Here is a 72,089-nt window from a genome sequence, read left to right as displayed (position 1 = left end):
CCCTTCATTGCCTTAGCGGTTAGCCGCTAAGGTAATGAAGTGGCTTTTAAATGCCTTTTTCCTGCCTCGGATGCATGCCGGGGGGCTCCGGTGCAGGTATCAGCTCCGGAGACCCCCGGCATCAATCACAGGCAGGAAAAAGGGCTGATTTTTCCTAAGTGTCGCCCTTGCCGATGCTTCTCCTTCAGCAAGTTGCCAACTTTAGTTGGCGGGCTGGATTGGCCATAAAATCTCCAATCTGGCCTGCCGATCAGCACCAAAAAGCTGATCGGGGCTTACTGAATTCAGGCGGGAAAAAAAAGTCCCGATAAGTGGCTTATCGGCAGCCGGGTGGCGAAATTTTTTTTTTCGGAAGAAAAGTTGCCGATAATTCCCACTTATCGGGGCTTACTGAATCAGGAGGGCAAAAAACGGCTATAAAATGCCGAAAAAGCCTTATCGGGGCTTACTGCATGAGGCCCATAGAGGCTACAGTGCACTGATATTCTTCACTAATGCTAGGGCAGGGCTGGCCAACTCCAGTCCTCAAGGGCCCCCAACAGGTCAGGTTTTCAGGATATGAAAACCTGACCTGTTGGTGGCCCTTGAGAACTGGGGTTGCCCGCCCCTGTCCTAGGCCTCATGCTCTCTGGTATGGATTAAAAATAAAAACACTAGAGACGTTTTGGTATCTTTATGTTGTTACAAGAACAGAACAAGAGCTGTCAGACTCATGACCCTTGTGCTGTTCCCAGAGACAATTTGAATTGAACAGGTTAAGAGAACGCAAGTGGATTCACTGAGACATAATTACCAATAACCCTGTCCCACTGGTTTTTCAGTTTTGATAATGGTTTTATTTGACATCATAAATTATATTGTGTTAACAGGTTTGGTTTTTTTTTAAGTACCGACTGTAATTGCCTCCATTAGACGGTAAAATAACATTATTTGAGGCAATTCTGATTTAATTATACAAAAGTGCACATTGTACTCCCTGTTTTTGTACCGATCATACAGACATATTTTGTTGATCCTTGATAGGTATGCATCATCTTTACTCCCATACTGAACATGTTGTTGTTTTTTTCAAGTACATTTCCAGCAGAAAACTGTAGGAGGAACAAAAGCTGAAAAACTCAATCTGTCCATTTGAACCAGAGAAGATTGCATTGCATTAGAGAAGACATGGGGGCTCATTCACTAAACAGTGATACGTGGCTTAATGCAGGTTAAATGTGAAGATAGGATGATATCAAATCTGAACAGGAGAGACGCCATATTGTCTCTATATACTGTACATATATATCTGCTTGGTATACATTTAATTAACGAAAAGCAGTAGATGTAGGGAAAAAATGCAGATGTGTAGTATTACAGTCCAAGGATAATAAAATAATAAGAACACAGTCAAAACTAGACCTAGGAAGACATATATCATACCTTGGGAGACAGGCAGGGAGGATATCAGGTTGGGAAAATAGACACGGGTTAAGAAAAGTACCAGAACCGGTCATACTTGTTAAAATATTAGGATCGATAACAGAATCAAAAAGTAGGATATCCGTGAAATGTAACATGTTGAAATGACAGTGAAACTGGGAAAAACAAGTACATATATGATGTTCTCCGGATGTCCGGGAACTTGGTATAATTATGTGATCATTTGTGTATTGGATTCAGAATTACTTGGAACTTGCAAGAATTACTTGGAACTTACACTGACTCATTCTCCATTCATAACTTGTTGCAATGCCTGCTGTGATGCCTGTAAAGAAGGATACTATGATGATCTGATGCTGTACTCTATTTGTCTCTGAATAAATACTGGAACAAAGAATTCGCTCCATGGACTTATTGACTTATTGACTAAGATGACACCCTTTAGCTTCAAGATAGAGAAGGACCTATCTTCAAAATGCCCTTATAGCTCGATATTGCCTGTTTTGCTATTCATTAAGCAGGCACAACAGTGCAGTATCACACTATAACAGCATTTTAATGGCTTTACAACTCTGACCAAAAAATGTCGTACTTGAAGGCAAAAAAAGGCCCAAATTACTTTTTTTGCCAGCAGCTGCTATTCACTAATTAGTGATAAGCTTATCGAACTTAAAAACCTTGCAATATTTTGGCGCCAGATAAAGGTTGGTGTTAAAGATATTGTGTTTAGGCCTTGCGGGAGGCTGCTGGCAGTTACAACCGCTAAGGTAATGAATGGGTAACCCCTCGCGCTACCCTCCCGCAAGGCCTAAACACCACCCTAGGGTAACTATTACCGTCATTAACTTTGCGAGACATCACATACTTTGAAAAAAATGGAAGCTGTCACATGGTTTACTCCAACCAATCAGATTGGAGGTGTACATGTGATGCCTCACATGGTATATCTCACAATCAGATTGGTTGGAGTAACATGTGATGGCAGCCATTTTGTTTTTGGTGACGTCATCTTAAAGGGAGGGAAGCAGAGCCTTCCTGATTGGCTGGCTTCCTTCCCTTTTGGTAATGTCACATCCTTTACAACAGGGCTGCACAACACGCGGTGAGGGTGAGGTGAGGTGAGGTGCATTGAGGTGAGGTGCAGGGGGGTGATGTGAGGTGCAGGGGGTGAGGTGCAGGGGTGATTGGAGGTGCAGGGGTGATTGGAGGTGCAGGGGGGTGATTGGAGGTGCAGGGGGGTGATTGGAAGTGCAGGGGGGTGATTGGAGGTGCAGGGGGTGATTGGAGGTGCAGGGGGTGATTGGAGGTGCAGGGGGGTGAGGTGCAGGGGATGTGATGTGCAGGGGATGTGATGTGCAGGGGATGTGATGTGCAGGAGGGGGGGGTGATGTGCAGGAGGGGTGATGTGAGGTGCAGGGGTGATTGGAGGTGCAGGGGTGATTGGAGGTGCAGGGGGAGAGAGTGGTGTGAGGTGCAAGGGGAGAGAGTGATCTGAGGTGCAGGGGGGGAGAGTGATGTGAGGTGCAGGGGGAGAGTGATGTGAGGTGCAAGGGGAGAGAGTGATGTGAGGTGCAAAGGGAGAGAGTGATGTGAGGTGCAAAGGGAGAGAGTGATGTGAGGTGCAATGGGAGAGAGTGATGTGAGGTGCAAGGGGAGAGAGTGGTGTGAGGTGCACGGGGGAGAGTGATGTGAGGTGCAGGGGGGGGTGATGTGAGGTGCAGGGGGGGAGAGTGGTGTGAGGTGCAGGGGGGGAGAGTGGTGTGAGGTGCAGGGGGGGAGAGTGGTGTGAGGTGCAGGGGGGGAGAGTGGTGTGAGGTGCAGGGGGGGAGAGTGGTGTGAGGTGCAGTGGGGGGAGAGTGGTGTGTGGTGCAGGGGGGGAGAGTGGTGTGTGGTGCAGGGGGGAGAGTGGTGTGTGGTGCAGGGGGGAGAGTGGTGTGTGGTGCAGGGGGGGAGAGTGGTGTGTGGTGCAGGGGGGGAGAGTGGTGTGAGGTGCAGGGGGGGGAGAGTGGTGTGAGGTGCAGGGGGGGAGAGTGGTGTGAGGTGCAGGGGGGGAGAGTGGTGTGAGGTGCAGGGGGGAGAGTGGTGTGAGGTGCAGGGGGGGAGAGTGGTGTGAGGTGCAGGAGGGGAGAGTTGTGTGAGGTGCAGGGGGGATGATAGGAGGTGCAGGGGGGTGAGGTGCAGGGGATGTGATGTGCAGGGGATGTGATGTGCAGGAGGGGGGAGGTGATGTGCAGGAGGGGTGATGTGAGGTGCAGGGGGTGAGGTGCAGGGGTGATTGGAGGTGCAGGGGGGTGATTGGAGGTGCAGGGGGGTGATTGGAGGTGCAGGGGATGTGATGTGCAGGAGGGGGGAGGTGAGGTGCAGGGGGTGAGGTGCAGGGGTGATTGGAGGTGCAGGCGTGATTGGAGGTGCAGGGGTGTGATTTGAGGTGCAGGGGGGTGATTGGAGGTGCAGGGGGGTGATTGGAGGTGCAGGGGGGTGAGGTGCAGGGGATGTGATGTGCAGGAGGGGGGAGGTGATGTGCAGGAGGGGTGATGTGAGGTGCAGGGGTGATTGGAGGTGCAGGGGTGATTGGAGGTGCAGGGGTGATTGGAGGTGCAGGGGGAGAGAGTGGTGTGAGGTGCAAGGGGAGAGAGTGATGTGAGGTGCAAGGGGAGAGAGTGATGTGAGGTGCAAAGGGAGAGAGTGATGTGAGGTGCAAGGGGAGAGAGTGATGTGAGGTGCAAGGGGAGAGAGTGGTGTGAGGTGCAGGGGGAGAGAGTGATGTGAGGTGCAGGGGGGGAGTGATGTGAGGTGCAGGGGGGGAGAGTGGTGTGAGGTGCAGGGGGGGAGAGTGGTGTGAGGTGCAGGGGGGAGAGTGGTGTGAGGTGCAGGGGGGAGAGTGGTGTGAGGTGCAGGGGGGGAGAGGTGTGTGGTGCAGGGGGGGAGAGTGGTGTGTGGTGCAGGGGGGAGAGTGGTGTGTGGTGCAGGGGGGGAGAGTGGTGTGTGGTGCAGGGGGGGAGAGTGGTGTGTGGTGCAGGGGGGGAGAGTGGTGTGAGGTGCAGGGGGGGAGAGTGGTGTGAGGTGCAGGGGGGAGAGTGGTGTGAGGTGCAGGTTGGGAGAGTGGTGTGAGGTGCAGGAGGGGAGAGTGGTGTGAGGTGCAGGGGGGGGAGAGTGGTGTGAGGTGCAGGGGGGGAGAAGGATGTGAGGTGCAGGGGGGTGGGATGTGTGTGGTGTGCAGGGGGGTATTGTGTGTTTGATGTGGAGAGGGAGTATTATGTGTGTGGGTGAGGGGGAGATGGGGGTCTGAGAGATAGATGGGGAGTATCGCAAAGGTTGATAGTGAGGGGTTCTGGGGGAGATATGAGGATGATGATGATGATGATGATTTTACCCGTGCGGCCCAATTTTTTTTTCCTTGGAGCAGTTCGGCCCTTCTCGCTTTACGAGTTGTGCAGGCCTGCTTTACAACAACAAAAAGAATATGTCACATGGTACACCATCCAATCGGATTGGGGGTGTATCATTTGACACTCAAATGTGATGTCACAGGCCTTGTATAAGGCCTATCCCGTCTCATTTGAATTTAAGAAGACGACAAGACCACATCCGCCCAATGGATTGGATTACAAAGAAAGAAGAGAAGACTGAAAAAAGAAGAAAGAAGACAAGAAGAAATTACCGGAAGTTGAGGAGAATTGCGTTGAGGATCGATAGGCTCCTGTTGCAGTTGGAATCGGAGGGGGAAGACATCAAAGGTAAGAAAAACATTGAATGTATGTTATTTTTGTATTTTTGATGTTTTGTTTTTTTTTGTTGTTGTTGTTACCAATTGACTGCGTTTATCGATACCCATTTCGGGTTATATATAAATACAGTGACAGGCAATGCATTTTTGGTGCTTTTTTTTTTTATTGTGTTTCTATTGGTACTTGTTTTATTTCATTGGTGTGTTTCTTTTGGTAATTGGTTTATTTAATTATTGTTTAGTTTTGGTGCTTTGTTTGATTTAATTGTTTAGTTTTGGTGCTTGGTTTATTTAATTGTTATGACTTTTTGGTACTTGGTTTGATTTAATTTTGTATTTTTTTTTAAATTATTATTGTTGTGTATTTTTGGTGATTTTTTTTTTCATTCTTGTGTTTCTTTTGGTGATTGGTTTATTTAATTGTTATGTAGTTTTGTTGCTTGGTTTGATTTAATTTTGTATTTTTGGTGTTTTTTTTTTTTTTGGTTGCCCATTAATTGCTGTAGTGGAAAATCATGCCCATATTATGGTGTACCATATTACGGTGTACCACTTTGCCAATCAATGGGTAGAGGGTGAGGGTAGTTGCCCCAGGGGAGGGTGGTTAGGCCTCCTGAGTGGATAGCGGGGGAGGGTGGTTAACCCCTTAATTACTATAGCGGTTACTAACCCTAAGGTGAGTAAGGGGTTAGTGGCCATTAGTTTGTTTTTTATTGTTATGTTGCTGCCCACGGAGAACAGGGAGGAAGATGAGGATGGCCTTCATCCTGGCAGGGGTAAGTAGAACTTTTATTTACTTTATGCTGGCTGGTTTGATTTTTAATGGGCAAAGCACTATTATCCATATCTGGATAATAGTAATTTTGCCCATTACTGTATGTGTTGGGGGAGGAGGGGTTGTTGGGGGTACAGGGGGTAGGTGTATGGGTTGTTTATTGGTAGGTAGTAGTTATTTTAATGTTTATTGGGGGCAGAGGGGGTGAGTTAAAGGGGTACTTAGCCCAGGGTGGGTGGTTATGCCTACAGGGTGGGTAGCGGTGGGGTTAACCCCTTCATTACCATAGTAGTTACCACCGCTATGGTAATGAAGGGGTTAACTCCTCCAGCAACCTTCCCAGTAGGCTAACCACCCACCCTGGGCCAAGTACCCCCTTCACTGACCCCCTCTGCCCCCAATAAACCAGCTACTGTACCTTAACCCCTTCATTGCCTTAGCAGCTAGCTGCTATGGTAAGGAAATATTTATTTATTTTTTAATACTAGTGTGCAGGAGCAGGCAGTCTCCTGAGCTGAACTGCATTGATTTCAGCCTCAGGGACCCCCTACTTCCCGAGTTACAGGCCCCGTTATGGGGTGCCGGTATCTCCTGTAGTATTTAAATCCCATGGTCATGTGAAGGATTTAAAAATGGCGGGGATATCGGCACCCCATACAGTGTCCTGTATCTCGTGAAGTAGGGGGTCCAAGAGGCTGAAAAGAATGCGGTTCAGCTCAGGAAACACCCTGCTCCCCCGCACTAGTTTTAAAATTAATATTTTAACTGCACGATCGCCTGTAAGAGTCGTGCATGGAGATGCAGCGTCTCCATGCAGTTCTTCCAGGCTGCAGTTTAAACAGTTGCCGAGCGATAGGACTTATAGCCCGGTAACATTTAGGCCTCGGGCATGGTGCCTCGGGCCGCGCTGAGCCGTGCTCCTGCTCTGCCTCGCCTGCTCAATCTGGTGCGTTTTTGCGTCCTGGCAGGCGAGGCAGTGAGCGCGGTTTGGGGGCGGGGCGGAGGCGGGGCAAAGGCGGAAAGAAGGCGGAGGCGTGGCGGGAGGCGGGGCTAGTGCCTCACTCCCATTGGATGTTTGCGGTCACGTGACCGCTCCTCAGCTTTACAATCTGTTTAAAAAAAATGTAGAACAGGGAAGAAAAACGAAGCACCAAGTCCAGCTGTAGAATAGCAATAACACCAACAGGGATACGTACCAAAAATAAGCTATTTAATAGGATCCAGGCAAAGTAACAAACACACCTACACGTTTCGGACCTCTACAGTCCTTTATCAAGGTGAATACAACCATAAGTTATGGAGCGCCATTTATACTCACTTAACAAGCATGTAGCCCAATCGCGGAGCATATCCGCATACGTCACGCGGGTCGCGTAGATGACCTCTGACCCGTGACGTATGGTCGCGTGGTTACGCTGCATAATGCGTGCCCCGGTAGTCGCGCCGTGCGCGAAGGAGGTGGGAGAATCACTGCACGCGCATGAGCACATGCACCTGATGCTAGTGCCTCCCACTTCTTGAAAAAATAGCGCATGACGTCACTCCGTCACAGACATGTGACCAAAAAGGTCAAATGCTAAGCGTAGCTAGGCAACCGAGCTCAGTGCGTCCTGGAGTATGTTATACAAAACAAACACATCTTTATTAACATAAACAAAAAATATATAAAAACACTCCTAATGAGGAAAAGCATAATAATGATAAAACCAATTAAGAAATGAATTAAAAACAATTTGAAGTAACCTATGATAACAGTATTTCAAGATCCTCATAGTTAGGTTGTATGATATTGTAAGGGCATAGTGGAGACATCTTGTAATAACAAATTGGTATACATAAAGTGTAAGCTCCACAGCCCAGAGAGATGATGAAAACAGAGACCTTCTTTACAATGTCTACATAATGAATATGATTTATATACATGTCTAGAGTCTGACAATCTAATACATATTCAGCATATAGTCTATTTAATCACACATAGAAAATAGTGTCTGCGCAAAGCTAGGTATCAAACAGAAGAGTACCAATATCCCAATCTGAGTTTAAACCATAAGGGATACGTGTTTGTAAAGTAAATATCCAATATAGTTCTCTTCTGTTTAAGATACCCAGTCTATTGCCACCTCTGATCGGATTCAATATATGTTCAATACCCTGAACACACAAATTATCTGAGTCACCCATGTTACAGTGACTAAAATGTTGAGATACGGGATGACTCAAAACTTTTTTGATAATTAGTCTCAGGTGCTCGAGTATACGGACTTTCAAGTGTCTTACAGTCCTACCAATGTACTGTTTCCCGCAACCGCAACTTAACAAGTATACCACAAAATTGGTATCACAATTGATAAATGAATTCACATAATATTTTTTACCAGTTTTAAAAGAAACGAAATCTTTTTTGATATCCATATGTTTGCAAATTTTACATTTTGAACATGCATAGTTACCCTTAGGTAATTTCTTGATCACTGATTTGTCTGAAGTGAACAAGCTGCCAGATACAAAATTCGCAATGGTTTTGGCTTTGCTGAATACTATCTTAGTTCCCTCGTCGTATATAGTTTTTAATAAATGATCTGCTGCTAATACTCCCCAATGTTTGTGAATGGATTCTCTAATGTTTTTAGATTGATTGTTATGTTGAGTAACAAAATATGGAAATTGGAAAGATTTTTTGTCTTTCTTACTTTGCACTCTTTTGAGCAAAACAGATCTATCCAAATTTCTCACCTCCCTGAGTGTCTTTTTGAGATCGTCTTTTGGATAACCTCTAGCTTCAAAACGCTCCATCAGCTCCTCGGATTGTTTTGCAAAGTCCTCATCATTTGTACAAATTCTTCATAATCTAATGAGTTGGCTTTTTGGTATTCCTTTTAACAAGGATTTGGGGTGGCAGCTGTCAGCTCGCAAAAATGTGTTACGTGAATTTTCTTTGCGATACACCGTAGTGATAATTTGTTTGTGCATATTAACTGAAAGAAATAAATCTAAAAAGTGAATATGGTGAGCATTGTGAGTGGAGGTGAATTTCAAATTAAATTCATTATTATTTAAATATTCTGTGAATAAAGAAAGAGAATGTGCATCCCCGTGCCAAATAAAAATAAGGTCGTCAATATAACGCCTGTAAAAAGTGATAAAGTGTCTATAGGGATTTCTTTCTCCAAACACGTGGACCGACTCCCACCATCCTAGGAATAAATTCGCATAGGATGGAGCAAAGCTGGTACCCATAGCGGTACCACGTGTTTGGAGATAAAAATCCCCATCGAACATAAAGTAATTATGTGTTAACAAAAATTGAATTGCATTAAGAATAAACGTGCTCTGTGCAGGTGAAAGTTCTGATTTTTGTAAATAAAATCTGACAGCTGCCAGCCCATGCTCATGTATTATCACAGTGTACAATGATGTGATGTCAAGACTAAGCCAAATAAAATTTGTTTCCCATGTGATGGAGTCAAGTTGAATCATGAGATCACCGCTGTCCTTGATATATGATGGCAGTGTTTGCACTATAGCCTGCAGGAAGTGATCAACATATTTGGATACACCATCTCCCAAAGATCCAATACTAGCGACTATTGGCCTCCCAGGCGGGGAGACCAATGTCTTGTGGATCTTTGGGAGATGGTGAAAAATGGGAATGATAGGATAAGGGCAAAACAAGTATTCAAGCTCTTTGTCATCAAGTGCGCCTAAAATGGCCCCCTCATCTAAGAGGTTTCTCAGTTCTTTAATGAATGTTGCTGTGGGGTCTCCTCTAAGTGAGATATACGATGAACTATCATTAAGTTGTCGAAGTGCTTCAGTTTTGTAATCTGATTTGTTCAGCACAACGATAGCGCCCCCTTTGTCGGCCCCCTTGATGACAAGAGAGTTATTGGCTTTTAATGCATTAATGGCCGATCTTTCGCCATGAGTGAGGTTGTCTGCTCTGTATTGTAATGGTTTAATTGAAAATGTGTAGCCCTTTGCTAACAGAGATAGATCTCGTTCAATGAGTTGCTCAAACGCAGTTAGGCAGGGCCCTTTCATATGTGACGGATAGAACACCGATTTTTTCCTCAAACCTGAGGATCGTCTACCTAGAAAAGAGGAAGGTATATCATTTGTATCTCTATTTTCATCAACAAGATCTTTCATGTCTTGTACACAACACATCTCTTGAAAATTAAGGGACCCCTCTCCCTTCTGGCCATCGCAACTCAATGTATCATCAAAGACAGTATGCTCAATTGCATCATATGTATCAGTCTCTTTTTGATGGTAAAACCTTTTCAATGTAAGTTTGCGTATATACTTGTAGAGGTCAATAACAGTCTCAAACAATTTAAAGTCACTACATCTGTTTCCAATGTTCACGCAGTGACAACAGAAACTTGCCATTAAGACTTATAATATACAGAATATTTTTAAAACCAGAGACAGAACATAAAACACAGACAAAGCTCAGTTTTTAGCACATCCAGTGAGACTCATACACGGTACAGTGCCTAAATATATATGTATAAATATCTAATAAGTAAAATGGTCTTTTAGTTTGACATTTTTGGCCAAAATTGTTGTAAGCCCCTGAGCCAACGCCAAGGCAGACCACATATCAGGGGTCCCTAACGCTAATATAAATTCTTAATAACCTGTGTAATAACAGGAAGAACGATTTATAGTAAATCTGTCAATATTAGTTGCAAAGTTCTGAGTCTGACTGAAGCTTTTATTAACCTGTACATTACCAGGAAAAGCACTCTGTATTAGAGATGTATTAGAGATGTCACAGCCAAACTGCAAGCAGGCAAGTTCCCCTGAGTGGAAGATGCTATGGAGTGAGCCCATAACCATTTAAATGTGGGAGGGGGTGAGCTTCAATTAGGAAGGAGGTTGCCACCCTCCAATCAGCCATGACTAGCTGGACAACAATTGTAAAACATACTGGACACCTAACAAGCTCCTATTGAACCCCCAAAATGACCACTTTGGGGGTTCAATAGGAGCTTGTTAGGTGTCCAGTATGTTTTAATATACAGAATATCCAGATTACAGAATATCACTCCTCCCACCCTGAAGAAGCGTGCAAGTGCGTGCAAAACTGTCGCCGGTTTTATATGACATCATTTTGAGGACGTCGGTGGTGCGGATGTTTTGAGCCACGAGCCACACTGCAGTGAAAACAGGTTGTGTATCGGTTTTATCTTACCATCTATTATTCTACCTGTGTGCGCCTCTCTCTATGTAGATGCTGCTTGACTCATACCCTCTATGCCAGGGGGGCGCAAACTTTTTTCCCTGCGCCCCCCTGCCGGCTGTCCCCTCACTCCCGCGCCCCCCTCCCAACCCCAACTTACCCGCGCTCCGGCGTAATGACGTCACGTTGCCATAGTAACGTGACGTCACATGACCTCGCAGCGTAATTTTGACGCCGCGTTGCCATGGCGACACAGGGAGGAAGCCGCCGGAGCCACGGTAAGTTAGGTTTACAGAGGCCCTGCAGCTCCCCCGGCACTTCATTTAAGTGCCTTCGGGAAGCGCGCGGGGCCTCTGTAAACCCCGCGCCCCCCGTCGGCAGTGTCGCGCCCTTCTGGGGGTCGCGCCCCACAGTTTGCGCACCACTGCTCTATGCTATACTAAGGAGGAGTACTCAATGCTAGACGGTGGCGACACCAGGGGCATTTAGAAACTCTCAGGAGAATTTACATGCATGGGGATATTGCGTTATTCACACGAGCAGCTACCATGTATTTATTTTAGTCTCCTATTTAGGGGCTAATTGATCCGTATGTGTAAACAGACCATATTTATCAGAGCTTAGTTTCCCACCAGGCATAGAGTATTTTTGCTCTTACCTATGTAGCAACATTGTTCTGGAGATACTATTGGGATTATTTCTCAAATTGCTACTCTGATTCAATACTGTTGAGAGTTGTTATACATTGTATCCACTGATTGCAAATGATGTGGGATAGAGAGACGTGCATTCATACTGTATGTATACCTCTGACCTTGTTGGTTTTTCACTAACATCTCACACTTTGAACAAGTGTATGTAAATATGTATATAAATATTAATATCTCTGGCGATATATATACCTAGAGATTTTATCTCAATTTGTATTCTTTGATCATTTAATGGGATATTAACCCTTTATGAGTCTGCTGCTCCTTAGATTTGGCCATGAGAAGCTAATTCCTTGCTCGTGATAAACATCTCTCACCACCATAATTTTAATTTGTACCCTATGTTTTAATTATATATCATATATGTTAATAAAGTATTTTAATATTCACCTTTGGCATAGGTAAGGTTTGTAACATCCTGGATTATACAATTTCATACCTACCTATGCGCTCATTGAGTGCAACTATAGGGAATCTTTTCTGGTCAGTACCTCTTTTCTGACCTTCTCTGTATACATTAAGACTTACACTTTATGCCAGTTATCCTATTTAGTGACGGAATTGCACCCACTAACACAACATATGCATCCCCTTCTCTTAATGAGTCTGGCAGCTAAACACTGGGGATTCTTTGTTTATTTGAATCTCTTACTGCTTACACAGGGACATAGGACAGGTACAGAAAGGACGAAAGAGACAGTGTCTCAGCATCCAGTAATTGCAATGAAACATATCAGCTCTGTAAACACAGTGTACACGTAGAATAGGTACAATTTTCTCTTTAATTGACTAATTAATGAGCCTTTCATCTCAAGCAAAAGCTTTTATTTCTGACTTCAGAGAACAGATGCATCAACATCATAAACAGCATGCCTACTAATGGCTTCATAGGATCAAGTGGCATGCAAGGAATGATTAGCCCCAGAGGAGGTTTTAACCAGCTGTGGACACGAAGCAGAAAAGAAACCTGACATGCCAATATCTGTCTTTCCTTCCATAACTGTGTAGACAAGGAAGAAGATTAAGGTAGCTTAATCTAGTGGCTAGCCGCTAAGGTAATGAAGCAGTTTTAATAAAAATGTTAATACTAGTGTACGTGAGCAGAGGGTCCCCGGAGCAGAACCGCTTTGATCTGAGGTCCGGGGACACCCTGCTTCCCGAGATACGAACCCTGTTATGGAGTGCCGGTATCTCCTGTGCATTTAAATCCCACGGTCAAGTGACGCGAGACATTTTAAATGCATAGGAGATACCGGCACCCCATAACGGGGCCTGTATCTTGGGAAGCAAGGGCTTCCCAGACCTGAAATCAACGCGGTTCTGCTCCGCAGACCCCCTGCTCACGTACACTAGTATTAAAACTTTTATTAAAACCCTGCGATCGCTGGTGAGATATTCGCAGGGGGAGGCGGCTCTCTCTGTGCAGCTCTCTATGTACCCGGGCCAGATCGCGGCAGATCGCCGGATGAGCCTTTTAGAGAGAGGTGAACTCCTCTCCAGTCGCTGGCTCCTCGACAGTTTTGGGCATTTTGCTATTGCAGGTATTCGAAGGATTTCTGAATACCGTGATAGCAACGCTCAAAAAACTGACGGCGTAACTGGCCCAGCATTTTTTTTAAAAATAAGGCTTATAGATTAGGCCCCTTAGTGTTAAAGGTGAGAGTTTATTAAGAAATCAACATGTCGGCCCTCTACCTGGGCCTGTGTTAAGATACAGTGGGTGTAAAGGGCACAGCTCATATACACATACACTGCACTCTTTATAGCCACTGTACAAAGGTCCATGTAGGGACTGACATGTTGATCTCTTAAGAAACTCTCACCTTTTACACTAACCGGCTCTGTACTTTCTTCATCTGAACTCCGATCCCTTTGGAAGTCTGGGCACCCGTGGCAGATACTATTGGACTACTGTAAGAGCTCCTTTTATATTCATGATCTTGTCATTGCAACATACACAATAGAATTTTAAAAACATCTAAGGATCCGGGGAATCATATCTTAGGCAGTATTTATTACCTGGGACACCACCACAATATGTTGTTACTAAATAGTTATGACTTACTAATCCTTGGTCTTGAGAACAGAACTCCAGCAAGCCATTGTTGTGAAGACTAACATGTTAGTTTGTAATGTCAACAGAACATTCGTTTAAAAAATAAACAGACATAAAAGACTCTCCATCTTTGGTGTTGGTACTATACAATACAGGTATACGTTGATTTAGATTAAAATAAAGAAGCAAAAGAAACCCCTAAGAATGCAGTTTGGTTTGCTGTTTAATTCAATATATCAAATGTAATGTGAAATATAAGGGAAATCTTTTCATAGCAATGGTTGGTCGATCGTAAAACATTATAATAAATCCCTGAAGAATAAATTGCTTTGAAACAGGAACACTCATTTATTTGCAAGAATATATACAAATAAAGTCATCGGAAGCCATCAGAAGCCACAAAGACATTTCCATCACTCAAATACATATCAAGACAGCAGTATAGTAAATACAATATATAAGGTTTGCAAACCTAAAAGGGACCCCTTGAATCCCTTGTTGTACTCACACAGATATCGGTAATAAATTGCAAACAGCATCTATAGAGCAAGAAACCATATACAGGCAGTCCTCGGTTATCCGACACAATGCGTTACTCAAAATGGCGTTGGATAGCGAAACGTTGTAAAGCGAAACCCGTTTTCCCATAGGAACACTGTTTAAATGAAAGGTTCCGTTCCTGAAGGCATTTTTAATGCTAAAATACACAAAATATTTTACGCAGACAATAAGATATGCAGCATACACATAATTTTTTTTGTGTATGTAGCCATGCTGTAAAATGGTCTGCAGTTTTCTCTCCTGCTGGCAGTAAGCCTGGTAAGTTACAGGGATGCCAGCAGTAATCATGGAGGTTTGCCCTAACACCCTGGTGAGGTGCCCTATGTGTGGATGGGAGTGGCTACATACTCTGAGTCCACCGTTAGTGACATCAGAGATGTGCCTGCCCCCCCAGGGATATAAGGCACAGCACTGTTCAAAGTTAGTGTGTTGGAGAAGGAGCAAGTCTGCGTTGAGACTTGGGAGTGGGTGGCACACTAGTGCTTTAACTAGTGGCCCCATTCTATGTTAAGTAACGTCTAGCTGACAAAGCCATACTGTGTCCAGGGACCTGGCACAGGGGTGATCTCCCTGAGGGGAGAGGGGATCCCACTCCATTGGGAGGGTGTACCTTTGAAAGGATAACACAGCAAGATGTGTGGCTAAGAGAAACTCACTGTAAGGGGCAGTTGGCCCGCACCGTAAGCCACAATAAAGACAACCTTGATGAAAGACATCTTCATGTGTGGGTCTGAACTTACTCTACACATGATGGCACCACTGAGGAGTTCCTCATCAGATTCATCCCCAAGCAGACGCAGGGATCCTGATGAGGTGGAGGCGCTGCACTGGATATAGGTAAGACTCATACCCACTACCTCAGCTGCCTGTCTGGGTTGGCAATCCCCACACAACATCATGCGGAAGACTCAGGAGTCCTTTTGCCAACAGGTGCACCACCAGACATGACCATGTAATGGGGACTGGTTAGACCACAGGGGCCAATGTGAGATTGGGTGGGTCAGGCTAGGCCAGAAAATCCATTACATTTGGAGGCGCTGCTGAGATACCTGTCAACAGGACAGGCTTTTGCTAGGCACACTGGGAAACAGAAGAGTGTATGCTGCCACTTTGTGCTGTGTTGGGACGGACCTAGGGGTAGTCAGGGGGCTGATGGAGTATTGTCAGCTCGCAGGGACGACCTAGGGACCTGAGAGGAGTTGGAGGTTTGGAGAGGGGCTATAGCTGTCCTAGTCACCTTGTGGTAGTGCTAGTTGGTAGGATGCCTGAAGGGATAGCCTGTTAACGAGGTCAGGGATTCTGGACAGGGTCTGCGCTAGGCTAGCCAACAGTAGGTAGACGCCCAAGTACTGCATGGAAGAGCCAGAGTACTCTAGCCTATTCCAGACCACTTACCGAAGGGAGCACAGACTGGGAGGAAGGAGATACAGCAGACACAGAAAGAGTGAGCCTAGCCTGAGGTAGTGCAAACACGAGTTCAGCCTACATTAGGTACACAAGGTGGTGCATCAAGGTAATCTTTATTGTGCCGGTGTGGCGGCTGCCCCGAAGAGAGGAGCTCCACGTACAATAACCACAAATACAACAATCAAATGGCGACCGCAAGAATGGAGGATCTGCGCGGTGTGGAAGGTCCAAAATGGCGGACGGAGGCAGATGAAGGGAGCGCATGTGGTGTGCGTTCCGCTGAAGAGCAAGCTACTGATGTGACTTTGACAAGCCTGTTGTGGAGTGGCGCGAAAGCTGTGGCCGCACTGTTTTTGTCCTGTCTGGGACCTAGGGGTACTACCCCTGAGGACATTGAGGAGGACATTACAGTGATGTGTGGGGAATATGATGAAATTGCTTGTCAGTCGGCATACAAACAGTTAAACGCTACCTCAACCTTCAAAGAGACTGACAGTGCAAACCAAAATGGCAGCTCCCGCTTCCCTGGGAGACCGCGTGGATCAATTGCAGAAAATTCTGCAAATGCAGGACTTGCAGAAAGGTGGCCAGGAGTGGTACCAACAGGAAAACCCCACCCTGATGGGGGGAATGGCGCGAAAGCTGCAGCCGCGCCCTCATGGACAATGACTAATTCAGCCCCAGTGCTGGGTCACACGATCAACTTGTGGGACCTCCCCCTAATCTCAACCAGGGGGAGTGGTTTCCAATTATGCCCAGTGGGAACGGATTCAGCTGAGCGAGGAGCTGGTGAACCGGCCGCACCCTTACAGAAAGTAGTTCCTGTAATTAGTGCTGCCTGTGGAGAAAAAGACAAAGAGATTGAGAGCACTTGGCCGGGGATGGCGCCAAATAAGGAGTGGTGCCCGGGGAGTGGTGGCGTGAAACCAGAAGCCGCACCCCCCAGGACTGTGAAAAGTTCAGCCCTCGTTCCAGGACATTCTATAAAGTTATGGGACCCTCCCCTAATCTCCTCCAGTGGGGGTGGTTTTCAGCTTTGCCAGATGAGGGTGGAGCTAGCTAAGGGAGGAGCTGACAACTCAACCCCTGCTCGTCAGTCACAAGGAGCCGGTACGCTGAACAGACCACTGCTGCAAGTGCCTCCTACAGTGACTATGGCCTGTAAGCAGGAAGAGGGTTCTATGGTGTCTACCCAACCTTCCTGGTGATTCGAGTGGCGGGCACAGAGACGGTGGCATGTCTCTGTTTACAGTGCAGACTACCAGGTGGCACAGTGGGTACGGCTGCACGCTGCCCGCAATGTGGTCTCCAATACATGTGGCCAATGCCCACATTTGTGCAATCCAGGCCGTCGAGGTAGCGGGAGATGCGGCCATGCTATCGGCGGAGCTCCCCGGCGCGCTCTGGAGGGAAGCTGCGGATCCCGGAGAATGGGGATCGGGGCCGGTTGCCAAGACCGAGTCCGAGGAAAAAGACACTATCAGCCGTAGTACCGGCCGAGAGCTTAAGTGGAGGTCATCCCGGGGGGTGCCCCTAACCAAGTCGGGATTGGATTCCTCCGATGAGGAACCCGTGGTGTCTTCGGCAGTGATAACCCGGCAGCCAACGAACTCCTGTGGCAGTAACGGGAGGAAGGTGCCACTTACCGGAGCCGTCAGTGAGAATAGCCGAGTATCGCCAGTGCCGTGGAAAACGGAGAGGCGGAGTCCCCCGGTTCCGGGGGCCGGCGGTTCCAGTGGTGAGGGCCGATCCACACCGACTCAACGGAGTGGTAAGAGCAGTCCGTGTTCCTACCAGGCTCCGAAGGTGGCATCGGCGGAAGAAGGGCGGTGCCAGGCCCAGGCGGTGCGACAGAAACAGGCTGAACTTCCGGATGTCGTGGTGGAGGAAGAGGTCCTGCTTGGGGGCCCAACCCAAGATGGCGGAGCATCCGGCGTAGTCGAGGGCGTCACTTCCGGCGGTCGTGGCAGAGTAACCAGAGGGATGACCGCGCCTCACCGATCGGGCAGTGCTTCATGATCGCCCGGACCAAAGAAGAGCTGGCAGACCTTGAGGAAAGTCAAGAGCGGTGAGACCCGACCAACGGAGAGCCCTTGTGGCAACTCCGGACAATGTAGCGGTGGAGAGCGGGTCGGAACCCCATGGATACCGACCGTCCGCCCCTATGCCCAACCCCAGGCCCTAGCTAAAGCCCCAGCCCCGGTCACGTGTTCCCATGGGTCATCCTCAAGCTTGGGAATGTCTGGGAGGTCCCAAGGCACCTCCGAAGAACGGACTGGGGAGAGACTGGACAGTTTTACCTTTGATGATGGGTCGGTGAGTGGAGGGTACTCTCGGAAAGTGTCTGTATCTAGCAACTGCCCTAGCATAGTAAGCGTGACCCTTGCTACTAGGCCCAAGAGGGTAGGGCGGCCTAATTCCCGGTCTACCGGGACATCTGGTGTGTCCTCCTGGGGGGAACCGGAAGAAGTGGATTCAATAGAGTCTGCACAGGAAGAGATCAGGGAGACCCGGTGGTGGGCCCCTTATTCGAGGGTTATGAGGCGTGGTTAGACCGCACTAGGTTCCTACTAGAAAAAGAGGGCATAGTAGATTATTGGTGGGCTCGTGGGGAGTTTACTGAAGAGGAACGGGTGAAGGCCTTACAGGAACGGTGGTACCAGATCCGTCACGATATAATAGAACCCATGGGTCCCAGTAAATTGGCGAATCCGGTGGAACCAGATGAACCCCTATCATGGGTGCTACCAGGGAAAGCGGGCAACACAAGGTTGATCCAGGCCAGTAGGGCGGAGAGGGCCATCATAACGAAATACAAGAACTCCCATGGGCTGGAATATCCCTATGTCCCTGAACCACTCATGCAGGAGATAGAGGATAACAGGGACAGGTGGTTGCGGGAAACCATTGAACAATATATGGTAAACGGAGGTAGTGCTATTACTGGGCGCAGAGCGGAGGAACGGATTGCTCAACTCATGCGAGTGTGGAGCATAGGCCGAAGCATTTATATGCACAAAGCAGTGTATAGGCCTGAGAGTGGGTTGCCGCGGGAGTACAGCGTAATGGTCCTGGATATGGGTGGCCGGGAAGTTAAGAAACCCGATCCCCGTCACTACTATTAGGAGGAACAGGACAGTATGTTGCGCGAGTTAGTGCCCCTGCTGGGCGAAGAGTGCTATGTGTAATGCAAATAATGTGAATTCAATGCTGTTGTGACTAATTATGTTTGCATTTTACAGTGTTTCCCAGAGAAGGTACAACAAATTTAGGTCCCAGACGGGCCGTTGGGATTCATCAGGGGGAGAATGTAGCCATGCTGTAAAATGGTCTGCAGTTTTCTCTCCTGCTGGCAGTAAGGCCTGGTAAGTTACAGGGATGCCAGCAGTAATCATGGAGGTTTGCCCTCACACCCTGGTGAGGTGCCCTATGTGTGGATGGGAGTGGCTACATACTCTGAGTCCACCGTTAGTGACATCAGAGATGTGCCTGCCCCCTGAGGGATATAAGGCACAGCACTGTTCAAAGTTAGTGTGTTGGAGAAGGAGCAAGTCTGCGTTGAGACTTGGGAGTGGGTGGCACACTAGTGCTTTAACTAGTGGCCCCATTCTATGTTAAGTAACGTCTAGCTGACAAAGCCATACTGTGTCCAGGGACCTGGCACAGGGGTGATCTCCCTGAGGGGAGAGGGGATCCCACTCCATTGGGAGGGTGTACCTTTGAAAGGATAACACAGCAAGATGTGTGGCTAAGAGAAACTCACTGTAAGGGGCAGTTGGCCCGCACCGTAAGCCACAATAAAGCAACCTTGATGAAAGACATCTTCATGTGTGGGTCTGAATTTACTCTACACATGATGGCATCGTGGAGGAGTTCCTCATCAGATTCATCCCCAAGCAGACGCAGGGATCCTGATGAGGTGGAGGCGCTGCACTGGATATAGGTAGGACTCATACCCACTACCTCAGCTGCCTGTCTGGGTTGGCAATCCCCACACAACATCATGCGGGAGACTCAGGAGTCCTGTTGCCAACAGGTGCACCACCAGACACGACCATGTAATGGGGACTGGTTAGACCACAGGGGCCAATGTGAGATTGGGTGGGTCAGGCTAGGCCAGCAAATCCGTTACATGTATATACTGTATTATATATATAATATAACATAATATATAATATAATATAAAAGTATAATATATTGTATAATATAGTATAATATATATATTATATACACATAAACAACTTTGCAAAGTGTCGTAAGAGCGTTGGATAAGCCATTTTGGCATTGTAAAATTGAACATAGGTATGCATTGCATAGCGTTGGATAAGCCATTCGTTGTAAAGCGAAGCGTTGTAAAACGAGGACTACCTGTACATCGTTTAAATAATATAGTTACTTATTACCAAACAGCATTTATTCCCAAATATCTGGTAATTCAACAAGTGTATGCAATGATATAAAGAATACACAACAACACTGCCTAACGTTAGTGTAGAAAAAGGGAGTTAGTGGTTATAACAAAGTCCAGAGTATATATAGCAACTTCAGTGCTTCTACAAACAGAATCCTCAAACCTTGAATTTGATAGCAATACATTCCAATCTGTAGGCCTCCGGACGTTGGGGGATGGAATATTCAGGATTCTGCTAGTTCAGAAAGCCTAAGGTGGCAACTTTTAATAGCTTGACAACATTTTTAATCACCTCCTGGTAGACCAATTGTCTCGGGTGCCTTACCGAGCCAATTAGTCAATATGCGGTTACAGCCTTTGTCAATTTGTGATAACACTACCCAGATATGTATAAGACACTAGTGATGTACTTAATCATCTTTATAATATAACTATAAATGACACATGCCAACTGGTAACATTAGATGTAGAGTGTCTCCTCATGAGCATTAATTATGACTATGGGATCATTGTGAAATGTTTATTTTTAGATACAAGGGACACTCTGTTTATTCCCCATAATTTGTTCTAACCCTTAATTATTTTTTGTTTAATTGGAAGTTTTATACCCACCATAACTTAAAATGTATGGTAAACCTACCCAGCCTAGAAATATTGCAAAGCAAGTATAGACCAACCTCACACTGATGATACCCATCAAGGTTGAAACATATCTGTGAGTGGTTTGACTTGCTTTGCTAGTCCCATGCTGTGTTTAAAAGCTGTATGAACGGCGATACATCAGCTTAAATGGGCTCCATGTGAATGGATATTCCAGGCAAAAGGTGACACATTGTGTGCTCATTTGCATGTCATTTCCCAGAATCCCTTGCTGCAGTGGGAGCACTGTATGCGAGGTGATAATGGTTGAAAGGCAGGGTTGCAGACCTGTCTAAAACATGTGAATGTGCTCACAAGTTATATTCTTTTTTATTGGCTATATGCTAACGGTGGAGGTTTTCTGTCGCCTTTTTCACCCACCATAACTTAAAATGTATGGTATATATATATATATATATATATATATATATATATATATATATATATATATATATATTATTCATATAAGAAAATAAAAACATTATTACAAGGATATGTCCCTATTACACTGGTATATACTGTATACTATTTCACTGATCGAGATATGAGTGGTTCACACGTGACAACTCAGACACATCGGTCGTCTGAGCCCTTTAGCTAAGGAAATACGTGACGTACAAGAGAAAAAGACCAAAGAAAGAAAAAGTAGAAAAAACGGAAAATAGAATTCAACAAATGAAATGTAACGAAGCACTTAAAACATTTGCACTAGTGGTAAATATCTCTGTTAAGTTGTACGATGTTGTATCTTCACAATAACATCAGATTACATTAACATTGTAGACATTACATGTTATGATTATTGGTTGCAGAGCCGCAAGGTGACAGAATATAAAGAGTACAGTATACAAGCAACAGATGTTGCTTACCACTAATTGCCAAAGTCTTATTAAAGCACCTCCCTCTCCGCAGAAACTGGTATTGTCATCTCTGTTTTTATCAGTTTCTCTTTCTAACTTCTTTTACTTAATTATAATTATTATGATTATAATTGGACCCCATTATCCACCTGATTCTGGTTAGCTTGTGCTAGGCACCACAAAAATACAGGCATACCCCGCATTAACATACGCAATGGGACCGGAGCATGTATGTAAAGCGAAAATGTACTTAAAGCGAAGCAGTACCTTTTTTCTACTTATCGATGCATGTACTGTACTGCAATCGTCATGTACATGCATAACTGATGTAAATAACACATTTGTAACAGGCTCTATAGTCTCCCCACTTGCACACAGCTTCGGTACAGGTAGGGAGCCGGTATTGCTGTTCAGGACGTGCTGACAGGCGCATGCGTGAGCTGCCGTTTGCCTATTGGGCGAAATGTACTTACTCGCGAGTGTACTTAAAGTGAGTGTCCTTAAAGCGGGGTATGCCTGTAGGTTCCTTTCTAAGCTGTTTCATAGTTATCCAAGACGTGTATTTAAAACATTCATATATTAACCGGTGAGTTTTGCTAGGTGATTGCGTTATGTAAGATTCCCAAATCTTTAAAAATGTTTGTTTCTTTCTCATGTATTGAGTTTAGCCGCTCCACTCTTAGGCCCGGGCCATAGAGGTGTGAGAAGAGCGGAGGCGCGCTAATGCTGACGCTCGCCTGCTTCAGTCAGCGCGATTGCACGGACTTGCAGGCGAGCCAGTGTGCGCGAAGGGAGCCGGGGGGGAGGTGGTTGGAGGCGGGGCAGTGACGTCGCTGGGCCAATCGCCCGCGACGCACTGACGTCAATGTCACGGCGCCGACGTCACGGTGCCGTGACATTGACGCTGCTGAAGGCCTGATTGGATGTTTTCAGCCGACAGCGCGCTGAAAAACAGCTTGGCGCTCGGCTGAAAACTCCAAAGCCTGAGCACGCCTGCGGACGCTCGCGTGAGCCCCCTCTCAAGGCATCCTCACTGAGGATGCAGGGGCTCAGCGCTGAGCGTCCGCACGCCTCAGCGCTGCTTGTCCATCTATGGACGCAGCCTTAGAATAAAAAAATTTCATGCCAAATGTTTAATTGGTGGACTTGTGCCCTGTGTCCATTAATACAGCATCATTTTCAGTGCTGCTAGAATAGCTATATCTACAATGTGTGGTATTGGATGTTTGGAGCTTATACTGTATTTACATTGTACGCCCCCAGCAAAGGTCCCGCGGGGTCAGTCATGAGGTCAATATTGTACATTTTATGAATCACCTCCAGCATTGCCGTCCAGAAACTCTTTATTTTGGGGCAGCCCCAGAAATTATGTGCAAGGTCTGCTTTTGGAGAATTGCATTTGACACAGTTACCATTATTGATTAGACCCATTTTAAACCTCTTCCATGGCGAAATGTATGCAAAGTGCGTTCATTTGTAGACCATCTCTTGAAAATATGCTGTTGATGTAGCTTTTACGCTTTTGATGAGGCCTTTCAAAATCCCTTCTATTTCTAGATGTGGAACAGCACCTATCCAGCTGCAAATGCCAATGTTAGATGTCGTATAATCATATTGTTTTTTTTACCAGTTTTTTTTATTATGAAAGTGGAAATTCCTACGGTGATATATTTATGTAATTGTCTAGTTCTGTATATATATTTTCTTTGGAGATGCTTTTAAGAATTTCCTGTAGATCATGTCTAGCTTGTATATATATAAATAAGTCATTATTTTTAAACTCATATTTTTCTTTTATGTCCTGAAATGACATTACATGACATGGCTGCTATGTAGATTTATTAAGTGTAGCACTGTTTCTCTCCCCCCCCCCCACCCCCCCCACAATTCTCGAACCGCACCAGTGTCACTCGGAACCCGGATGGAATTCCCACAATGCAAGGCAGGCAAGCGGAGAGCGCGAAGCTGGGGGATACCGTGGACCTGGAAATTGCTGGCACCAATACTATGCAACAAAAAGACAGGGGTGCCCAATGCTACATCAAATTGACAAAACATATATGGTAATAAGTATAAAGTTTAAATACTTCAATAATAATAGTAATTACTTGTTTTTTTAGTTAAACCCTTTGGCCAAAGTGTCGTACGCCTGCATACCAAACGTCAAGGTAAACAAAAAATGCAGGTCCTAACACTAAAACTGTGAACCCTTCCTTTTACCTCTGTATGAGGGGAAGCAACTGCAGTGAGTTGTCCATTCAGCAAATTGCCAGAACCTCCCAAGTTAAAAAGGTGGGGAGGGGTGAGCTCTGGGGGGAGGTGCCACCTACCTCCATTTAACTGTTACCAGTCAGAAATTGATTAACACACATATTCCCAGGTAGCTCAAACTCCTACACCCACCACATCATGAACATAGTATAGACAAAAGTAATAGACAGCACTCACACAAAGTAGATAAATATACACAAAGCGGGGTGCCACGGACTAGAGAGGGCCCAATCCCTCTCAAACACAATAAAGTACTGAAGAAAATCCAGCACACCCTAGTAATAGATACAAAGTCACAGGTATATAACCAATTTGAACATTTAATCAGTGCACAAATAAGTCAAACAACTGACAACGCCATACTAGGAGAACAGATAACATATAGGTAGGGCCATACGTGGGATGTACAGGAGGATAAGGGATAAAGGAAAAGGATGGGACAACGAAGGGAAGGTGAGGTGAATGGTGGAAGGGGAACAAAGAAAACAAAAAAAGTGGGTCACAACAGGGGAGTGCTGTATGCCATGGACTTTGTTACAGCCAGTAACCCCCTTTTTCCACACAAACATTAGGCAGTGTTTATTGTGTATTTTTTTTTATATCATTGCATATACACGTGGAGTTACCAGATATATATGATGGGAATAAATACCGTTTAATAATAAGTAGCTGCAGTATTTAAATTATGGGTTTGATTTCTTGCCCTATCTATACTGTTTGCTATTTATTGCACAAATGTGTGTGAGTGTAACAAGGGACCCAAGGGGTCCCTTCTATGTTTGCAAACCGTAGTTATTGTATTTACTGCCTTCTTTATGGGTATTGTGTTTGATGGATGTCTTTGTGGCATCTGACAGTATTTGCAAAAACATTTGTCAGGAAATGAGTGTTTCTGTTTCAAAACACGTTGTTGAGGGATTTATTATAGTGTTTAACGATCTAACAACCATTGATTTGAAATGGTTTCCCTTAAATGTATTATTTTCTATATTTCCCCTTTTTTATATTGATTTTGATATAAATGGTAAAACAGAGTGCATTCTTAGGGGGAGTCTTTTCTTATCTACTATAATAGACCCTTTTTGCCCTGCCAATTAATTGAAGTGTAGTGTGTGTTGGCTATCTAAAAAAAAAAAAAGAACTTTTTAGCTTATAGAAGACAACTTTTTTGTGATTTTTATATGTTGACGTATATGCTGACCCAAATAAAACTCTTTGAGGATGCTCCACATAATTAAAATTACATTAGTTCCTTTTTGAGATTTTTTGCTCATGGATTTGAATATAATTCCTATGACAGCAATATATGTCCCAGTGTGAATAACAATAATTGAAAAAATAAATAAATAATTTTTTTTGCAAAGGTGACAACTCCCTTTGCAAAAATGTGACAACTCGGGCTACTCCAGTTCTAGAAATACTGAAATACTACATTGAACAACTGTTTCCTGTGTGTCAACCACACACTTGCTGTTCTGCGTGGAGAAGAAACTGCATTTAATAAAATTCTGCCTTTAAAGATTCGAGACAAATTAGAAATAATTTCTCAAACAACTTACAGAATGCCTGTCTCAACATGGTTGAAGTTGCACATAAAGTTATGTTCTTCTTCAGGCCAAGGACAGAGACAATGGCACAGAACTGTATCCCTATCTGTTCACCTCGCCAATGTTAAAGGCCTTTTCTGTTGTCTCTCTAATAGGAGCGGCACTAACGACCACAGGTATGTTCTGTACATTGTGTTCAGGGATATAATCATAATGTAGCTCCTATACCAGGCAGCTGTTTTACTGGGGTCTCTGGAGGTGAGATGATACGACTGTCCATTTCTTTACATTTTTTTGTAGCTCTGGAAGAATTTTAAAAAAAACATCGGTTCTCCTTTTCTTTGTTGTTTCTGCTTGAGAAATGATTTTAAATGGTCTCCAGAATCCTTACGGACATGAGTCTTTTAAATGCAACACACTGGACTTTATGGGATCTAGCACACGTCACCTTAGGACACCAATCTATAGTATTGTGTTTTTTTTGTAGGAGCAATCGACCTTTAGTAATTGCTAGCATTGAAATACAGAAATATATTGCTGTCACGTTAACTGTGTCCAAAACTGCATGAGGAAATAAATGACAAATAAAAATTACCAATGTATTTATTTGTTAATCATCATTTGGAGGATGTTCATTTGGATGACCCTGCATACCAGTATTTCGACCCCCTACATTGCAACGGCAGGTTACCCTGACACTACGGCTACCATAACTACGTCTCCCACTATGGTCTGTTCCTCGACATCATGCAAAAACAAAAAAGGCAATCCATTCAGTCCATGTTTTTTATTTTTATGTTATGTGAAAGGGACTTAAAAAAAACAAATATTTTAGCACATTGACAGATGCTTGCTTCAGATTTTCATTTCAAAACAGTTAATGCAGTCACACCCGCTCTGCTCTGAATCCACATCTTCAGCGCACTCCATGGGATTAGTTCAAAATAAAACACCATACACAACACCCCAGCTGTACGTCAACTTCCACAACTGGCTCTAAATTGAGGCATTTAGGTCCTAACTTTGGAGGAGCAATGGATAGGGTACTATTGCAGCTCTTATTTTTCATTTTTTCATTTAATTTTTCATATATTAACAAAATTACTCTTAACTGACATTAATCTTTTCCAAACTAAACATACATCTAGAACAGGGGTGCGCAAACTGGGGGGGGGGGGGGGGGCCACAGGAATTTCTAAGGGGGGCGTGGCGGTTACAGATGCACCACGATCTTCCCCAAGGCATTTAAATTAAATGCCGGGGGAGACATGAGGCCTCTAGCTCCCTTACCTGCTCTCTGCCGGCTCTTCAGCGACGCGTCGCCATGGCAACACAGCGTCCAATGACGGTGCGGGGTCAGGTGATGTGTTGCCATAGCAACGCACGTCAAATGACGTGGCGAGGTCACGTCACATGATTCGAGGCATCATTTGACGCCGGGTCCTTGGAGAGGGGGGGCGCAAAGGCTGTGACTGCCAGGCAAGGGGGCGCAGCTCAGGAAGTTTGCGCACTTCTAGATTTAAGAATACAAATCCGTTCATGACCTGCCATAGCAATGTTAAAAACATCTTGATACAAAACAAAGATCCAGTATCCCATGTATTGCTCACCACTTATAGGTTAGAGAAGCAATTGCAATTACTAGGGCCTACATATTTTTGTTCCCACGTTGCCTTCGCTGTACTTCCCCATATCACATACTTTAGTGAAAGCCAGAAGAGCATGTCTGCAATAGAAATATATTGTTGGAAAACAATAATATTTTCCTGACCCTTTAAAAAAAGATGACTTTTTAAGAAAAGGTTTATAAATTTAAATGCATTTCTGTGAGCTTTGTAATCGATGTAGCACGCTATGCCCTAATAAAAAGCACTACAGATAGTGGTGTTAGACTGATTTCTATAAATGTCTCATGATTTCCCTGAGATTCTAATTCTTCTGTAAGTGCCTCTCTGAATGACCAGGGTAAGGATTCACAAAGTTAGAGGCTGCTGTGAAACCCTTATGGTAAGAGTCACGGCTCAATTTCATGCAACATGCTTGGTTACATGCGCATACATAGCTTACATGCTATGCTCACTGGCAAAAAAAAAAACTCTACACACATGAAGAGTAAAAACCAGGTCTTGGACTGAAGGGTCATCTTTCCCAACAGCAATTAACAGTTCACTACTGGTGGTGGTGCTGCAATATATTTTCTTCTGTCCCCAAGTCATAAAAAAACATTGCATGTTCAGGTAATAAACAAGCATTTTCAATAAAGCCACTCTCTCTCTCGGAGTTCAAAGGAAGGTTTTGAGGTCTCCAGTGAGTAACGAGCTCACTCAGTTTTGATGGGTTCCTTCTTGCTTGACTTGTATTCCTTGGCTATCTTCAGTAGAGAAAGTAGGATAGGGACAGCCATAGGCAGGAATAGAGGTATATATATGGCAAATTTCTGATCGTCTGGAAAGTACAAGAGGTGGATGAGGGAGGGGTCAAAAAAGGCCTTCTCAGACGAGGTGATGGCCTGCTTACTAGCCTGGAATGCAGACTCCAGTCGGCCAGCTTCCAGCTCAGCCAATGCAACCTGGACAGAGGACACAGCATGGTATACCTGGGCAAAGAATGAAAGCAGACAGGTTATAGTCTAGAACTGGGAACATATTAGTAAGATAATGCTTCGTACGCCAGAAGAAGGGGTGGGTGCATTAGAAGTAGAGATGTGCCCACTTCGCATACATTTGCGAACCCGGCAGAATTTACCATTTTTGTCAGACTTAAAAAAACAAATGTAATAAAAAATTATTATTTTTTTTTTTTTAAATGAAATTTTTCAAAAGTTTGGCAAGTAAACATCTCTAGTGTAAAATATATCACTCTTCGCTGCATACTTCAGGGTATTTTTCTTCTCTGCCGAAAACTCTTTAACATTTTGAATTTCGCTGCAATTTGCCAATTTCGACCAAACAATTTGTCGAATTTTCAAACTCTTTGTAAAGTTCAAGCAAAAGATGGGCTTAGCGAATTGATATTTGCACATCGCTAATTAGAATTATAGAGAAGTATCAATTCCAGTATAAGTGGATATAAACACTGGGAGTCACAAAGTCAGGACACCGGGGATCGCCGGGTGACCCGAGTTACCGGCCATTTACTTGAATGCATGGTTGCGTTGAGATACCTGGTATCGAAGCTTAGTGAACCTCCCCCTTAGATATGTAACATATTGAATAATGTCAGACAAAACCGTGTCTTTTCATAACTTTTCATAGTTTTCTCAACTCAAAGTCAGGGTCACTGTGAACAGTTACCATTGTAATGAATAGGAAGTGGATATTTACATGTACTACCTTGCTTCTTAATTCAGACACAGAGCTTGCCTCTGTTTTAGGACTGTGGTTCTTGTTACCTTCTGGGTAACATACACAAGTAGCACAGGCCTCTCTATATAGTTCAAGACCCAGTTACACTTCTGTATGAGCTTGGGTAAATCACTGTTCCTGTGCTTTAGGAACCACAAATGTGACTATATTCCAGTGATGTACAAGTTTGATCCTTCTCATCAAAGCAATTGTCCAGGTGGTATTTATAGGTAAGCTAATAAATAGAGAAATCTGGAAAACGTCGCCTTTTTGTGGCCCTTGAGGACCGGACTCATGCATCACTTATAAATCTATTTGTGACATGGATTACTTGTGCATCTATTGTACTAGTATGCGCTACACACAACTGCATATTAATTAGTCCTTTTAAAGCAGAAAAAAAAGCGTTATTCATATGTCCTGTAAATAACATATGTAGAATTGACAGGCGCATTGAGTCCCACCCAAAAACTTAGACAGTTTTTGGTATCTTAGTCGTAAGGTGTAATAGTATGACACGTGGCTCCGTCAAGGTCATCACGGCTGGTTCTGAACAGGACTGGGTTTCAACAACCCCACATTTACTATTATAGAATTTATTGTTGCACCCCCATGCAAAGTCTCAAACCCACACTTCTGTGTCAATTAGGACAGGTAAACCCTCAGACTGCATGGAGAATCCTAGTAAATCCATGACATATTGTTGCACTTACCTCAGAGGCCACATTATCATTAATAACAATGTTCCCAATCTGATCCAGTAGCTGAGCCAACGAGGTCAATGTGGTGGTCACTGTAGCAATATTTTCTACGGCTCTTGACCAGAGGAGCCTGTCCAGTTCCCAGTCTGTCAGCCCCTCGTTTCCTGGGGTTTCCAGCATATAATCATCTGGCACCAAGACCTTTGTAATGCCTAAAAGTAGCCTGGAGATGGTAGGGAATGGCAAAGAAATAAGATGGGTGAATAAGTCACTACAATCAAATAAGCTCAGCAACAAGGCTGCACTGAAAATGGCCCAATTGCGCTACAATTTTTAGTGTACCAACTACATTTAAAGGGCAAGCAATTTACAAAACGCTTTGGCCAAAGGGTTAAACTAAATGACCCTATTTCAAGAGAATATATAAGTATTTTACTGTGAATTTCTGCAATGTTGGATGTAGCATTGGGCTTCTCTGTCGTCTGTTGCAAGCAATTTACATCCATACGCCCAATATTCTTTAAAATAACATGCTGCTCCTTTATCCTTGTGCCCCATCACATAATACATGCAAGGTCTGGAACACAAAGCCAGCTATGAGCATCAGCAGCTTGTGAAGATAGGGACGAGCAAGCGGACATACGAAGCTGACAAACATCGTCCTATTCCACCGGTTCTATGTTAAGAATGCTTACCGAAGCTGTGTCAGGAAAACTTCCATCACTCTCACCATATCGATATCCACTTTTACTGGGAAGCTCGGTTCTTCTGGACTCTCGTAGTCCACATTATAGACCTGCAACAGCAAATGTTATGGAGCGTTGTAAACGGGGGGTTTCAGACATAATTGTGCACAGTGTACACAAATGTGAGGCTCCTAACACCCACCTGACACCCACATGAAAAGCAAACCAGTCAGCCGTCCTCGTGCAGTCAGTCAACACTCCTGTATATTGTATTGTATGTCTTTATGACCCAACTTATATGGTCTCCCACATTCCAGTGGACACTCACCCCATGCTCGTCTTTTATGTCGCTACAATTCCCAGACACAAACGCTTCGTATGTATGGAATACTACATCTTTTAACGGGCGCCGAAAAAGCGCTTTTTATATTGACTGACTTGTCCTTCAAGGGTATTACATGAAATTGTTACTAATGCAATATGGTTTTAATAATAATGCAAGTGTGTGGCAAGATTTGGAATGGAACTACCCATTACTTTTTCATATAATCCAAAGTTTCCCATTGATTCAATTTGTAGAGACCATACAGTTGTTCCACTCACTCACTGTAAACCAGTCATCTTATTAGTAGCACATGCAATCATCCCAGAACCCCCTTGTTATTCTCTGCCTACAACACACACACACACACACACATCTTACCATTATCCCTCCCCAGCGTGGGCTGTGGAAAGCATTGCTGGATACTCTGCTCCCATCTTTGTCCTGGATGTGGAGAGGGGAATGAGAATATTCCGGAACGTACAGCAAAAAGTTCAACACCGGGTAGAGAGAGGCAGCGCTGGAACCTGCGCACACAAAATGGAGAGGGAGAGAGAATGCATAAGCAAATTACATTCAGACTACAGTGATGCAGGAAAGAGGAAGACTCATGTTGGAACCAAAAAAATGCTCAATATATTTTTTCTTCTTGAATTTAATATACTTAACAGAATTCAAATATTTATCACATTGTTGGATTCCACAAGTAACATGGATAAAAGTGGAATTATATACTTGACGATTTACGATAATTCCATTTTTTCTACTCCCTCCATGCCAGTACACACAAATGGCGATTAAGCCCTGTGCAGTGTGGGGTAGGTTCAAACTTTCACCAAATCAGGCGCCATCAGCCCCTACACGGCTCCCTGCTCCCCTCTTCCCACCAGTTATCCAGCTAGCTGACTAACAAAGTAAAAGACCGCACGATGACAAAAAAAAAATGAAAGAACTCCCAGCCACATAACTATTTTGCTATAGAACATCCATAAACTATTTTCCAGGGAGGGAATCTTGTACTGGCATGGAGGGACTAGAAGAAATGGAGTCATCGTAAATAGGCAACTATAATTCCACCTTCCTCCTATGTCAGTAGAAACTAATGGGGATCTACCCACGAAAATCCCTCTCAGGGTCGGAGAAAAAAAAGACAATCAAAAAACACAAGTCCAATATCAGAGGGAATAATACATTAAAAAAAAAAAAGCTTGCAGAGACTCCAAGCTTGTGCGCCAATGCCGCAAGGCATTTAAGATCATAGTCCCCCAACAAAGTGGCTAAGTAAGTTTAGGCTCCTAGCCCAAAAAGGTGGTAGAGCCTTCAAATGACTTGCCCAAGAAGGTGGCAGAAGACAAGCTTCTGCATACGAGAATATCATCTTCTGCTCAAATATATCAGCATTAGTTTGTGGACTGCTGAGCGGCCAGGCTCCGAAAGTGGGCGCGCCATGCGGCCAGGCTCCGAAAGTGGGCGCGCCATGGGGCCAGGCTCCGAAAGTGGGCGCGCCACGCTCCGAAAGTGGGCGCGCCATGCGGCCAGGCACCGAAAGTGGGCGCGCCAAGCGCCCAGGCTCCAAAAGTGGGAGTGGGAGTTGCAGAGGCCCCGTGCTCTTCTCCAAGGCATTTAATGCAGAGGGATCGCGTGACGCCCCTGCAACACTCCACTTACCTTGATTCAGCTGGCTGTGTGACGCGTCGCCACATGACCCGTCGCCATGGCAACGTGGCATCAACTGACGCCGCAGGGTCATGCATGATGCCACATGACCTCCGCACGCAGGGAAGCATGGTAGGGGGGGGCGCGAGCACAAGTAGATCAAGCATGGGGGGGCGCAGCGCGAATAGTTTGTGCACCCCTGCTTTACAGTATAAATCATAGAAAGTGAATCCTGCCTTTTGGAAATGTTACTGAAGAAGGAGCAAGGAGTGGCTCAGTGAGTAAAGATACTGACTGGCACTGAGAGTTTGAAGCAGGGGAGCCTGGTTCAATTCCCGGTGTCTGTCGGCTCCTTGTGACCTTGGGCAAGTCACATTATCTCCCTGTGCCTCAGGCACCAAAAACATAGATTGTAAGCTCCACGGGGCAGGGACATCAGCCTGCAAAATGTCTCTGTAAAGCGCTGCGTACAATTAGCAGCGCTATACAAGAACATGCTATTATTATTATTATTATTATTACTCTGCACCAGCATCGCCAGTTTCTATACCTATGGCCCCTACACTCCAGACTGAAACAGTATCAAAACGCCCAGGGCGAAATCGTCTTCAAGTAATCAGGAGGGAATAGCTTGCCACTGAATACCACAATGCAGGGGCATATTTTTTTTAGCACAATGGTTAGGACCACAGGTAAGCCTACACCTGCTTATTTCCTACCGACAGACTTTGCGTGGCATTTGGAGACTGCGGACAATTTTTCTCTTTTGCCTGGAAATAGGGAAACCTGAGGCTCCCTGTACCAGGATATACCAGAACAAGAACAAAACCTGTGAGTTGAGAACCTACCGCTCTGGCTGTGGCAGGTAGGACAAAAATAACTGCTGTGAGAAGAGCAGGGAGCCTTTTAAGGGCGGATGAAGCCCCATTCATTGAAAGTTTATCCTACCCCTAACTGGGCAGGGTTTAATTCCCATTCGTTTGTATAGCATAGGAAGAACGTAGAGAGAACTACAAATATCTATTTTTTTACATTTTAAAGGTTTGTAACATTTGAGAAGGCTCGTGCCCTTTAGAACTGAATTGCCCCTGTACATCTCTCCTGCCTGTGCCAGCCTGTATTTCAAAGTTGTAGTAAACATATTGCTCATGGACAAGTGTAAAATTGTGACGCATTTAATGGACCAACATGAGTTATTCATAGATGGAATTATGCTGCACAGAGATGAGCACATTATAATGAAGCCACGAAGAACGGTCTATTTAAATGCATCGCAAATTAGAACAGACTTATCCTGTTCCAGCACCAAATAATGAAAGGCTTCAAATCCCACAATCTGGTCACCTTGACGCCCCTCCTAATCTACGAGTTCTCAGCTTTCCCTGTATAGAATCCTTTTACGTTGCGTTTTTATTTCTATATTGTTTCGGTTTTCGGTTCCTCCCCTTCCAAAAATAAATAAATGGAAAAATAAAGTATTCTTAATACAAAACTTTAAAATGTACAATAAATCCCAACATTTTTGCATCTTGATTCATGCCCACAATTTGTTTTTATGGAACCAGTTCTAAAACATAAAAGAGCACCCAAACTTTGCCCCGCGCCCTTACCGAGTCGGGCCTCTACCGGGTTGATGACGTGAGGCAGGTTGTATGCATTCAGGGTGTAGCTGGAAGTAGCTCTCTCAAAGCGAGGTGTGACACCAAGAACAGCATAATACAAAATCTGAAACATGGAAACAAACTACATTAATTAGGCTCATCAGTTGACGTATAGTAAGGTTAAGCTGTATGCTCAAAGGGTGCTGTCCCCCCTGCATGCTTATTTTGTAATAATGTCTCCATAATACTGTACAATAGTATGTCAGTTTTCACCTCCCTAGTTGTTTCTCTGGTCACTATTATTCCCCAAAACCTGCTAAGTCCCCCTCACTTAGTGACTTTCATAGACCTGAAAAAACCTCATCTGAAGGAAGCGACTCAGTGACTAGAGACACTGACTGAGAACAATGACAGAGTTTGAAGTAGAGGAAACTTGTATATACACCTCCATTTTATATGTAAGATCCCTTTCGGAGATAATGGTTTCACCAATTGTTTGTCTAGGACTCTAGGACAGCGGTGCGCCAACTGGGGGCGGGAGATTTTCTAAGAGGGGGGGGGGGTGCGCGGCTGTTACAGGGGCCCCAACAGCATTTAAATTAAATGTCGGTGGAGGCGTGAGGCCTCTGTAACTCGCTTACCTGCTGCCAACCGGGTCTTCGGTGACACGGCGCCATGACAACGCGGCATCAAACGACGCCGTAGGGTCATGTGACGTCACGTGTCGCCGTGGCAACGCCCGTCACATGACCCGCGATGTCATTTGACGCAAAGTCATTGGGGGGGGGGGAGGGGGCAAACGCTGCGGTTCCCGGGAAGGGGAACTGCAACTTCCCTTACCTTCGGTGACGTCGCCATGGCAACTCAGCATCAAATGATATTGTGGCGTCATTTGACACCGGAGACAAGGTACGGAGGGGGGAGCGAACGGGGTGGGTTTGCAGACAGGGGGGCACAGACTGAAGAGTTTGCTCACCCCTGATCTAAGATATTGTGCCAGTGGCTTGATTGCCACATTGAATAGAAGTGGTGAGTGGGGACATCCTTGGCGTGTGCCTCTAATTAATTTGAATTCTTCTGATAGGAGCCCCGCTGCCATTATTTTGGCCTTTGATTGAGATTACATTGCTTTAAGCATGTTCGTGAAGTGACTTTTGAATCCAAAGCTACCTAAACTTAAGTAAATGGTCCCAATTTATATTATTAAAAGGACTTTTCAGTATCTACTGATACAATAACTGTCAGTTAATTTGTGTGATCTGCCCTTTACAAATCCAGCTTGATCCGTATGTATAAATTTAGGCAATATAGTTCATAGGCGGTCTGCCATTATTTTTGTGCACAATTTTATATCTTGGTTGATTAAGGAAATTGGGCGCTAAGATTCTGGTTTTAATGAATCCTTTCCCTGTTTATGCAAGAAGTTAATGTATAAAGTGAGGGTGAAGGAAAACGGCGCTAACTCTATTAGTGTGCACTGGTGTTTATACAGTGGGTTAATAATAAAATCAAATACTTATACAACTTTGTGGCGTGATTCAATAACTTGTGAATTAATAAATAAGTTCAAACCCCCTGCTCAAAACCCAGCTGGTGGGGACTGGTTTCACTAGTCCCACAATTCTTCACTCTCCAACTGCAATCCAGGGGGAGCATAAAGGGAAATAGAACAAAAAACAAAAAAACAATCTAAGTGCAGACAGTTTTTTGAAGGGGTGTATACATTTGTGTTGTCTCGGCTCTTATGTGTTGCCTACTTACAAGATGTAAGTCAAAAACGAGCGGTTTTGACACACAGTGGTCTCTGCTAGGAAGATTTCTTAACCAGGTGTAGGGATCTCCAACTCTCAGCTCATGCCTTAACCAATTGTTTTTATTGTAAGTGTTTATTTTTACCCTATAAAGTCGAGTTTTTTATTGTTACTGGTCTGCACTATGGTACTATTTCTTTTACATATACACTGTTGCTGAGCTGAGAGTTGGAGATCCCTACACCTGGTTAAGAAATCTTCCTAGCAGAGACCACTGTGTGTCAAAACCGCTCGTTTTTGACTTACATCTTGTAAGTAGGCAACACATAAGAGCCGAGACAACACAAATGTATACACCCCTTCAAAAAACTGTCTGCACTTAGATTGTTTTTTTGTTTTTTGTTCTATTTCCCTTTATGCTCCCCCTGGATTGCAGTTGGAGAAGTTAATGTATACCACTTCACTTGATTCTTGAAATGTTGCTTCTTTCAGCATTTTTTTTTTTTTTTTTTTTTTTTTTTTTTTTAAAGGCTTGTTCCAACGGGTTTTACTACCTCCAGATAGAATCATTTGAAATATTCAGCCATCAGGCCACTTGGTCCCCGTGCTTTATAACGTTTGAGATTTTCGTATTTATTTTGCCGTGATTGGGGGCGTACAGTAGTTCCAGGTCTGTCTTTGTTACTTTGAAAGCTGGATGTGTTTAAAGAAGTATTTTTTCCCCATATTTCTTCTATCGTGTTTTTTTCTATAAAGCTGTGCACAGAAATTTTTAAATGTGTAATTTATTGTTTTGGGGATCACATTATCTTCAGTGTTTGGTCTAATCACTTGGTAATGGGTGCAGAGTTTCTAAAATGTTTAAGTAGATTGCTTGATAGTCTATTCATCTTCATTCCATATCTAAAGTACAGGTAGTCCTCGCTATCCAACGAATGGCGTATCCAACGCTTTACAATGCAACCCTATGGGCCGTTTTTCGATGCCGGAATGCGTTATCCGACGCTCACCGCCACCGATTAACATGGGACTCACTTTACAACGGTTTCACTATCCAACGCCGCTTCCAGAACGGATTCTGTGGGATAACCGAGGACTGTCTGTATTGGTTATTTCATTTTACATGTCATACTTTCCTTATTTTCTAGCCAGATTTAGCATTGGTACCTTTGTGTAGATATTTTTCTTTCTTGCTTGCTTAGTGTAGGAGAGAGTTTAAATCCCCTGTATGCTTTAGCGAGTTCGTTGCTTGATGTGGAAAATTCAAACTGATTTTTTTTTTTAATCTGGCAACGTAAAAGATTATATAGCCTTTCATCACCGCTTTTGATGCTTCCCAACATAATAGTGGGTATTTTATATGTTCCATGTTTGTTTTCAGCATATTCTCCCCACGTATTTATCAAATAGTTTCGAAAGTTTTCGTTAACTGTTAAATAATTGGGAGATCTCCCTGTATTTGTACCCTTATTCTCTATTCCCACTGCATGATCTGATATTACAATATCTACGGTCTCAGTTATTTTCCCCATAAAGTGTGAGCTGATTAATATACAGTACAATTGATTCTGAAAAAAGGTGTTGTGTACATTTGAGTAAAAGGTATATTCTCTTTCCGTTGGGTTTAGACTTCTCCAGCCATCTAGGATCCCCAAAGTTTCACTAAACAGTTGCATGTTCCTAGTCTGTGTGTTATTGCTGGTCACGTTTATATTGGAACCTGGTCTAAATAAGTATTTTGTCTGGTGTTCATATCCCCTCCCCAAGTTGTTATTCTTGCTGTTTAAGATTTTCACCGCAGTATCCTGAAAAAAAGTATGCGTTCTGATCATTTGGACCATAAATGTTGCATAGAGTGCAGTGTTTTCCCAATATCCTTATTGCCGCTTGTGTGAAGAGTCCTTCGTTATCGATAGAGGTTGATATTTCTACTGGTAACATTTTGTTTATTAGTATTGCTACTCCTGCTTTTTTCCCTTTCGCTGGGGAGAAAATGCGGTGTCTAACCCAATCTGTCTGTAGTGTCCAAGTGTCTCTCTTGTAGGAATGCAAATGTCTGTTTTTAGGTAATGTAGAACCTTTTTTCTTTTGATGGGGTTATTTAACTCCTTAACGTTCCATGATATGACTCACGATACATACATATACGTACATACGTTTCCCCCTTGTTCCCTGTACCTTATTTTGCAGCGTCTGAACCTTTTTTTAATTGTTAATTCCCACAACATTGTTTTCCCCATAAACATTTTCAAGTACAACTTTTAACGTTACATTTTTTAAATAACTTGTCCATTTCGTGGACGTCTCTTTTTTCCAAAAGAGCGCTACTATTAACCTAGTATTATTTTATATGGTTAAGCTTGCCCACCCCCCTTACACCTCATCTCCCTTCCTCAGCACCCTACTGTTGTGATATCTTTATAAGTAACCCTCCCGTTTCCTCCTTATTTCTGTGTGCGTCCATTTCTCAGTGTGATATCAAGTTCCTTTCCTGGAACATTTGGCATTAGCCTAGTCATATAGTACTTATAGGTCAGGGAGAAAGAAAACCACATTATTCAACATCACCAAAAAGATACAGTCTAACATAATTCCTTCCATAATGTCTCTTAGACGTCTGGCTTTTATCCATCACATTGTAGTATTGCGGATTGTCCATCACAGGGGATTCTGTGCATTCTCTGCGGCCCGATTCCCCTTTTTAGCTGCCGTCTGCTCTATGATGTTGTTGTCGTCTTGTTGCCTCCACGTATTTCTCTGCTTCCTTGTGTGAAGTGAACATTTTTTCCCCAGAGTCTAAAAAGATCTTTAGAGTAGCAGGATATATTAAGGAGAATTTTTTGTGTTGTCTGAAAAGTGATGTGCCCTCCATTTTTGGGACACTGTTATTGAGTATTCTTGGAAATTCATTATCTTTTAGCCTTCATAGGCTATTCCATGTGTTTCTTTATGTGCTGTCATTAGCATGTATATTCAATTTTACAGACAAGCTAAGGTTATGACCGATCTCAATCTGTTTTTGTCCTGTTCTGGAAGTATTGGACCAATTCTGTGCACTCTTTCCACCTTTATTGGTATTTCCTCTGGTTTTATGCCGTCTCTGGCGGCCATTTTGTTCAGAACTCCTGCAGCTGTGCTTGTTTAAGACTTTCTGGGACACCCATTCTTATCCTCAGATTGTTACTCTGTGATCAATTTTCTAGGTCATCTAAATTTGTTTTCTAAATATCTTGTATTTTTTTTGCATCTCTTCCAGAGATTGTTGTACCTCTGACGTCTTCCAGCGTGCTTATTCCAGCCTCGGTTTCCTGTACCCTTACAGAATATGCAGCAAGTTCCTTTTAAATCTTCTATTGATTTCTGAATTGCATCAATCTCCTGTTGTATCTTGGGCATGAGTTCCCCAGCCACAGCTTTTGATAGCAATTTGCAATCTATTATTCTGTACATTGGAATCTGGTCGTGCATGCTGTGCGTCAGACATCTGCCTCGTTGCTCTCATCCACAATCTTGGAGCCTTTCCCCTCCCCCCGTCTGCCCTCTCCTGCCTCTGTTTTGATGCCATCTGTTGTTGTTTGGGAAAGTACTTTTCCATACACCAGTTAACGGTTCTGTGTCTCTGCTGGCTGTGGATGGCTGTGTTATTTTCAGGAGTTTATGGATGAATGCAAGGGTCTGCAAGAATCAGTGCTAGCATGCAGGGGTCTGTGTGATTGTATTTTTAGCTTGTTGTGGCCGTCTGCATGTGGTTGCAGTCTCTCGCTGCTCGTTGGAGACTTCGGAGGTCTGTTGTGGGTTGTTGGTGCTCTGCGGAGGCACGTTGACGATTGTGTAGAACTCCAGGAGGTTCCGGAACTTTGTGGAAATCCGCAGGGAGATTGTGATGCTCCGCGGATATTTGTGGGGCGGCCACAGGCAGCTGCAGGAGTTCCGCGGATCCCGCCCCGTTGAATGCGTGGATCCCGCCAGAAGTTTGGACGGACATCGTGCGGATACTCATGGATATCAGTGGTTGGCTGTGGGGAGCTGCAGAGGATCCCTACGTGGTTTCAATGTTTGCAGGCGGACGTGAGGAGATGCAGGAGGTCCCAGTATGCTGCATAGACTCACGAGCAGACGTGGGAACTGCTGAGGGTCCCGATGTGCTGTAGAGTCGCTGGCAGTAAGAGAGGATTGCAGAATATCATGATGCTTTACAATGCACCCGGTATGCAGTCGGAAGCTGCGAGGATCCACGACAGGCTGTGCAAATTTTGTGAAGTGTCACAGCTGGTTGTGGGTAAGTTGTAGTGCTTGTTGCAGCTTATTTTGGCTGGTTTGGGGGGGTCGTTCCCTCCAGTGCTAAGCGGAGCTCTTCCTTAAGGGTCTTTCCCTGTTGGCACCATAACCAGAAGTCCTTCAAATGCTTTTAAGCAGCCAAAACCAAAAGCAATGTTCCAAAGTGTTGTATACTCCAATGTTTTTTTAGGCGTGCCAATAAATGGGCACAAACTTATGAACGTACCACAGTCCTACTGCCATCCCCGCCTTTCTCACTCAATCCCCCCGCACCTCAAACAAACTATTTTACTTTGGGGATGGGGCGAGACCTCCAGTCCCGCGGTGAAGGCGAGCTGGCGAATGTGGAAGTTGGGCCCGACTTCCGGGCAGACCCAACTTCCAGCGCCACCGATGGGGGTATGGCCTATGAGGGATGGCCGCAGGCCTCATTTGGTCACCCCAGCTCTACACAATGCTTTACAAGAGAAGATCTCCAGGGTTTGCGAATCTCAACAAATTACCCCCAATTCATCATTGTGGTTTAGTGCCAGCGGACATGTGCATTGCTCTATTTCCATCTCAGAGATTACCTGCCAAGAGCCACTCACCTGGGAGTCTACAGAGAAGTTGGCCACTGGATGCAGCTTGTCCAAGAATGGCTGGATATAATGGTCCGAAGCAGAGTGGATGTTCCAGTTCAGGTCATGGGATTTGGGATCAGGGTTGAGCAAACTGAATGTGATCTCATAGCCTGCAAGATGAGAGCTGCAGTCATTAAATATTCACACATCACCTCACACATCACACATAGAAGTATTAACCCTTTAACTGCTGGTGGGGCTCAAACATGTTGCTACAGCAGTGAAAATGATTAATATGCATTTGCACCAACACTGCAGCTACCTGTAAGTTGGATACCTAAAATATGAGTCATTCTGTGAAAGTGAGCGCCCTCAAAATCATGTGGATTAGAACCGAGCAAAGACTTACAACTAGATCTCACTCCTAAGGCCTCGGACATGGTCAAAAAGACCGTGCTGAGGCGCGCTGAGGGGAAACATTATCCTTATCAGCGCGGCTTTAGACGGCGCTTCCGCAGGCGTGCGGAGGCAGGTGGAAATGCAGGAGACAGGCAAGTTTAAATTTTGCCGCTCATGCAAGCGCAGGGCCGGTCACGTGACTGCCAGAAGCCAATGGCAGTCCGTGACGTCGGCGCTGTGACGTGGCGCGCTAGCCCCGCCTCCCGATCCACCTCCAGGCCCGCCTTCCGAAAGCCTCCCACCCGGCACACAAGCGCGCTCGCTGACGCTCATGCAGGAGAGCATGAGCATCAGCGCTGCCCAGCGCCGCTCCCTGCACCATGTCCCAGGCCTAACACTCCCCCTATAGTGTAAATTTTCTTTAAAATAGTGAATTCCGACCTGGAATTATTTTCAAAACTACTGTTTCAGGCTTATATTGATGCATGAACTCATTATTTTTAAGAAGGTTTACACTATAGGGTCTGTGTTAGGATCGAGATCTAGTTGTAAGACAATCTGTGTTAGCCAAAACCGGATCAGGATATAATATCTATATTATTATATCCTGATCCGGTTTTTGCCAACACAGATCGTCATACTTGCACCTATTCTATCGAAGCTAAATTTGCCGTCTTTTTGATCCTATAGGGAGTGCCTTGGTTCTATTTCTTCGGATGAAGACACTGTACGGCTGCAAAACAGGAATAGGAACAGACATCAAAATAAACATTAAAAGGTCATCACTCAGTCAGATATTATGAAAGCAGTTTGGTTTACTGAACTATAGTTGCAAGGTAAATCGACTACAGCCCTTTCACTGCCAAAAAGTTTAAACCTACTGCAGGCCTCTGCGGGACTGCTCATGATCGAGATAGCTGGATGAGGCTGTCTGTACTCCCCAGGGACAATGTCAAGGCACAAAAATATCAGAGTACCCCTCTTTCAATACCTGGACTGGACTTGAATGCCCGCCTGCTGTTTGCAAAGTCGTCTTTGCTGAACCTGCCAATGGGGATCCTATTGGACAGCGCTGCTGTGACAGCCTCCTCTGTAAAGGACATGGCCTGAGCGATGCGCTCCAATTTCTCATAGAGGGTGCGGAAGATGTCTTCAGTAGGGAGGGACGGATACGGTGAACACTGAACAAGCGCTCTGCGGTGCTTCCCAATGTACACGCTGACCCCCTGAAAAACAGAGCTACACTATTAGGAGTGCCACTGCTTGTTTCCAACCAACCCCAAGAGTGAAGGCCCAGCAGCACATAAGCTCCCAGGGGCAGGGACTTCCTTACATTTTGACTCCGTATATAAAAACATGGCAACGCTTTCTCCGTTATATTAGTGTCCGACACCCCATGTACTCCGCTGTAGAATACGGTAGCACAATAATAATAATAAATTGTTAGAGTAATTGTAATAATGCAGCAATGTATAATAATACTGAGTATCTCAATCACTAGCCAGTAGTACAACTTTGAGAAGCAAAAATCTAAATGCCTGAGATTGTGCGTAGTACTCTCCCTAACATGTCTCTGTTGCTGTTTGGAAGGGATTTGGAGGACACTGCAGGGAGAAAATTAGATTTGATTTCTAGGTCACCATTAAATATATGGAGCTTGTTGGTAGTGTGCAGTCGTTTCATTTTCTTATTACTTATATAGACCCGAGAGTGCCAGCCCCTAAGAGTTTACAGTCCTATTTTAGTGCCTGAGGCCCAGGGAGATTAAATGTCCATATTTACTAAGCACCTTTACAGCTTAGCTTCGCCTAATAATATGAACATTTATCTCCGTCACAAGGTCACAAGAGGCGAGTGAGATTCAAACATGTTTCACCCACTTTAAAGCTGCAGGCCAAGCAATATCCTACATGTGTTTTTTTTAAATAAATCAGTCCAGTACTATGAGAAAATACTTGTAGCATTTAAGAATTTTTTTTTTTTTAAATTTAAAGAGATTTTTAATGTATTCTAATGTAACAAGCATTTTTGTTCCTATAGCAACCTTTTAGGCCGAGTCCATAGACGGACAGGCCGTGCTGAGCCGTGCGGACGCTCAGCGCTGAGCCCCTGCATCCTCAATGAGCATGCTTTGAGAGGGGGCTCACGCGAGCGTCCGCAGGCGTGCTGAGGAGTTGGAGTTTTCAGCCGAGCGCCAAGCTGTTTTTCAGCGCGCTGTCGGCTGAAAACCTCCAATCACAGCACAGCAGTGTCAACGTCACGGCGCCGTGACGTCGACGTCAGTGCGTTGCGGGCGATTGGCCCAGCGACGTCACTGCCCCGCCTCCAACCACCTCCCCCCGGCTCCGATCGCGCCTCAGCATCAGCGCGGCTCGGATCGCCTCACCCTTCTATGGCCCGGGCCTTACAAAGTCACCTTTTTGAGCCCTGCCCTCTCTAGCAGTGAGCCAATTGAATCTGGTGCCTGCCTGGTCACATGATCTTCCTCACAGCACTTTGGCTGTCAGTGCAGCAGAAGAGGACCCAGGATGCATTTAGTGAACCCCGAGCCAATCTTCAGCGATCGATTATAGGAGAACGGATCGATCAGCAACTTAGCTAAATCACTTGTCAGTGTGTGGATTGTATTGATGCACATATTGAATGGAAAAAAAAAAAAAAAACCTTTTAATAACAACAGCTTGAACTGCAGTGATGTAAGAAGCCAATGTGGTAATTGCACTTTAGGACTATAGATCAGGACTACTCAGCGGCCCATCCAGCCTGTTTATTTTTGCCTATTATTGATCGTATTTATTTTTAAACACACATCTTTATTGCAAGAAAGATGAACTCCATAAATGCCACGATACGCCTCCTAGAACTGATGATCCAGGGCACAATGCGGATTTTCAAAAAAGATTTCATTATCAAAATAGCACCAAATATGACGTTTCGTCCTTCTCAGAGGACTTTCAAGTGACTGGCATGAAAAAGTCCTCTGAGAAGGACGAAACGTCGTATTTGGTGCTATTTTGATAATGAAATCTTTTTTGGAAATCCGCATTGTGCCCTTGATCATCAATTCTTTACTATCTCAGGATTTACAGGCAGTTTTCCCTGAACCAGGAGCACCGGTTGTTGCAAGTATATTATACTTTATTTTATTGGTGTGCAGCTTTACCATCTATTGTTCTACTCCTCCTAGAACTCCATGTACTACAGCCAAAATATATTGATGCAAGAAGGGAAATATATTGCGGGTACAAAAGTAGTTTCATAAATGAAAGCAAACATTATTTACAAAATAACACAAAATCTGGAGCTTTGTAAGGAGAACCTTTAATATATTTTTTCCCCCTCTGTTTCCAACCCTTGGAGTTTCATTCTGCTTATTAAAATCATGTTTGAATGTCCGAATCGTTAAAATGTTTGAGACATCAACTTTCAATAACGAGAATCAGCGAGATTTGGAGGTTCTCTGCCCAAAATAGCATCTACATTGAAATCTATGAAATTGCTGATGCTGGAAATCCGTGTGACTCAAAAAATCAGTGAGACTTAGCAGGTCTGCACTTCCATTGGTAATCTATACGCCAAGTAAAGTATGGGGGAATAAATGCTGTACTAATATTTCCCTTACATCCAAAAATTAAAGACAAATCCTATCAGAACCTCTAGGGTAAGGGTGCGCAAACTTATCCCCCTGCGCACCGTTCCCCCTGCTCGCGTGCCCCACCCCCCTTACCTAGGCTCCAGCATCAAATGACACGGTGGGGTCGTGATGTCACATTGCCATGGCAACGCGACATCACCCCGCGGTGACACGTTGCACCCTGCGGCGTGCCATGGCGACGCGTCGCTGCAAGCGAAGGGAATTTACAGAGGCCTTGCGCAGTCTCCCCGCATTTCCTTTAAAGGCTTTGGGGGAAGAGTGCGGGACTTTTGCAGCCGCCGGAGCCCTCCAGGAAAATCTCGCCCCCCCCCCCCCCCCCAGTTTGCACACCCCTGCTTTAGGGCACAGGTTCCAACTCCAGTCCTCAAGGATCACTAGCAGTGCATGTTTAAAGCTAATCCCTCATTAGCACAGGAGGCCCAATCATTTTGACTATACCCCTTGTGCTCAAGTAGGGGTATACGGCACAGTTAGTGGTCCTTAAGGACTGGGAGTTGGGAACCTATGGTATACGGGAAATGGGTTTTAAAAAGCATTACCCTTGATCTAAAGGACTGTTCTCTCCTGCACTTACGCAGCACAACTTTTGTTACTTCAACCACTATTTATGTTGTGCATATTTTGAACACTCATGATAACATCAAGCACAGTTGCGTTATTACCAACCATGAGAATATCTGTAAATGGGCATCAATTCAACCTTTCTGCATGAAGGGTAACCTCCACAAATGGCAGATCAAGCGCCGGTACGGGTTAGTGCAGATCCATCAAGTGCCGATCTGGTGTTAATTCCCATTCAAGTCACTGGGAGTTAACAGATTGGCTGTGCTAACCCGCACCGGCGCTTGATGGATCTGCCCCCAAGTGAGGGGCAGGCTTTAAATAAGCCCTCGAGTAAATGGTCCGACATACCTGAGGAAGAAGAGCAGAGGTTTCCGGTATAACATACACAGCCAATGAACCGTGTGCCCCTTTATTGAGCTGTTGCAAAGCTGCATCTGCACCTGCAAGAAAGAGGGTGGGAGGGGAAAGGTATTCAATGTGTCCACCTCCTGAGCTACAGAATCCTCACGCACAGTAACACACTGACGTTCTGTTAGATCAGAATTCCTACAGGTATCTAACATTATATCTGTACTGATATAAATGCATGCGATGACATCCATTTGTTATCTCACCAGTTATGCCCATAACTATCATGCACAATGGAGGTAGCATCATCATTTAAGTACTCTCCTATTGCTTGTACATACAAGGTGACTTCGGACTTGGTCTCCTTGCACCCATTACCTCTGAATCCCATTTTACACACGCATGTCTCTCGATCAGATTTACTTTTAGGTACACGGATCATTCACCTCTTTTACTTATTTCTGTATCTCTGGATTTTTACATGAGATAGATAAAACACCAACAATAAAACAGCAGTACTTTTAAACTGGATATAAAAAGAGAGACGTTAAATAGTAAAAGGTGTCAAATACAGTAGTCTTAACCCGAGGACAGGTTTGAATTCCTTTAGCACCTCATTTTGCTTTTCAATGAGAGCACTAATTAGGGCGTTTTTTTTTTCCGATTCGCACGAATGCAACACATGCGCAGGAGTTCATTAAAGCCAGTTACATTGTAGCGTTTACAAGATGTCTGCCATTTTTGTTTTCCAAGCCACATTACCCCTTTAACAGTATACGTTTTAGTTATTTGCTGACCACATTTAAGAAGATGGGTCAGCTGAGCAGAATGTAAGGATCTGACCAGCATACCACATATAACCACTTTCCAAAATATAATGGAAATGGCCTCTTGAAGTAAGTGGCACTAGTCATTCATGAATCCTAAATATCAGGAGTAGCCAATTGTGCAAATGAATATTTGCCATGGTCAGAAATGTCTGTTATGCATTTTTGTTCAGTGGTGCCCACTTGTGGCAGGAGTCACAGGTAAAAAGAATGGAGGGGGGGGGGGAAGCACTGCAGATGAAACGCACTTCTCTTCTATCCGATGCATTCAAAACTTTCTATACGCACTGGAGCGCCACCTCTAAATATTCCCATTGTGACCCGAGCTTGAACACCATGTACACTTATTCAATGCAACACTAAAACAGAGTTGCCCACCAGCATTACTTGCAAAAAGGTCAGCAAAGGTCCACCTTTGGACCAAGATGGATGAATAAGCCAACCTGGCCCTGGTGTGCAACTGGCATATTGTCCTTTTGCCTTCGGAGCTGCGGTGGTGAGTTTTCTGCACCCACTTTTGAGTTATTTTGCATTTATTGTGTTATTATTCTGTGACTGTGCAGGTGGACCTGTTTATTTTTGCATTTAAATCAATGCCTCACACGAGGATCATTTAATACACGAAATCGTATTTTTCTTTTTCCGGTCACGAAATCTGGCATTGTTTTTGCACTGGTATTGTGTCAGCTTCGCACGGGTGGGGGGGGGGGAGGAAAACTGATAAAGAACCTACAGAATGAGGAAAGCAACAAATGTATATAGAGCGACTTCAGCACCTTGCAGAGTGTGCAGCCCCAGAGCTCCGTCCTCCTCACTGCTTGTTCTTCGATACTTGATTTCATAGCGCCGTACAAAACTGGTTTGAGCTGCGATGGAGGGAGAGGGAAAAAAGGAGACGAAAAGTTTACACATCAAAAACATTCCTAGAAAATCCCTCTGGAATGCTTTTTTCTGATCTTTAAAGACAATGCACGGTGGTTAAAAGGTCAGTGAAGTGCCAAAGGTCCTATTTTTGTAGATTTATTGTATTTAATAAGAATGGTGGCATCCTGCTAAACACTATTCTTTGAACACCGGCTCTATTTCAATTGGGAGAGTTTTTTTTTTATGAACACCGGTGTTTAAGTGGGTTCTCTACCACGAGCCTTATTTCCAGCAGAGCCTGAGCGAGTCCAGCAATATACTAAACCTAGCCAATCCCTTTACCACTTCATGTAGGGTTCATGCAACACATACCGTAGACCACTTCAACTGCTACTATTTGGCATCACCCGCTGCAGTAAACTAATGCTTTTTACTGGCATAATACACACGTAAATTACAAAACAATAATAAACAAGACCTGTGTATTAAGACTAATTACAGAGATCTGAAGGTTTTTCAACCACGGTTTCTAGGAACATTGGTTTCCCCGGGCGTCTCTAAAGGGCTCCTTGCATTTTCAGGTCCTTTGAAAATTGTACCATATACAAAAGAATTTACAACGCATCTGATCTCAAACGCGCTATTAGAGAGGGTTGGGGTTCCTTACAACGCATCTGATTTCACGCGCCATTAGCGAGGGTTGGGGTTCCTTAGAATGCATCTGATCTCATACGCGCTATTAGAGAGGGTTGGGTTTCCTTACAATGCATCTGATCTCAGACACACTATTAGAGAGGGTTGGGGTTCCTTACAATGCATCTGATCTCAGGCGCGCTATTAGAGAGGGTTGGGGTGCCTAACAATGCATCTGATCTCAGGCGCGCTATTAGAGAGGGTTGGGGTTCCTTACAATGCATCTGATCTGAGACGCGCTATTAGCGAGGGTTGGGGTTCCTTACAATGTATCTGATCTCAGACGCGCTTTTAGAGAGTTGGGGTGCCGCAGAATTTCACAATTATAGGATTCCTTAACCAAAAAAAAAAAAAAAAAGTTGAGAACCACTTGTTTAGACCTTAAACCACCCCTGGCTGTGATACTCACTGTTCAGTACAGACACCTTCTCCTTTGTATCAGAGACGGGGATTGTTCTTTGCTGCTCTACCGTCAGTGTTCCCTTAGCAAATATGACCTCTATAGGCACAGTAAGCTGGAGCTGATCAAAAACAATCACATCAAAATTCAGTCAGAAAATCTGTGTCCAAAAAAACAGGTGAACTTGAACTATTAGAGAAGATTAGTGCCGAATTAAATAGCCTCAACAAAAGGGGCAGCAATAACTAAACGAGGTGACATCTTCAGAGGAACACTCCACCTTAAAATCGTCACGGGTACCGCTTTAAAATCATACCAATTGGCTGAACCCTAAAAGAAAATGTAAACACATCCTTCAATAGTTCTCCCCCTCCCAAATCTTTCAAACTGTACTGATTTGCAAAAAAACCCACACACACACACACCTTTACTAGTTCCATTATTATACTTTGTGGTGAGAAAAAGTTTCTGAACCCCTTAGGATTTTCACATATTTTAAACGTAAAAATGTTATTAGATCTTAATCTAAGTCCTAATAATAGATAAATATAACCTATCACAAAAACCACGATACTTTTTCAACGTTTATCACAAAATGATTCAACGTTCAATATCCCTGTGTGAAACAGTATGTGAACCTTTAGATTCAGTACCCGATAGCACCCCCATGAGAAGCAATGACTTCAACTAAGCATTTCCTGTAACTGCTGGTCAGTCTCTCACATCAGTTTTGAGGAATTTTGGCTCATTCCTCTTTACAAAACTGCTTAAACTCAGTGACCTAGGAGGGTTTCCTTGCATGGGCGGCTCTCTTCAGGTTCTGCCACAACATTTCAATGGTGTTTAGGTCCGGACTGTGACTAAACCATTCTAAAACGCAGAATTTCTTCATCTGCAGCCATTCTTTTGTAGATCTGCTTGTATGTTTAGGATGAGGATCTTCTGCTCAAATGCAGGGTTTGGTTTATGCCAAAGATAACATTTTTCATAGAGTTCAAAAAGTTCTACCTTTGACTCATCTGTCCAGAGAACATTGATCCAGAAGTCTTGTGGCTCATCTATGTGCTCTTTGGCGATCTTCAGGCAGGCAGCAATGTTCTTTTTAGAGTAGCTGTTTCCTCTTGGCCATCCTTCCATGGTTACCATTCTTGTTCAGTCTTTTTCTGATAGTTGAGTCATGAACACTCACAATAGCCAAGGTGAGTGGCGCCTACAGATCCTTCAATGTTACTCTGGGGTTCTTTGTGACTTCCTGGATGATTTGGTTTGTTCTTGGAGAGATTTTGGTAGGACAACCCCTCCTGGGTAGTGTAACTGTGGTCTTGAACTGTCTCCTTTTGTAGACTGTCTGACTGTGGATTGGTGGAGCCCCAAATCCTTAGAAATGGTTTTCTAACCCTTTCGAGACTGATGAGCATCAATAACTGCTTTTATGAGATCCTCCGAGATTTTTTGATCGTGGCATGACGTGTATCCGCACACCTGTACGATGAAGACCAAACTCACAACGTTTCTAATCTCTATATAGGGTGGGGCCTCCCAAACTCACACCTGAAGATCTACCTAATTATTTAAACACCCAATTCTAATTATCCCCTTTAATTTAGCTTATATATCAAGGGTTTCACTTACTTTTGCACTTACCCTGACTCTTAATTACTCATTGTCTAATTCATACATCATTTTGTTTTCAAGAGACATGGAATTGGTTATCATTGGTTCTCAAACTTTTTCTCGCCACTGAATGTCATGGAACGCTTCCCTAATGCCTCCTATTCGGCATTCCCCAAATCACAAACTTGTGCACACGTGGACAAACCTGTGCCAAGTATATCTGATACACTGGTGGCGAGGCCTCTCCTTGCATCTATTTAACTCCAAAATTGCCTTGATATTTACACCAGTTGCATAATGGGGACAAACAGCCGCCCCTGATTGAGGACAAAAAATTAAAACATTCATATGCAATTAAAAACTATAGGCCAGAAATATAACGCTGCACGAACATGGTTCACCCTTTTGCTGCGAGATGGGCCTGCAACGCAATCTACAGTTGCTACTCCTAATAAAAAATTACAATTAAAAAAAAAAACACGTCTTAAGCAGCTGAAAAAAGCAACACCCTACGTGCAATTCACCAATGTCATAATCAACTGGTGGCCCAAGTATAGTCTTGATGTGGCCCTTGGACTCTGCTTCTGCCAATACTGATTGCTTAGGCAACAATGTGCAATTTTTCACACTGAAACTTACTTTTACGTTGAATGAATGTAAGTATATATAGTACAGATGTTATACATGCTTGCAAAATGTTGACATATAAAAAGGAGGACATCACAATAAACATCTACTCCTAAATGTTTTCATATCTGGCCACTTTGGAGAACCAGTTAAAGGGCCCTGCCGGGGTTGCCTCCACTCCGGGTTTCACCCGGAGACTTCGGGTTTTGACCAGGTGTCTCAGGGCTACGGGTTTACCTAGTAAACCTCCGGGTGGTGAGGGCAGTCCGCTGACGTCACTACTCATGGCATTCTGTGTGCCGCCTATGCGGACAGTCTGGTGATCCTCCACACAAGCACTCAGCTGTTAGGAGGGGAAATCCCCTACCCGAGGCTTCTCCCTGCTCGCACTCAGCTGTTGGCAGGGGAAATCCCCTACCAGTGCTTCTCCTTTCCTGGACGGCCAGCTACTAGTGCAGGGAGAGCTGAGAGATACTCCCCCCCCCCCCCCCCCCCACCTGTCTGACCTCTAGGTACCTAAGCAGAGTCTGAGGCAAGTATACTACCAGGACTGTGCTGCTGCAGATTTACTAACCTCCATTCTATCAGGGAATACCTACCCTCCCTATCCTGGCCGTCCACTGTTTATCCCATACTCTGCAACTTCATCAGCCTGACAATACTCATAACTGGATCTAAAAGGGTTTTTACATTCAGCCCTTGCTCATTTGAATCTATAAAGACTATCTGGAATTTATATATGGCTCCAAAAAGCCCCCTCTTTATCTAGATGCTGGGACACTTAAGAGACCTAATATTCACGTGCATTGTTGTAGTTTAATTACAGGGCAGTCTGAGCAATACTTGTGAGTGCCCAATTTAATTTACAGGGCAATGTGAACAATATTGTATTGATTGCTGCTAATAACAGCACAAATATTTTTCCACTTTGAGTGATCTATACTACAGTAGACTATACCTCCATTGTATGTCCCATGCGTTTTGAACAATTTTTGTGCCCCATTATTTTAAAAAATTATTTGAACCATATCACTAATACACTATCATAGGGGTTACCTCGAGGTTTTTTTATTACACTGTTCACAACAGTATTTCAAGTGCATTTCTGAGTCCCAAGACTGATACCAATTCCGAACAAATGAGATCTGAGAGTGCATGTAATTAGGGTTTCTATACTTTCTCTGTCTTTGGGGAAAGAGACCTCTTTTTATGCTATTGCCACCACCCAAGTGCACCCAGACTAATATGTAAGACTAAGAGTGAGCGGGTGGTCTTTTTTGTTTATACCCTCTGTGTGGTGGCAACGTCTTCCGGCATCTTCTCCTGCAACCACTGCGTCAAATGATGCCGCGTTGCCATGACAACAGGAACGGCATGTGACGTAACAGAATCACGTGACGCACATTGTAATATAACAAGACGCTACTTTACGTCACAAAGTCATGCGGCACCATGTTGTCATGGCAACTTGACGCCGCGTGACGTTGTGACGCGCGCTGCCGTATTGAAGTGAGTTGCAGGGGGAGATGCCGGGAGGACGCCAGAGGTAAGTGCTCTATTTAAAATAAAAAAAATCTCCGGGTTGGTCTTCAGTCGAAGGTGGCAACCCTGGGCCCTGCAGTACATTTTATTGGATGAATATACTGTCTGAGGGTGGGGGGGTATATAAAGGGACAGCTCTGCATCACGGTTCCTAGCAGCTGCAGCCCGGCCTCACCCGCAGGGTGTCCAGCTGACTGATCTCGGAGTAGGGCAGCGAGGCCCGGTAGGTCTCGGTTGTCTTCCACCACAGGGGAAGCCCCAACACTGCGGCCACCAGAGCGATGGAGACAGCGGCCCTCTTCCCGCGGGAGGCCTCTGCCGGGAAGGGAAAGGAATCGTATTATTATTGTTGTTATAACTTTATCGTCATTCCTTTGTGCCGCGATATATACCATCGCTCCCACACTCACCCACCGCAGCCACGGACATGGGCGCAGCCATTCTTCCTGCTTGTAACACCGGCTTCCCGGTGCAGGAAGGACTTCCAACCAATCACAGCGAGGGGTTTGCTGAGCGCACTCATTGAGCCCACGCGAGGGGGCGGGACTTATGTGCTTTCTGGTTTGGTAACAAATCTGTGCAACGCGGAAATGAATGGGGAGCTAGGAAAAGGGCATGTCTGTACGGCGGCCTGCAAGAGTCAAAATAGCATGACGGGCACCTCATCGCGCTTTGGTTGGTATACATACAGAGTCCCACACACCAGAGAGTGAAAGTGGATGCAGTGGTTTTAAAATGTACTGTGTCATAATTACAGAAAGCATAAGCATTGCACATTATATCAGTTCTTGTACCAAGTATATTACTTATACAGTAGGTCATTTTTGATATTGCAATTTTGCACAGTATTTTGTGAATCTGAAGTGGGGGTTTTTGTGTTTTTTATACAGGCATACCCCGCATTAACGTACGCAATGGGTCCAGAGCAAGTATGTGTAGCCAGGGTCCCTGCAGTCCCCCTGACTTAGGGTGACCAGACGTCCCCTTTTTGCCGGGACAGTCCCGGTTTTTCGAGTGCTGTCCCGGTTTCCTGTGTGTCCCGGAAATGTCCCGTTTTTTCCTCCATGTGTTCCCGTTTTTTTTTGCCGGCGGTGCGCGAGTCAGCTGCGGTGCGCGAGTCAGCGGTGGCGCAGAGGAGGAGACTGCAGCAGCCCAGCTGGTAATTATTTTTTTTTAATGCCAGGGGTTGGGCTTCTGTAGAAACATGCTGGGTCTTGCTGATTGGAGGATGCGGCCCGGCATTGTCAAAAGTCCCGCCCCCCCCGGCATTTTCCTACCTTGGCCAATCCCCTGCGCCCCGGCATTAAGCCCCGCCCCGGCATCATCCTTCACCAAGGCATGTCACGGAATGGAAGGAAGGGTGCCGTGGGGGGAGGGAGGGGCAGGACCAGGGTGCCTTGGGGCGTGGGGCAGGGCCAGGGTGCCTGGGGGTGGGGGGCAGGGCCAGGGTGCCTGGGGGGGGGGGGGCAGGACCAGGGTGCCTGGGGGCAGGGCCAGGGTGCCTGGGGGTGGGGCTTCCGCTTCCTTCTGCAGAGCACACGTGGTTTGTGTCTCTTCCCGCTCCTGGCCCCTCTGTCGGCTGCGTGGTGTCTCCCCCCCTCTGCCCGCCCGGGGTGCTAGGCGGTGGGTTTTTCTTCCTTTGCCTCCTGTCCTGGCACTCCCTTCCCCCTCGGTCCCCTTGGTGCGGGAGATGGGCACGGGGGTGGGCAGTGGTGGCTGCGCGGTGTCCCCCCATTCTGCCCCGGGAAACCGTGGCTGCCCGCCGGGGGAGGGGAGGGCGGCAGTTTGTACCTTTGCATCCCGGCGCTCCCATCCCACCCCCCCCCCTTGGTGCGGGAGAAGGGCGCGGGGTTGGTGCAGGGGGAGGCGGGGAGCCGCCTGCTCGTGGCTGCCTCTGTCTGTACTCCACTGTGTGTGTGTATCTTTGTGTGTGTATCTTTGTGTGTGTATCAGTGTGTGTGTGTGTATCAGTGTGTGTGTGTGTATCAGTGTGTGTGTGTACCAGTGTGTGTGTGTACCAGTGTGTGTGTGTGTACCAGTGTGTGTACCAGTGTGTGTGTGTGTGTACACCAGTGTGTGTGTATCTGTGTGTGTGCGTGTATCTGTGTGTGTGTGTGTATCTGTGTGTGTGTATCTGTGTGTGTGTGTGTGTGTATCTCTGTGTGTGTGTGTGTGTGTGTATCTGTATCTGTGTGTGTGTGTGTGTATCAGTGTGTGTGTGTGTGTGTGTGTGTGTATCAGTGTGTGTGTGTGTGTGTGTGTATCTGAGTGTGTGTGTATCAGTGTGTCTCCCTCCCTGTCTCCGTCTCCCTGTCTCCGTCTCCCTGTCTCCCCGTCTCCCTCTCTCTCCCTCTCTCCCTCACCCTCTCTCTCCCTCATCCTTTACCTCTCTCTCCCTCTCCCTCATCCTCTCCCTCATCCTCTCCCTCTCTCTCACCCTCTCTCTCCCTCACCCTCTCTCTCCCTCACCCTCTCTCTCTCCCTCCACGTCTCTCTCTCTCTCTGTCTCTCTCTCTCTGTCTCTCTGTCTCTCTCTCTCTGTGTGTGTGTCTCTCTCTCTGTGTGTCTCTCTCTCTGTGTCTCTCTCTCTCTCTGTGTCTCTCTCTCTCTCTGTGTGTCTCTCTCTCTCTCTGTCTGTCTCTCTCTGTCTCTCTATCTCTCTCTCTGTCCCTCACCCTCCCTGTCTCTCTCTCTCCCTCACCCTCCCTGTCTCTCTCTCCCTCACCCTCCCTGTCTCTCTCTCCCTCACCCTCCCTGTCTCCCTCACCCTCCCTGTCTTATCTTAACTGCCGTATAGCTACACCGAAGTAACCTATCCTGCTTTCTTCCAGATCTGACTCAAGTTTCACGCGGAAGACCTCGGAAGACAGGAAGGGAACACCTCCCCTCCAGTATAGTAACTTGAGGGACTGCGGATCAGGTAAGATCCCAGGCGGGATTGCTGCTTTAGAAATTGTGAAGAGGGGGCATCCTGACACTGGTTAATGGGTACAGAAGTCATTCACATCTGGCTTTTTTTTTGTTCGATTAGTGAGGTCATCCGACACACACACACAAACACACGTAACTATGTAACAAGGACTAACGGTAGTAAAGTATAAGTGTACTACAATAAATAAACTGTTATGTAAAAAAAAAAATGTGTCCCGGTTTTTCATTTTCAAAATCTGGTCACTATACCCTGACTCCAGGTTCTCTTCCCCCTTACCTCCAGCTTCACGGGTGTGCTGCGGGGGTGAGCGCGTCACTGGGGGCTCCCGGTGGCAGCTGCGGCAGGGCACCGCCATGTTTGGTGTGTTCGCGCATGCGCGGAGTGTCGCTCGTGCGCAGAAGGGGTTCGACGGCCATGTTGGGGTTGGCGCGAGGTTCGAGCATTCAGTGTGTGGAGTCCCGGCGGCCATTACAGATTGCGCAGGAGCCGATAGTGCTAGCGGCGGCCATTACACTGTCGCACTTGCGCAGGATACATAGCGCATGCGGCCCCAATGCAAAAGAGCTCTCCAAGGGACTACAACTCCCAGCAGCCCATGGGGCTGGAGCACAGGTGACTCATTACAGTCAATAGGGCTCTAGGATTCTCTGCAGCAGGGAATAGATACTTTGTTGTGTGCTGTGTGGAGATGAAGCTGGGACACAGACAGGGGATGTTGTGTGTGCAGGGGTCAGGGACCCAGTGCACTAGGCCCGTAATCCCCTAGGCCCCCAGCCAGGCCCCAGTCATTAAAGGTTACAGCTGCTACAGGGACATGCCCTAGATAGGGAACGGATCCCCTTAGCAGCCAGGTGTATTCTAATATAGTCAGGGACACAGTTGTGTGCACGTGGCCTGGCAAGTTTGGTCTGGGAACAGACTTCTTCAGTGATAAAGACTGTCTTCACGGTGGGATCGTCCGGCGAGACACCAACCCACGCGGAGGCGGATTCATCGCGGGATCGGCGGATCCTTTGCGAAGAGATCAGCGGGCCCAGGTGCTGGCGCACAGGGCAGGTATCGTAGCTAAGTGCACCAACAAAATACATACACATTGTGGGCAGCGCTGTCTCACATACCAGGGAGGTTGGGTGTGTGACTTTGGGGTTGCTGTGGACACGGTGTGGGATACATGGTGTGTGGGGTTATAGCCCTGCGAGGTGTGTGGGTAGTTGTGCCTTACGTTGGTAGAGTGATAAGGTATTACCATAGAGTTATAAGTCATTACATTAGAGCGTTAAGAGATATGTTATGTTACATTATAGGCAAAAGCAGTAAAATTCAGGGCATTATTGAAAACTCTGCTCTCTGGTTAAAATTCCGGGCATTATCCAATCAGTAAGGCTGCGTCCATAGAAGGACAAGCAGCGCTGAGCCGTGCGAACGCTCCGCGCTGAGCCCCTGCATCCTCAATGAGGATGTCTTTAGAGGGGGCTCACGCGAGAGTCCGCAGGCGTGCTGAGGAGTTGGATTTTTCAGCCGACAGCCAAGCTGTTTTTCAGCGCGCTGTCGGCTGAAAACATCCAATCAGCGCAAAGCAGCGTCAACGTCACGGCGCCGTGACGTTGACGTCAGTGCGTCGCGGGCGATTGGCCCAGCGACGTCACTGCCCCGCCTCCCGATCGCGCCCGCTGGCTCGCCTGCATGTGCATGAAATCGCACAGCTTCAGCAGGCGAGCCTCAGCGTCAGCGCTGTTCAGCACTGCTCCCCCCTCTATGGACGCAGCCTAATGCCCGGAATTTAGCAGCTTGCAAAGTGCAATTTTCAATGGGTTTATTTCCAGCCAATCAGCTTTCAGAACAGCTGAGACAGGGCATGGGATTGGTTTGCTTGAAGTAAAAGCTCTGAGACAGGACAGGGGATTGGTCAGGATGTATCAGCCCCGGGTTGACTCCTCCCCCTCCCTTTTCTGAGCAGATTCAGTTGATTTGGGGAGAGGGGGGAGAAGAGAGATGGTGTCTGCAAAGAAGTAAGTGGTTGTCTGCAGTTTCTTTCTGGCTGCAGTTTGTGTGTAAGTGTGTAAGTGCTCAGGGCATATACTGTTATACCAATACTTTAGATATATGCAGAACATTCAAGACATTACAGTGAATCAACATAAGCTACAAATACTGTACATCTACATCTGCTGAGGGCCCAGAGTAGTTCCTCTGGACCTACCCTTGTGACACAATTAGTGTCTTTTAACATAGTAAATACAAGTTCTTTAATATTTGCTATTTTTATTACACCATCACTAATTTGATCAATAAAATTTGTTAAACACATTTATTTAATTCCCCTGACCACATTTATTCTATAAAGGTCCGCGGTGCGCCTACAAAGGGATTCTTTCTGTGTACCTCTGTAGATACACTCGTCATCAAGTCCACCAGGGGGAGCAAGCACAGTGAGTCTCAATCAGTAACTGCTGTCTACTGAGGAAAGTACAGGATGCAGCGAACCACATCCTCAGTTGTATGGTGTTTGGTCAGCAGAAGGACATTATGTAACATTTCTTTTGTGCCAGTGCTTACAGAAAGACCTTAATCTCTCGGGTGGTATGGACTTTGATCCCTATCAGCGACCAAGTGGGGTTCAGGTAGTGAAAGTGGAAGGAAAACGGTACTTCAGATGCCTATGCCCCAAGTGTGATTTTTCAGATGGCGAATTGAGCTGGGGACCCAAGTGTGCCTGCTGCGGAGCACAGTTCCTGAAACCAGTGCTGCTGTGTGCTACGGAACCCGCAGAGAAAGATGCGGCTAACCAACCTACCTCAACTACGGAGATTCCGAAAGGCCCGTGCGCCCTAACCGCGGCTCCAGAGGCGGTTCCAATGCCGGTACCACAGATGACAGAACCAAAGAAGGGTGAGTTGACTGCCCCAGGGGCGTCGAGTGTAAGTTCCCAGGTGACTACGGAGCACGGTGGCTCCTTAAGCATGGTTACCAGGGCGATTGGCTCGCCTCGTCATCGCGTCCTGGTGTAGGTGTCCCCCCTAGAAGATCTCTGCAGACCAGAGAGCAGAGTTGACCCCATCAAGGTGTCCAGTGAAGTGGAAGTGGTACCTGACAGCGTTCCAGATGACCTGACAACCGTCAGCAACCAGCGCAGCGGTGAGGCACCAACTATTTACTCCCTGCAGGATGCGATGGAAATATCCGGTGAAGAGGCCCTGCTCGTCGCTTACTTCTACACAAAGTATCACCAAGCTCATCTGTCTCAAAACCCAGATCTCGTAATTTATCCAGGAGACGTCACTTCAGAAGTGACTGATGGAGCAAACCAAGACTACTGTGACAGCTAGGGTAATCATTGCCTCTTTTATGCGCAACATGGAACGCTCTATTCATCATGTGGTGGACCGAGGGAAAGGTCAAGACCTCCTGGCCTACCGCATCCATGCCGCGGATGGCCGGGTAAAGGTCTGGCCAAGAGACTGTGCTGTTCCTTCCACCAGGGGGAGAAAGTAGTATAGAAACAGAGACTGTAGCACCCGACCATAAGTTTGTGGAGACTACCGAGGCGGAGGCTTACAAAAGTCAAAGTGAGGTACCCCCACACAATCAGTTAGGGGCACCCCACAATGGGTCTCAGCAAACAGCTAACACTCAGCTGGCCTCAGGTATTACTGTGTGTGATATGCATTGTACCAGTGATGTTAAAGTCAACATGCTAAGTTGTACAAATTATGCACTGCATTTTTATTGTGTAACTTTCTGCATTATGACGCTGTCCTCCAAGCGGGTACGTTAGTATTTCCACCAGGGGGAGAGTGTAGCCAGGGTCCCTGCGGTCCCCATGACTCCAGGTTCTCTTCCCCCTTACCTCCAGCTTCGCGGGTGTGCTGCAGGGGTGAGCGCGTCACCGGGGGCGCCCGGTGGCAGCTGCGGCAGGGCGCCGCCAAGTTTGGTGTGCCCGCGCATGCGCGGAGTGTCGCGTGTGCGCAGAAGGTGTTCGGTGGCCATGTTGGGGTTGGCGCGAGGTTCGAGCATGCGCAGTCAGTGTGTGGAGTCCCGGCGGCCATTACAGATTGCGCAGGAGCAGATAGTGCTAGCGGCGGCCATTACAATGTCGCACTTGCGCAGGATACATAGCGCACGCGGCCCTAATGCAAAAGAGCTCTCCAAGGGACTACAACTCCCAGCAGCCCCAGGGGCTGGAGCACAGGTGACTCATTACAGCCAATAGGGCTCTAGGATTCTCTGCAGCAGGGAATAGATACTTTGTTGTGTGCTGTGTGTGTGAAGAGATGAAGCTGGGACACAGACAGCGGATGTTGTGTGTGCAGGGGTCAGGGACCCAGTGCACTAGGCCCGTAATCCCCTAGGCCCCCAGCCAGGCCCCAGTCATTAAAGGTTGGAGCTGCTACAGGGACATGCCCTAGATAGGGAACGGATCCCCTTAGCAGCCATGTGTATTCTAATCAGGGACACAGTTGTGTGCACGTGGCCTGGCAAGTTTGGTCTGGGAACAGACCTCTTCAGTGATAAAGACTGTCTTCACGGTGGGATCGTCCGGCGGGACACCAACCCACGTGGAGGCGGATTCTTTGCGAAGAGATCAGCGGGCCCAGGTGCTGGCGCACAGGGCAGGTATCGTAGCTAAGTGCACCAACAAAATACATACACATTGTGGGCAGCGCTGTCTCACATACCAAGGAGGTTGGGTGTGTGACTTTGGGGTTGCTGTGGACACGGTGTGGGATACATGGTGTGTGGGGTTATAGCCCTGCGAGGTGTGTGGGTAGTTGTGCCTTACGTTGGTAGAGTGATAAGGTATTACCAGAGAGGTATAAGTCATTACATTAGAGCGTTAAGAGATATGTTATGTTACAGTAAAGACCTTTTCTATTTTACCAAGCTGTGTGGTTCATTGTAAGAGTGTCCTGTGAGGGGCTGCTCCCACTCTGCTGGGATCTCTCACAGGTGGAGGCGCTGCACCATATAGTAGTAGTAAGAGTAATTCACCCCAGGCTTCCAGCGGCAGAGGCTTAGGCTCCTGCGAGCCAAACAGGTAAAAGGGCAGCACCGGTAGCTATTTACAGTCACCCCCTCTTATCTCACTTAGGGGTGGGGGAAACAGGGCTACATATGTAAAGCGAAAATGTACTTAAAGTGATGCACTACCTTTTCCCACGTATCGATGCACGTACTGTACGGCAATCGTCATATACGTGCATAACTGATGTAAATAACGCATGTGTAACAGGCTCTATAGTCTCCCCGCTTGCGCACAGCTTTGGTACAGGTAGGGAGCCGGTATTGCTGTTCAGGACGTGCGGACAGGCGCATGTGTGAGCTGCTGTTTGCATATTGGGCGCTATGTCCTTACTCGCGAGTGTCCTTAAAGTGAGTGTCCTTAAATCTCAATTAAAAAGATCACTTGTGAGCACATTCACATCTTAGGCTGCGCTTATAGTGCCTTGCGACGCGACATCGCTCCGAAAAACAAATACATTGACTCTGTCGCAAGAGCTTATAGTAAGTGCGACGGCGACGGAGCGACCAAAAATTTTGAAGCCGGGTAAATTTGATTTTTTTAGAGACAGTCTCCGTATGTGACTGTTCTAAACCAATTAGATTGTGCTGCCCGCCCTCTTCGTGACGTCACTGGCCTTGTCGCCAGCGACGTCGCTAAAAAACAAATTACAACTTTCGCTAATGGCGACGGGTGACGTCATCGGTCGCGTCGCCAGCACGATAAGTGTGGCCTTAGACAGGTCTGCAACCTTGCCTATCACCATTATCATATAACAAAAAAGGTGCTTGATAGCGCTCTAACAAACCCACTAAGGTTCATGAAGTAATAAGTGCCCAAATAAATAGGTGCCAAAATATAATGGCAAAATAAGTGATAATATGCAGTGAACTAAAGTGCTGAAATATAAGTGGCTTAACAGACACACTCAAACCTTGGTATGAGACTGTTTAAAAAGTCTTGCATGTAGAATTCTTCCAAAAAAAACAGAGGAGCGCAGCTTGCAGCCAGGTGAAAATAAAAAGACATCACATAGTATAGAAATGTCAACAAGTGATTAAGATTATAATGTGACAGGCTCACAAATGGCTACTCGCGTGAAAGTAGCAAATAAGGAGCAGTCATCCAACTTTAAGGGGTGGATGTTCCCTGCGGTGGGTGCAGCAACAACCAGCAACCGATCTCCGAGAAAGAGAAAAAGACCAAATAGACAGTAAAAATATATTCTTAAAACATAATACAAATGAAGGCTTACACTTAGGATGATAAAAAAAAACAGCGTGATCAGCAGCGGGTGGCAGGTGCACAGCGGGTCGCGATCTTCCTGTGTACCGTGTTGGTCTCTGCTGCTTCGAAACGCTTCCGCATTCACGCCGGCGTCCCGCGTCACTTCCGGTGCGTCTGGGACTTCCGGGCTCTGTGTTGAGGACGCGTTCTCGGTCTTCCCTCCTGGATGTTGGTTGGCTGGACACTCGTGGGTGTACGGCTTCGTACTTTTTACTGTCTACACTATTTGGTCTTTTTCTCTTTCTTGGAGATCGGTTGCTGGTAGTTGCTGCACCCACCGCAGGGAACATCCACCCCTTTAAGTTGGATGACTGCTCCTTATTTGCTACTATCACCATTATCACCTAGCATACAGTGCCTCCACTGCAGCAAGGGATTCTGGGAAATGACATGCAAATGAACACACCGTGTCACCTTTTGCTTGAAATCCATTTTTACATGGAACCCTTAAGTTAATGCACGATGTTAACACAGCTTTTAAGGACAGCATGGGATTATATGCAAAGCAAGAGAAACCACTGACATACATGTTTCGACCTTGATGGGTCTCATCAGCGTGAGGTGGGTTGTACTGGCTTTGCAATTTTCAAGGCTGTAGGAATATATATATATATAATATATATTTATATTATATATATATATATATATATATATATATATATATATATATAATAGACAGGGCAGCTGGCACTCCAAATACCAAGAAAATTTGCGGTGCATATCTTATAACAATAGACAGAAAAAAAGCAATCCACCCCAGCAGGAGCTGACACAGGACAGCACTCAAAGGTAAGTAAGAAAACTTGTATTGCAAGTAAAACACAGCACAAACATGACCAACGTTTCGGTTCCTCGTAGGACGTTCCTCAGGGTGGTGCTTGAGACTACTGGCCAGTGGATCCCTTATATACCCCCACACCCAGATGACTCAACCAGGATAGCTGATTGGTCGTGCACCCAGTCCCATGATCAGCCCCACCTGTTGCTGAAGTCGCACTATGGCTGTCATCAATACAGCTGCTCAGTTCTGAATAATCAAGGATATGCGTGCAGTACCACCAGAGCGCCACTGCGGGGGAAGAGAGCATTCTCCGTTTCCATGGTGCCGTGCTGCTAGGAGACCGCGACGCTGTGGTCCATCGAAGAAGCCTAAACGGCTGGGCATACTGCGCATGCGCGGCCTCAACACCAGCAAAATAGGCAGCGCGGCGTATCACACAGTCAGGAGGAGCGCTGTCCATCCCTCACATCTGGGTCATGTTGATACTGGGGGTATCATCTAAATATACATCAGGGAAATCGTCTCGTATACAAAAATATGGTAATGAGCAGGACTTCAGGAGGGATCTCCAAGGGCACTGGAATAAAAAGTGAAAAACATAAGTGAGCATAAAGTGAGGAGAATAAAAGCAAAATTTACCATGAGTGCGGGCTACTAAATAAAATGATCATTTCAGTAGTATGGCTAACGAGTGAGATTATAATTTCATTAAAAGGCCATTGAATATACGAAACGGCCACAGCGGCCATGAGATTATCACAGCCAGGGAAGGCAGTAATGGTAAACTACCATAAGTATATAGGTATTAGGTCAGTGATGGTTGCACACAGAACATAATGGGGGAGGAAGGGAAAGAGGGGAGGTAAGCAAGAGGGGGGGGGGAAGGGGAGGTACCTACTAAGAAAACCACACGAAATGAAGCAATCCGAAGATGCAAGAAGAAGAATATAAATATGCAGAGCTGTGCAAGATGATCCGCAAATGGGTAACTGAAGATGTAATAAAATGTTACTGTGATATGGTGAATCAGACTAGTAAAGATAAAAAAAACGCTCAAGGAAGATGAAGAAGTGACTCATGATTGGGAAGAAGCAAATCATCGCACTCAAACAAGATGCTGGATCAACAATAAAATAATGCACCTACCATTAAGAGAGTTGAGCACTTCTTCATGAAATCGTATGAGAACACAGGGAATAAACAAGGAGAGGAATAGTGAGAAGAAACCACCAATGACGTTCCATGTGTCCACCCAGAAGTGGCCAAGGTAATAAAATCCATGAAGAATGGGAGGGCCCACGAAGAAGATGGAATTACAACTAAAAACTTGAAATTAGTTGGGGAAGAAGTAGAGAAAATTATTGCAAAACTATTTACATATACATGGAAAGAATCCCTCTAAAAAGCACTCAACCTCTTCTAAGGTAAATAATAATCAACAATTAATTTTATTCTTACTGAGAAAACAAATATATATTTGTAATACCAAATAACACAGGAATTCCCACACTTCAATCTCACGACTTCTTGTGAGTCAAATAGGTGGTTTATTAGGCTGTTTTTTGTTTTTTTTTGTATTTTATGAAGTAGTCTGCATTTATATATTGTATATTTTTGTAATATTTATTTTCAGTAAACTAGCACTGTGGCCTTTTCGTATATGAAATCTAAAGAAAATGTAGTAAGTACTGTCTTTGGGCCCCGATTAAACCTAGTACCTTTTTTGAAGAAATGAACAGCATTTTCTGACAGATTTTGCTACATTGAGTCTTTGTGTTAATGACATATTTTTGTAGCAAACAGGACCAAGGACTCGTAAGAGGAACACCTTAAATTACTCTTGCTGGTGGCAGCGTAATTGAAGTGTAGTGTGACTGTTTTTGGGGATATATTGCCCATTTTTAATGCCCTGCACGGAGGCGAGCCAGCGGGATAGCTGGATGTACTAACCCCTTTCACATACACAAGTCAGTTGCCCACAGATGGGGTGTTCGTAACAAAATGTAATTCCGCATCAACCAACAGATTACATGAGGATACAAGCAAGATAAGGATCAGCAACAGGGAAACATGTCACCAAATCTTTTAGAGCAATGCTTGAAAAATTGTTCAAGACATTGAATTGGGAAGGAAAATTAATCAGAATTAATGGTGAATGCTTGTCACCTACGATTTGCAGATGACTGTTATTTTTGCCACAAGTTCAGAAAACCTCTAGCATCAAATCATTGAACTTGCAGAAGTAAGAATGTGGGCCTAATATGAATCTCAGCAAGACCAAAGTTGGGGGAGGAGCCGTCAAACACTGTCTAATTGGCTGGCAAGTTACAATGGATGGGAACCTTTCAAATGAAATCAATAGGAGGATGAAATGTGTCATCTTTCAATTAAATCTTCCACTGTGCCTCAAGATGAAAGTGTTCGAACAGTATATTCTGCCTGCTCTCACATATGAACCCTAAATGCAAATATAATTCAGACGCTTCAGACAACTCAAAGTAGTTTGGAGAGAAGTTTGCTGGGTATTATCCAAAAAATACAGGTAAAAGAATGAAGGTGGTTTAAGAGCAAGCAAACATGTGACATCACAAGGGTGCAGACGTTAAAATTGCAGTGGTCTGGACATATTGCAAGAAAAAATTACAACCGTTGGACAGAGATGGTACTTGACTGGACTCCAAGGAAAAGTAAGAGACAAAAGATGACCTAAAGAAAGATGGGAGGATTAAAGCAGTTTGTTGGAGCAACTTGGATAGGCTTGCATTCACAGTACCTGGAAAATCAGTAGGAGACTTTTCATCCAGCATTGGATGGACAAGGGCGGATACATAGTTTTTTGCTTTTTAGATACCACATACCTACCCTTCATTGTGTTTTGTGTTGGTACTCTGTTAGCTAGTCGGACCTGGGATATAGGCATCAATATTCTGGCATACACCTGGACCAACTTCCACATGAAAACCTCCTAAATCCCCAACAGGATGAGAACGGCCTTTGTTCTTTGAGTGCGCATCTGTAGGTGATCCATTTAATTTAAATGCCCCCCCCCCCCCACCCCCAATACCTTTTTGCTTTTGTTTCACTTGCATTTTTGTACTATTGATCAACAGAAGTGAACCCCTTTGGGCATCAGAGGCCAGCACTGCAATGTGAGATGAATAGGACATGTGGTAATGTGTTCATTTTACATCTTGATGCAATGGGTGTTGCGGTTTCTATTTTGAGGATGCTCAAATCGTAATGTTTCTGACAAATCTGCAGCTGAAAATGACGCAGAGAACTTTAACCAGTCACTGTTCTAACCAGTTAAACAATGATAGCCTTTTTACCAAACACTTCAAAAGCCCTTGCTTACAGCCAATTGGCATTACAAGTTTTTATTCAATGTAAACATTTGTTTTTTTCCCCCCCTATCATTGCTGGATATTTAGATTTGTTTATGGAGTAAATTAGCAGTCCTTATGTTTAATTGGACCTAAACCCCTGACCACTGGACAGATAAGAGTTGTCAGTGTGTGATACCAGTGTTCTTTTGGGTGCCGAAGCATGGAGAGTCCTTTATGGGGCAAAACTACTTCTATTTTAACCGGAGGAGAAGGTAAGTGTGCACAGAGTTGCAGGGCCACAGACTGTATCCAAAGGAAGTTTGAGATCTGTCCAATGACTAAATAATTAACATACCCTTAAGCAGGGGGGGGGGGGAAGGAGAGGAGGAAAGCTGATCCTGGCCAATATATACACATGGGCTTAAGGCATATCGCTTCTCAATTATTTAAACCAAAAAGCAACTCATGAAAAGTATTGGTAATGATTATAGGCATAAATACTACATTTAAATGAAGATAATTGTGAGACTTTGTAAATGACCGTGTGCAAAATGGCCACACATTACCCATAGGCACAACGGATGTTGCAGCTGTGGGTAGGAAATTTTTCCCACCACTTCCAGTCAGCATGGTAATGTCAGTGTGCTGGCAAACACTGCCACACTGGCAACAGCGAGGACCAGTGCATCATTAAGCAGCTATGGAATAGTGAGGAGCTGAGATATATCACTGGTGTGTCTCTACTCCCTCTGCACTGGGGAAAAGAGGGTTGCTAGGGCGACCAATGGTTGTGCACGCTCCATTTTGGCCCCTGTTGCCCACCAGTGCATTGAAGACTTGTTCCATCTTACATAAGCTACCTGGGTAGTTTATTGCAATAAGACATTCAGGTATTCACACAAAATGCATTAGACTTCAGGTTTCACTATAGTTTATTTTTTTAAATATATTATTTGGTACATCAGTCGCACACAGAAAGACAACACTATTTTCACAATATGCATAGCAGCAAGTTGCTCTCCCCTGCGGAAAATCCATCCGCTCTCCTTCCAAACGGTCGATTGCATCCAGGTCTAACTTCTGAGTGGGAAGGTTCCACGTCTCAGAGCTCACAACCACTTGTGCTAAAAGCTACAGATGTACCACAAAGTGCAAGACATTTCCCAGAACAGTGCGCAGGAGGGGGAAGCAGTGTCACTTAAAGGCAGTTTGAGGGGAAAAGGGGGAGGGAAAAAAAAAAAAAAAAAAGACCCCACACACCCCCTCTAGATGGCAGAGTACAGGTGATCACCATTATGCACACAGTTGAACTGGAACCTGAAATATACTTGCATTACACTAGTCAATTCAAGTTATCTAGTTTTAGCAAACTATTTTTTTCCCCTTGACATTATGCCCCCTACTGGTTAGCAGCATACACCTTTTTAGTTTTAAAGCTGTTCTGATGTGTCCTGTAACAATAAATTGTACCAAGTCACTAAACTCATGTTAACGTCATGGCCACCTTACTATAATACTAGGTCTGTGAAATGGATAACTTCTAAAAATCTCTAAAAACATCTGAAAAGGAAAACTTGGTTGTGTTACAGCTATGTGCCTTAGGTGCAAAGATGGGATCCAACCCATTTCCTTGCAGCCCAAGAGAAGAGAACCTCTATCACAGCTAGTCACAGAAAGCTCACGTTGGCAGTAATAACAAAAAGAAGGTTTAAAAAAAAGGGACAATGCTGAAGATGTGCAATAGTTGGGGTTACTCCAGACTGGCTGCAGGGAATATCCACGTGGTGCTTGCAGGATGAAGGAAGCAGAGCCGAGGTGTTCTGTGGGTCAATGCTCAGTAAGCATGATTGGCCACATACAGGGACTGACCAGCTGCCCCGGCTCCTTCACTGCCATGTTCGTACTTGCCCAAGGCGGCTAGCCCATTTGTCTGAAAAGGAGGCCAGTGAGACATTTAGGACATTCATGCATACAATTCCAAAATGGCAGTATTATAGAACAGGGGGCTATATAGATAGGCTGTTTTACAGGTAATTGTAAATTGGGTTGTTTGAAGACCTAAAAATAAAGATAAATGGAAACTCCAAGGTAGTGATCAGCATGATCTTATGTATTCAAATATATATATTACATTACAATAGCCTCTGGGCCCCAATGTTGTCTATTGTAAAATCATCGCAAACTGCTTTAGAAAACGCAATCAAAGCCTCTGCAGCCTAGATACACACATAGTAAGTTATCCTGAAACCAAGCAGAATACCACTAAGTGGACAAAACCTTAATTATTAGTTTTAGACAGGTTTGGCTGGAACAAAGATGATTTGTCCCCCCAACTGCCATTTTTCACCTATGTGGATTGTAACAATCTTTGTCCTGATTTCTCACCCCACACCTATATTATTTATTTAAAATAATTGTGTTTGCTTCAGATTCCATTACCATCTCCCTTACCACCACTGGTATTTTCATGCATCTACCATCTTTATTTGGATGCTGGTCATTCCTGAACCAATATCCTTCCCCCCATAAAAAAAAAAAAATATACACCCTTAAGGTTTTAAATCACTACCCCTCAGCTCATCGCTTAGACCCCCCTCCCTCTGTGCCCCACTTCTGTACCTCTGCACGTTTCAGGAACACCTCAGTGGCTGCACCCTCGTTTTCTGTCTGACCTCGCCAGGCGTTGAGAGCAGAGGCCTGCAGGGCACGCCCAAAGGAGAAGGTAAGAGCCCAAGGCCGGGACAGGGGGCAGTTGTTGATTGCGTTCAAGTTAATAGAAGCCTCCTCCTCGCTCTGTCCACCAGAGAGGAAAGTCACTCCTAAAAAACGAGATAGTTTCACATCATCCCAATTAATTTGAAGATTAGTTCAACGCCCAACCCATTCACATCCAACAGCTCTTAAATAAAATAAAAAATCCCCACATAGTCAGTCAGTGGAATTCTCTGAGGGCTCTGAATGGGAAAGTGCTCAATAGTATGTTCTTACTCTAATATCTCAACCGGTCTGCATCGGAGAACAAATAAAGTAGGGAGAAGTGACTTTGGCCTTACTGTACATCACACAAAAAAAGGGAGAAAGTAGCCAGAGGAAAATAAACTTGTGGGGAAAATATAAAAATACACATTAGTTACCCACATGAGACTCCTTAAAGCAGGTCACTAGAAATGGTTCACTTTGGTTTTAGTAGGTCAAAATCCAACCAACCACTACTCGCCTTGCACATAACCCTCTCAAAGTCTGGCAATCCCAAACTTAAATTGCTCAACGATGGGAGTCACAATATAGTATGTCAGAATAGAGTACCGTTAGTAGTATGGCGACCCCTGATTTTTAACATGCATTGCGTCCTTAAGGAACATTCGGCTCATTCCCTGCAGTGCATGTTCCTTACCTGGCACAGCCGGGGGAACGGTGCGACGCAGGGCAGTCACAGTTGCCATGGCAACCTCTTCAGAATTGTACTTGGTGGGGCAAGCATGGCCAGCGGTCACCATGTTGGGTTTCAGCAGGGTCCCCTCCAGATATACATGATGGTCACTCAGAGCCTTGTACACCGCAGCAAGCACCTACAAAATGACAGGCATGCAGGTAAGGTACAATACAAATACAAACTCGTGGCTCACATCTAATCAGCAAAAGGATCTGTCACAAATCAGCAATATAGGAACAGAATAGCAACAGGACGCTCTGAAGCAGGTGTGGCCAACAGTGACCCACGACGACATTTTAAATGGCCTGACTGAGATGGGGGACATTTATTTATTTTTGGGAAAATACAACTAACAAATCAATTTTAATAATGAAATGAAAGTTACATATACATTATTCCCTATACAGGCATACCCCGGTTTAAGGACACTCACGAGTAGGGACATATCGCCCAATAGGTAAATGGCAGCTCGCGCATGCGCCTGTCAGCACGTCCTGAACAGAAATACCAGCTCCCTATCTGTACCGAAGCTGTGCGCAAGCGGGGAGACTATAGAGCCTGTTACAAATGCATTATTTACATCAGTTATGCACGTATATGATGATTGCAATACAGTACAAGCACCGACAAGTGGGAAAAAGGTAGTGCTTCACTTTAAGTACATTTTCGCTTTACATACAAGCTCCGGTCCCATTGCGTACGTTAATGTGGGGTATGCCTGTATTTGTTTTGTGAGCACAGGTTGGCATAAATAAGTACAGATCTATATTGACAGGAGAGCTCCTCTCTCCCTCCCCATTTAGTTTAGCTGTTTAATTTAAACAGGAGGTAGGGGCAGAAGCCCAAAAAGTGCCCATTTATTGGCATGCCTGAACAAAAATAAACCAGTTTGGCCACCCCTGCTCTAAAGCTTCATTTGAAAACATTTCAAATCAATTTTAATGTGAATATTATAATATAGGGGTGCTGAATTATGCTAGTCCATTATAAACGTAAAGAGAATGCCATGACGGGCCATTTTATTTCTGTATGACAAGGAGCCTTTGAGCACCAGCTGTACATGATCGTGCAGTAACATGAACTGAAGAGAGGCCCTCGTGGACCAGTGATTAGTCTTTCCTAGTCAACGATCAAAAGAGCATGACGTAGCTACCAAGTCATGGTGCCCTTGGCATGCCGAGCCTGATGTAGTAGCTGCTTCATAGGACACCCCATTGGTTAAATGCCCTTCTACCGCCTCAGAGTCTCAGCTTACATAGTCAATTAATAAAGAAAATATAGGGTGCTCAAACCCAGGACGACTCTGTTCAGTTCAGTGAGGATAAACATTTAACCCTGGAGATACCAGTGGGAGTGGGTGGTGAATATGTAGACTTGTAAGTCCTTAATAACAGCTGTTAAACTTAACCATAAGAGTCTAAACACCATGAAGAACCCACTCACGTCATCTCCAGGGGTGATGGAAAGGCGTGCCAGCCATGAGGGATCCGAAGTCCAGTGATAGGCAGAAGGAAAAAACGAATGGCGCACAGCCAGGGAGCCAGGTGTAGAGTAAAACTGCTTCTTTATTTGTGCAGGCAGAGAGACAACAGGAGATCCCCTTGATGGGACAAGGACAGGAACCTTGTTGAACCTTGTCCCATCAAGGGGATCTCCTGTTGTCTCTCTGCATGCACAAATAAAGAAGCAGTTTTACTCTACACCTGGCTCCCTGGCTGTGCGCCATTCGTTTTTTCCTTCTACATAGTCAATTAGGCAAGAATTCACTATACAGGGTACAATGCAGGTCTCAATATTTTACACAAAAGCAAGAGCCATGTGATGTTGGAGGACAGTCCACGCACCTTCTCAGTCACATACTGGCAGCGTTTCAGGTCATGGTCTCCATCAGGAAGAATCTCAGGTTCCACAATGGGAACGATGCCGTTCTGCAAGAGGATTGACAAGTCTCATACAGAAGCCGAGAACAAGAGCTTCTAAAACCTTCAAGGTTGAATGACCCAAGTGAGTATGCTACATCTATTTCAAACAATTATATTTCCATTGGTTAATATTCACTTCAGTGCATCAGAACAGTTTAGATCTTGGGACCATTTGGCAATAGCTTAGTATTCTTATGCCATCTTTATATACAAGGGAGTCAGAAAAATACCATAATGGGCAAATTAATGATCATCATTAATCTTCCACTACTTACCTGCTGGCAGATGCTGGCATAGCGAGCAAGCACATTGGCATTCTCCATGATCGCAAGGGAGGAGGGGGTGTTCTCGCTTATCTTCAGCACACTGCGCCACTTGGCAAAGTCAGCACCATCTTTCTTGTACTGAGCGCAGCGCTCAGACAATCCGTCCAATCCTGTAGCAGGTAAAAATTTCATGTGGAGAGGCAAAAATGTCCTTAGATACCAGTTCCCAAAAACTATGCCAGGAAGTGAGATTGTCTGACTTATTCCCTCAACACTATTTGATCCCCCTGCCTGACAAAAAGGAGTACACTGCGCTCTAGAAGGAGAACCTTAATAGCCATCAAAACCTGTCCAACAGCCTACACTCCTTAGCAGTCTAGTTGAAGGTGTGCCAAAATACATGGCGATACAGTACGTCTATGGCAGTGCTCTTCAAACCTCTCCTCGTGACCAAAGGCCAAACCTAGTGTGGCCGTGGATCATGAGGAGGTTTGAAAAACACTTGTCTATGGTACCCATCTCCACTGGCCAATAGCAGAGTTCTTCCCTACAGTGGTGGCCATTAAATCAAATTCTTGTCCTGGTCTGCAGTGCGTTCCTGTACATAATTTAGGTTACAGGATACTGGAGACCATGCAGGCTGTGCTAACAGATGACACCATAAACATGCCATCTAAAGACCAACAAGATCATGTAGTTTAAATATGCCTCTGTCTAAGCTTTTACAATTAAAATGTTTATTCGGCAGCCATATACTACTTCAGTGTTTTTCAACCAGGGTTCCCAGGAACCCTTGAGTTCCCGAGACATCCCTATAAATTTTCAGGTTATTTTAAGATTATACCAAATACAGACGAATTTACAATGAATTTCAGACAGAGGGTTGGGGTTTTGCAGAATATAAATATAATTCCAGGGTTCCTTTATAAAAATTGGAAACCACTGTACTACGACAAAGCAATTGCCTGGAGTTCTAATAAAGCAGAAATGCAAGATAACTGAACCGTGTCTAGAGTAGCGGGATCTGTTCTAAATTAATTTGTTGGAGCCTGCATGCGTGGCATCTGTGCATTTCCAAATAAGCCATCTGATCTGCCAGTTGATGCCATCAGAATGCCAATTTTGGCCCAG

The 72,089-nt window shown here is 45.1% G+C and overlaps 2 protein-coding genes across 2 annotated transcripts in view; both read right to left on the bottom strand.

The window, feature by feature from the left end:
- Nucleotides 1-26,164: 26,164 nt before the first annotated feature.
- On the bottom strand, nucleotides 26,165-52,562 carry PIGS (phosphatidylinositol glycan anchor biosynthesis class S). Its single transcript, XM_075589267.1, has 12 exons — nucleotides 52,423-52,562; nucleotides 52,188-52,327; nucleotides 48,239-48,350; nucleotides 47,049-47,138; nucleotides 45,446-45,537; nucleotides 41,870-42,104; nucleotides 40,507-40,649; nucleotides 33,897-34,011; nucleotides 31,012-31,157; nucleotides 30,318-30,418; nucleotides 29,635-29,845; nucleotides 26,165-28,173 (listed from the first exon to the last, which is right to left on the bottom strand). The coding sequence occupies exons 1-12, from the start codon at nucleotides 52,451-52,453 to the stop codon at nucleotides 27,898-27,900; spliced, it is 1,692 nt and encodes a 563-aa protein (XP_075445382.1). The 5' UTR covers nucleotides 52,454-52,562; the 3' UTR covers nucleotides 26,165-27,897.
- A 13,689-nt stretch (nucleotides 52,563-66,251) lies between these two features.
- Nucleotides 66,252-72,089, bottom strand: part of ALDOC (aldolase, fructose-bisphosphate C) — a 15,195-nt gene continuing 9,357 nt past the window's right edge. Inside the window, exons 5-9 of the mRNA XM_075589266.1 lie at nucleotides 70,968-71,128; nucleotides 70,615-70,698; nucleotides 68,732-68,906; nucleotides 67,957-68,156; nucleotides 66,252-67,267 (exon numbers count right to left, since the gene is read on the bottom strand). Of these exons, the coding sequence (XP_075445381.1) occupies nucleotides 67,172-67,267; nucleotides 67,957-68,156; nucleotides 68,732-68,906; nucleotides 70,615-70,698; nucleotides 70,968-71,128 (716 nt within the window). The 3' untranslated portion in view covers nucleotides 66,252-67,171. The remainder of the gene's footprint in view (nucleotides 67,268-67,956; nucleotides 68,157-68,731; nucleotides 68,907-70,614; nucleotides 70,699-70,967; nucleotides 71,129-72,089) is intronic.

This window comes from Ascaphus truei, chromosome 3 (assembly GCF_040206685.1).
Source record: "Ascaphus truei isolate aAscTru1 chromosome 3, aAscTru1.hap1, whole genome shotgun sequence".
Taxonomy (NCBI): Eukaryota; Metazoa; Chordata; class Amphibia; order Anura; family Ascaphidae; genus Ascaphus; species Ascaphus truei.
The sequence above is the reverse complement of the archived record's forward strand: the minus strand, read 5'-3'. Positions and strand labels throughout refer to the sequence as shown.

Coding starts and splice junctions, on each gene's coding strand:
- PIGS (XM_075589267.1), bottom strand. CDS start 52,453: ATGGCTGCGCCCATGTCCGTGGCTGCGGTGG. Junction 40,650..41,869: donor GGCATTCAAGTCCAGTCCAG/GTATTGAAAGAG, acceptor CTCATCTTGCAG/GCTATGAGATCACATTCAGT. Junction 30,419..31,011: donor CACGCTGGGGAGGGATAATG/GTAAGATGTGTG, acceptor TTGCTGTTGCAG/GTCTATAATGTGGACTACGA.